Below are 70,764 nucleotides of genomic sequence, written 5' to 3'. Positions count from 1 at the left end.
CTACAACCAAAATACACAGCACACTTGTCTCTGTGCTCTCTCAGTTAGCCGCTTTGCATGAGGTATTCCAACAATGCAATTTGCTCGCTTGGCTTAGCAGTTTTAGCAGAGGGTGAAGCAATGATTGTCAATGATGGGTAGATTAATTTCCCATATGGTTTTGTAGCCTATTAGAATTTATCAGCTGTCTCTCCTCCTCAGGGACAGACCTGGCCTGGCCGCCCAGGTGACCTGCCAGTGTGTCTCTATTATCAGCAGAGGTTGCGCTCTATTTACAATCTAACTTATTCCACATGTCACTTCCAAACGATCCAGCGCAAAGTGCTTACAGATGCCTGGGCTGAGCAGTGCAGCAAGGGAAAGGAGAAAGGGCATTCAATGAGTCCATGTCGTCAAGAAGTCTTGTCACGTTGCCAAAGCCCCGGCATATGGACTTGCCAAACTCGATTTCTTTCACCCTCTAAATCAGTTCAGTATGCGGTGCAGGAAGGCGTCAGCACAGCGGTGTCCTTGAAGGAGCGAGCACGGCTCTCCTGCTGTTAATTGCAAATAATGAAACAGATGTAGGGGCTCTCTGCAAAATGGGAAGCGTGCACCTACTGCTGCAGCAACAAACCCACGGCCACCCAGAGCCGTGCCACACGGGGCTGGGACGCAGCCTCTCCCTGGAGCTGTGCCCTGCTCAGGGCTGGCTGCTCCCCAGGACCTCCCGTGCCCCATCCTCTTGCAGTGGGGCTGTGGCATGGCCTCAGGCACGCTCAGATGCTCCTCTCAGTTTGCTCTGTGCCTGATGGCTGTCAGAAGAGCAGAAGGGAGAAAGCAGCTGCTGGGGCAGCTTACCTGTCCTGTCCCCTCCTGCATTTGTTTCCTCTTTTACTGCCACTTTAGAGGTGAGGTAAATGTGACTTCCCAGTCCCAATCTTTGTGGACTTCTCTCAGCTGTATAAGAGACATTGCTATTTATTTCACTTTTTCTACGTCCACCTAGATTTAATATCTTAGACTGTATTAATTTACTATTTGAATCACTGGTGGTTCACCAGTGTTCTGGTCCTTGCAAGAACTTTTAGAGCAAGACACAGTTTCATAGATGTGCATGAGACCAGCTGCACAAACCTGTTGAACCAGGTGTTGTGTATGAGCACCCGTTGCAGTGCCTGGCCTGGCAGCAGGACACAGCTTGTGTGGCCACAGAGGAGTGACTGAAACCTATGATGGCCTTAATATCTCCACTCTAACACCTGCTAATGAACCAGAGGATGGCAAGAGCAGTGGTGGGAGCATGGGCACCCAGTGCCCACCCTTCTGTCTGCGTTGGGGTTTTGTGAGAATTTCAAGGCCTGAATTTAATACGTTGTTTATATGCACAAGAACATACTACTTTATATTTTAACAGTTTGTAAACTCCTAGGTGCATACAGGCCACACAGGCCATTTTTGCCCCAGCCTTGCTCTTTTGTGCAGAAACACAGCTCCTTAGTGAGCTGATCTCTGGCCGTTCTTCTTGTCCCCAGGTGCACTGTATTATTCTTTTGGACAGTGCGTACATCACTGACGGGCACTTCATAAATACAGCTAAATCCATCCTGGCAGACCTCATATCTCACTCTACAATGTCATTTTCTGTTCTAGGCAACCATACTGTTCCTAACCTCTAACAGTGAATTCGGCACCGTTCAAGCTCATGCTCTTGGCATCCGTACGTGCCTTGCTTTCACACCAGCACCTCTGCTGCCCGGCGCTGCGCAGAGCTGCAGCAGCAGCAGGTGAGGCACATCTCTCCGAGCTCCCCATCATGGGTCTGGTGTAATCCTTCCATCTGACATTTTAAGCCCTGCATGTGCATTTTTACTCTGTGACTTGGACTGACTCACGGGCTGCAGCTTCCCCCGATGCTGTGCAGGAGCAGCAGCAGTTCATCAGCCCCTGGAAGGATGCCTGGTGGCAGTGTGCCCTGTGGGCACATCCCTGTGCCCAGCCAGCCCCAGGGCAGCATGCTGAGCCCCGTGGTGATGGAGGGCTGCTGCTGGAAAGGGTTTGCCGTTTGACTCGGTTTCTAAGGATTGGGGAGCCAGCCCTTAGCTGTGCTTTGCTGTCTTGCCTCTGTGGGCTTCTCTTTCACGAGCTCTGAAAGCAGAAACTGGAGCTGCGAGGTGAGGAGAGTGCCATACCAGGAACTGATGTGCATGAGAGTAACCAAAAGTTGCTGCCGGGAGGTCAGGGCTGAGGGACGTCATATGTAACGAGTCTGTTTACCTTCTGTACTTCTTTCAGGAAGTTTCTTCATAGTTTTTAAAAGTGGAAAATCTGGGGGTGGTTCTTTCCTTTCTCCTTGTAATCTCTGGGTTTAGTTAAGCCCACAAAAATGCTGAGAGAAATTGCTTAATCCTGCTGAAGTCTGTCATCATCTTCCAGCTCTAACTCAATACAAATTTTTGTTTGATTTTTGAGGAAACGGTCATTTGCAATGTCTTTAAGGCCACAAAGACAGTATCTGTGCGTGCCACAGAGGGCTTTTCAATACCTGCTCTCGAGGCAGCCAGGCGGAGCAGCCCACTGTGCAGCACAGTGGGACCTGGCCATATGGTGTGAGCGGGCTGTGCCTTCGGCCAGGCCTTGCAGATCTCCCTCTTGGTACAAGGCTGAGCTTCCATTCTTCATCGTGTTGATGTGGCCTCCTCTGAAGGAGGAGTGCTCTTATGATCTTCCTTTTAATTTTGTCTGAAATCACCTTGATTTTAAAGTGCACATTGCGTTCTGATAGCTGTGGGATTGGCAACTGCCTGCTCCTGCATGTAGGAAGTTACAGGTGGCCCCAGGCCCTGGTTTTCCAGTTCCTGTGAAGTACCCTTCTGTGGCCAAAACGTCCAGGACTCCATCCCTGATTCTCTCCATACTTCTCAAACACTTGGTCTTCCAGCTCACAAGTTTCCTGAAGTGCTGTTGTTGAAAGAGCCCTTTGATTAGCTCTTTCTTTCAAGTACAGTAATTTATTAGGAGGGCCATCTGCGCTACCTGAATGAGCACCGTGCCTCCTTCCCTTTGCTTTCCATCCTTCCTAAAGATCTGCTTGCAGATATGGCAGGTGTCTGTTTGCATCACCAGCCATCTAAAGAAACAAAATCTTCTCATTTGTGGCACGTACGGTTGTATTTCAGAACGAAGAGCAGAACTCTGATTCACAGCCTGCAAGCACCCGGTGTCTCATGGCTGATCTGAACAAGCAACAGAATTCAGGAGGTTTTTGTTAACGAGCTTTAGCCCAGATTTTGGAAATCTTCTATACCTTCTGTGTCCTGGATATGATTATGATCCTTCCTTGGTTACAGCAAAATACCCCCCGTGCCTCTGTAACATTTCCCATGCTTCTTCTCAGCTGGAGCCTGACTTAAGGCAGCACGGTGCAATGTATCAGGCTGGGAGGGCTCATGTCTTTGGTGGCAGAAGCTGTGCAGAAAGCATCTTGAGCTGAGTTGCTTGGCAGTTTACCCACCCACTACAGAAAGTCACCCACTACAGAAAGTACTTTTCTTCCAGAAGAGAAACCCAAAACTTGACCTGGGGAGGAGGGGAATTCATTTCTCCACCAAGGAAATCAGAATGAGACGTTTCCTCTTGGAACTGATGTTGAAATGTTGATGCTTGTGTGCTGTTACAGCAGTGGCTGGGTGCCAGTGCTCTGGCTTCACTGCAGTAGCCAAAAGCTCTCCAGGGACTGCAGCCCCGTGGGATAAGTGCTCTGCTCACAGCTACTCACGTGCAGGAAGGGGCTGGGGGCTCCAGGCTCAGTTTCACAGTGGCCTATCTGAACACATTTGTGGTGTTGGTTCCCCAAGAGAGATATCTGAGCCAAGAATGCTCTGAACTCTCTCACTTCAAGGAAAGTTGCAGTAATGTGACCTTTTGTGTTTCAGTTTAGTATAAAGCCAAACAGAACTTTGAATGGGAGAAAAGAGCAGTTGTGGAAACCTCACCCGTGGCCCACCTTAAGGCGTGGTTGGACAGTTGCACGGTGGCCCTAGAGACATTCAAGGGCTGAGCCAAAATATTTTAAAGGACTGTGATAGAAATGGCCAGGGCAGATTGTTCTGTCATCAGCGCTGCTGTTTTAAATGAGTAGTGAGTAAATGCACTGGAAGGGTGTAGCAGTCTAGTATACCATCTAAGGACCACAGCAGCAGCTCTGTGCTGTGTGCAGCGTGCTTCCACCCTGCAGCATAGACTGGCAATAAGCCGTACCCACAGCACCTCTGTATGCCCCAGCATGGTCCGTGCTGCACTGTTTTGCAGTGGGCAAAGCCTGAGCACCTCTGTCTGATGCCAGAAGTGAGAGCTGACTTGGCACCTCTTCCCTTTAGTTCATCTTGGCTGTGCTGCTGCTGCCTGTGGGAGTTGTAAGGACTCAGTCGGGGTTGCAGCACTGAGGTGTTCCAAACTGACTGTGCAGGCTGTTCCCCACGGCTCGGAGGAGCTGTATAACAGGATGAAGTGGGATTATTTTGCTTTAGCAGGAATCACACACCTGGGCCATTCCAGACTGAGCAGACTGGATGCAGTGGGCATGTAGCAGGCTCCAGGCATTGCCCTGCTCCTGCCCCGCTCAGAGGTTTGAACAGAAATGAAGCACTGAGCTCAAATGCCCATCTGCAAGGCAAATAAAGCAAGTTTCTGTATGGAGGATTAGCACAAAGCTGAAGCCCTACTGGTTTCATTTGAAAATTCCTTGGTAAGAGTGTTTGCAGCCAGCTCTTAAAACTCACTTCGCACAGAACATCTTATAAAATTATGTGGTAGATGAGGAACATATGTCTCTTCTGCCTATTTCATTTTGCCCTACTTTAGCTCCTTCCTTTCACAAAGCCTGACTTCTGCAGTGAGTCTGAGCCTGATGTGAGGGCTCCTTCTCAAATCGATGTGGTTTCCACCCTCGTTAAGTGAGCCTAAGAAAGAACTGAGCGTAAGAAAAGATGGCTGGATAATTTTTGATAAATTACCTTTTTTTTTTTTTTTTTTAATTAACTGAGTTAAAGTAGTCCCAACTTGCACAATCCCATGTGAAAGAAATGCATCCAGCGTGAAATGTGATAGCTGCTGCGGGCTGGCGTTGGTGGGAAATGCCAGGCAGGTTCCCCCTCCTTCCCACCAGCAGGAAATACTGGGTGCTGCACAGCAAAAGGTGTTGCTGGGGACCGGTGGCAGCAGTCACAAACCGGTTACAAAACACCCGCACTGAGTCATCTGCCCGGGCAGCAGCCTGTGTCGGCTGCTGGAAATGGTCTCAGCTCCGATTTCCCGGGGCAATCCCTCCCAGCGGCTCGTTTGCCCTAAGAGCACTTGCTGTAAATGCAGGAGGAGATGAATTGCCTGGATTTCCAGCAGTGAGACCACAGGTGAGCCTGGGCTGGTGCTATGAAGGAGTGTGTGAGGTTTGGTGTTCCATGTGGGGCCCTGAGCGGTCAACCTCATCCTCACAGCCGTTCCCGGCCACCCACCCGGGGCTGCTCCTGCCCAGGGGACTCTGTGTTAGGAAGGAAGGGAAAAGGAAAGTGAGCATCTTTCAGAAGCTCCAACCGAGGTGCAGCAGCCAGGGCTGGCATGCCCGTGTGCTGAATGGGAGGAAGGAGGAATCGTTTCCTCGGGCCTCCTTTTGTGCTGTTTGATAATTAATGCTGTGCTAGATCTTTAAGTTTGAGCACCTGGAAAGCTCTCAGCTGCATGTAGGCCAAAGAAAACATGGTTTTCCTGTTAAAAGAGCTCTCATTTTATCTCATCAGCCTGTGTGTTTCTTGCAGACTCTGCTCGTGTTTGCAAAAGTAAATTCGGGCTCTTTCCTCTGTTCTCATGCAACTGTTCAGCTGGCCAAAGGCTGTGGAAAGTTTCTGGAGAGTGTCAGAGAGAAACATGCCAGCTGGGGCTGGGAGGTGATGCTGCTGTTTGGCCTGGGCTGGCCAGGAGCAAGGCAGGCACTGCTGGGAGCCACTCTGCGGTGACGTGACAGCAATTGGAGCTCATGCCACAGCTGGAAATTCAATGGCTGAAAAGTCCTTCTCTATCAGCTAGCATCTTCTCTAACAAAATTCTTTAAGATCTCTTTGGGGGAAGCGTGGCAGACCCACATACACGTGTTCATGCATACAGAGACTGATCTGCATGCAGCCCTGCACTGCAGTAACAACTGGTAGGTTGTAATGTTTGTAAATGTTGCTCTCAGATTAAAATTTAAGAGACAAGCGGAGGAAATAGATCTTATTACAGCACACTGTGACCAAATACAGTCCCAATAAAGTGAAATAAAAGAGAACCAATTTTATATCAGGCCATTAACATTCTCCCAGATGCTGCGTGCCATATGTCAGGATTTTTAGCTCTAAAGCAAGATGCTGTAACACCTACAAACTCACTGACTTCTTTCCTTCTTTCTCCACTTCCCACTCCTTGACAGGTGAAGGAAGATGCAGCAGCAACCTGTGACAGTGCTCACAGAGAGCAGCATGGTGCAGCCAGACCTGGGGACCACCAGCATCCCTGCCTCTGCACCACCCTATCCAGCACTCTTGTCAGTGAGGAAGTTTCCATCTTCCAGGCTGTTTGGGTGTGGAGTGATCCAACAAGGTCACTGACTTGTGCTGTTATTCTGAAGGTCTCTGTATGCATGTGACATGTGCAGCCCATACGAACTATTCCACAGATATCAGAGGTACCAGTTCCTGACTGTTATACGTTTGCCACTTCATCAGTACATTTAGATTCTCTAGAACTCAAGATAATCTAATTTTAAGTCTGAATCCCTGTGATTCCACACAAAGATGAGATTTATTGGAGGCCTGAATGCTTAGTTGTGTGCATTATTTCCATTGGATTGAGAGCAGATTGAAAACTGGAGAGGTGGACGTTTGCATGGTCCAAGAAATGAACTAGAACTGGGTCTTTTTTTCCCCTCTGAGTTATGCTGACAGCAGCCATAACATCAAGGCTGAAAAGTTTATTTACTATGTAAAGGCCATATTTTCCCTTCTTATCCCAGCACTTTCTGGCTTGCATTGCTTGGCAGTATCCCCTCAACCACTAACACCCAGAGGCGTGGCAGTATGCAGGGATGAAAAATGAACATGTAGAAGAATATTGAAGATTTAAGTGGGTATGGTTCTAAGAAAACCAGTGGAAAACATGTTTACTCCAAGCATCTGTAACACCTAATTGAGGCAGTGATATTTTCTGTAAGAACACAGGGAATGATTTTCTGCTTTCTCTTTGGATCTTAATATTGCTTTGAATCGATGTGACATACTCCATGGAATTATTTTCTTACAGCTGCATTGGAAACTTTCTGCCTATAGACAAGGATGTGTTAATCAGGGTGAAAAAGCTTGCAGCCAATTCAGCTCTGCTGATTTCTAGACTCTTTGTTAGGAACTGTTGCTTCCTCCAAGTTTACAGAGACCTAGTGCTCAGTAAACACTATTATTTTTGAGCTATTAATGTTGCTATAAATTTGAATGCTACAAAGAAGGTGGCAGATTGTGACTAAAATGGAGCTGATCTACATCTGTGTGTGAAGTCATCGCCAGCACTAAATGTGTCAGAGAACAAAACGTGTTTATGCGCCCATAAAGGACGATCTAGGGCCTCTACTCTGCAGCACTGGCATCGCCAGGTGGATTCCTGTGAGTGTGGGTTCCTTCGGGTCACAGCCATATCACGGGGCTTTCTGGGGCTGTGCTGGGGCAGCTTGCAATGCCAGACCTTCTCACCAAAGGGGATAATGTGCTTTGCTGCCTCCCTGGGGCACCCGGCCCTCCATTCCCTGCCTCTTGTCACTGCGCATAGGCAGCAGCTGTTTCAGAAGTGACCTTTTCCTTCTTTCTCCAGAATGCAGATTTACGCTTTTCACAGACCTTTCAGGATGCAAATCCAACAAGTTGCATTTTAAAGATCTTCCACTTGGCGTCACAGCCCCATCCTCACCATCTGGAGCAGCAGGGCAGCCCACGAGCTGGGTGAGGTGGGCTGGGAAGCAGAGGAGAGGGCTGCGGGCAGCCGCACGCAGACAGGTGCTGCTAAATGCAGCTCTGAGAGCCCTCTCTGACCAACGCGGGTACCCCCAGCCCTCGCTGGGCCTCCGGGCAGGGCTGCAAAGGAAGTCAGCAACGTGAGGCACTAAAATATTTCTGCAAAGAAGTGAAACATTACAATTCCTTCTCTCTTTCAGTAAGTGTGAATTAACGACAGTCCGGAGCTGAGCTGAAATGCGCAGGGCGAGAATGTGGGAGATTTATTTTTAGCAAAAAAAATAAATAAACCAAAAAAATATACAACCCTTTAATAGCCACCCACTCATTTGCTTTTTAATGTGAACAAGGCTTCAGCAGGCTCTGCAGAGCCCTGTCTGCTCCCCACAAGTGCTGGTGGCAAGCATCTGCGCAGGGAGGGGAGGAACCCTGGGCTGCAACAGAGCGGTCAGCACCAGGAATTTCTTTGCTCGTCCCAGTCTATGCCAGGGCCTAGCTACCAATCCGAAATGTCTGAACTTTGATGGAGGTTTTCTTCTGAAGTACCTAGCAACACCAACAAAGACAAAACCAGGACAGTGAAGCAGACGTGAAGGCATTCAGACTGCAGGGGGGGGGAAGAAGGGCCTAGAGTTCTCTTTAATTTGCAGTTTATCTGCAGTTTAAAGGAGTAAACACCACCATGCTGAAAATGCATAAGCACAGCTTGGAGAGCCATTGAAATCTGGGTCATGGCTTCAGCTGTTCCTGGAGACCTTCTTATGTGGATGCAGGCACCAGGAGCACTTCCCAGCAGGGTGGGGAGTCCAGGGGCACCGTAGCACGGCAGCTCTGTGCAGACACATGAGCAGGGACCACCAGCCAGCACTGCGATGGCACTGTGGGGTGCTGGTCAGGAAGGAGATCTTGGGTCTATCACCTGGCAGCTTGGTTCCACAGCCATGTGTGCTGGGGTTAGGGTTGGGTTGCCAGGCAGCACTGTGCTGCTTCCTGGACAGTCCCAGCAGAGTGTGCATTTTTGGGGGAGCCAAAGAAAGGCTTGCATTGATCCACGTTCCTGTGACGTGGGATGTGAACACGGTTTTTGCAGAGCATCAGTCCATTCTGTACTTGAGACCCAGTCTGTGTTTGTATTTTAAGTGGCTCTTCCAAGCAAAACATGTGAAAAGAGAACACTTAAACAGGAAGGGCTTGCTTTTTCTTCCCCTCATAAATTTTGGTTTTTGTTTTGTTGCTGCTAATTGCTGGAGATTCCAGCACAAGAGCTTTCCTTGCTAGCAAACCAGCTTCCTGTGCTCCCTGTCCTTCGGTCAATAGCTGCAGCCTCCCGCTCTATTCATTTAAATTTTAAAACCCCAATGGAGTGTTTGTGAGCCGTGTCAGCCCAGAGCTGGTACTGACAGTGAATGGGATCAGTGGGGATGGGAAGTGGCTCGTCTCAAAATCTGCATTTAATAACAGCAAGTATGGTGAATTTTGTTGTTGGTTTATTTTGTTGTTTTGTTCTGTTTTTTGACCAACTGTTGTTCGGATTTTGATTATTTTTGCTTTGCCTATGCAGAATAAGCTTTTTTTTCCCCTCCCCTTAAATAGATCCCTAGATCACTCTAAGACTTTGGCCACAAGCTCCAATGCTATGGCCAGTGGCAAAATCCTGCTTACAGGGACTTTCTGAAAGGATGGGTCTGCACTAAGGTATCTCAGTCGTGCTCTTGCATGGATATTGTTGCTACAGAAGAGATTTCTTGGCAACTGTGGCCTCCTGGGATTGTATTTCAGCATCAGTGGAAGAGGCTGTAATGCAAGGGCTCTTTAGAAAGTACCACTTCAGTTCCTGGTATAACAGAACTGCTATTTGACCTCAAGCCATCAAGTATGAGCCACTCTGTTTGTAAAGTGATTAGGGACATCATGTACAATTCTATGGGAACACGGACTGGGGCTGCAGTGTGACCCCTGTAGCTCAGCAGGTCCGGAGGAACTGGTTCACCACTGACAGCTGAAAAAGCAGTCCGCCAGGGCACAGCTTCCTCTGCAGCAGGCTCTTTAGTTTTGTGGTTAAGACACCGCAGTTTGCTTCTGTGGCAGCAACCACATTGTTGTAATAATCACACCATCGCTTCATCGCTATTAGAAAGGGTAAGACAGTGAAGATCATCTTAAAAAATGAAAACCCCTGATCCTACTTCGCTCCTTGGAGCGGTGTACAGACCGGTTTGCATTGCAGGTGGGTGTCTGACACCCATCATCTCAGGGGGCTGCCCTTTGTTCAAACGCCAGAACAGCCACAGGATGTGCCTCTGAGCTCTATCTGCGGCAGGTTCTGCTTCCTTTTAAATATTTTTAGAACACAGCCAAGGTTGTTTTTGGTTTTATGTGTATGCATGTGTGTTTAATTAAATAAGAGAACCCTTCTTGCAGAGGCCCACCCGCAGAGGACGTGTGGGACACCCATTTGCCTGGCCTTCAATGCCATGTCTTAGTCTGGGTGATATTCTGTTTCAGTACCTCAATTAACACTATTTTAAGGGAATGCCTACTGGAAATCAGTCTATTGCTAACAAAAAAGGAGCTAAGAAAACTACTGGGCATGTACCTTCCTGAAAATCGTAATTTTTCCTGATAAAAAGAAATAAGAAAGCCAGCATTCAGAGAACACAGTCGGTTAGCAGAGGGGCCACGCTGGCTGGCATAGAAATCACTTCTCAGACCACATGATTTCCTGTTAAATACTGACTGCATCATCCATTTGAGAAGTTTCTCCTTTGAGGAGGGTGTGATCATGTGAGCCAGTGGGTCCACTACGGCCATGAGCCCTTCATCCTTGCTTGAAGCTGCACGAGTGAGTATCTCTTTTTTTCTTTTCTGTGTGATGTGGGATTGGAGTTACAAGTATGAATCAAGCCTCGCTGCCTACCGCTTTGTCTTGTTACAGTCTCATAGGCCAAACTGCATCAAGCAGCAGAAGAAAAATCCCTGTGTCCAACCTGCTCCTGCCCTGCCATGCACCCTTAGTGCAGGTGGTGCTCACCTATGCAGGGACGAGGACTGAGCGAGCAACTCATTGGCTGCATATCGATGTTCTGCGTGCTGCTAATCAATGCATGGCCTCATTAGAATATAGTTGCAAAGAGCTGGCTGCAAGGTTATTTTTGTTGCTTTGATTTTTCACTTTCTCCTAGGTGTCCTTTCTTTCCTTCTTCTGTGTGACACATGCTCCTTGTTGCTGTGTGTGTTTAATTTTTGTTTCACATTTGGATTATTGTCAATATTGATGCTCAAGATAATTCTCATGCCGTTTCTGGAGGGGTGTGCAGATCTAAGGCACTTTCCATTTAATATCAACTGAAATTCCCTGCAATGTTATCATCTGCATGGGAACCGACAGCCCATCTGTGTCTAACATCAACATCAGAGTGAAAAGACCTGCACTATTGCATGATAAATATGCACTGCGAAAATCCTCATCATATCTGAAAGTGGGCCTGATGGGAAAAGTCATTCTTTCCCTAAAACTAGCAGCAGGTGAGATGGCATTTCAGCTGTGAATAATGGACAGCAGTGATTCACCCTGCAGCTAGCCTCATAAAAGACCACTCCTTATTCTCTAAGATGAATAGCAGGGATATTTTTATGGACAAGCGTTGTTGTCGGTAGGTCCTTTCTGGGTCAGCTTATAACAACACATGCAACCCCTTCTGGCTGGCTCCCAGCTTCATGCAGACTGGCAGATCCACCAAGAGCCCAAACATACGGGCTGGAGCAGGGCTCTAGAGGGGATGTGCTGGACCACACACTCCTTCACCAAATACATTTAAGCCAACTATCAAAACTTTTGAGTTCTGAGGCATACTATTTAAGGGGGAAACAGCATACTACGTGCTTGCCAGGGACAAAGAATCCTATTGCTCCTACTGCTAGCCAGAGAGAGGACCTTCATGTCTTCTGTTGCTCTTCTGCCTAGGGCTGAAATCAGGGCAAGTTCCCTATTTGGGGTTATGCCTTCCCCCAAGCTAAAGGTGCTCTTCTGCTTACAGGAAATCAACATAATATTTCTTTTTTCCTACATTAATTATCCCTCTTCTTTTTCCCTACATATATGACTGCTTCATCTCCTTTTATGCGCTAATGCAGTATTTTCCATTAAGCATTTCTATGCAGTACAACAAAAATAAAACTCTTATAACAACATGCATACAATTAAACTATTAAACTTGCTCAAAGTATACAGTTCATAAATTGAAAGTGCCTATGCTCATACTTTAGTACTGATTGTTGAGTTTATAAAAATAGAAGAACTTGCCCTTAGGAAACAAAAATCGTGGTTCTTTAAGCTTTTCTTTGTCAGGCAGCCAAAAAAGACAACTTTACATGGAAATGTCGCCATTTGTTCATGTCAAAAGTAGTTTATTCAATTTGATGTTTTCTAACTCCGCTGATTTATACAAAGAAGGTTAATATTTTCTATTGTTTTTCTTCATGCTGTGCCTGTAATGCACACAAAGATAACTTAGCCTAGTAAAATATACAGTGTAATTTGGTAATGTGTTTATTGGAATCCACCAGAAGACTCTGAGAAATTATTCAAGATTTTTGCTTCTTCAACTGAAAATCTTTTTTTTTTTTTCCTGCATAATCTTGCAAGCTTTTTGTTTTCTGGAAGTGCTTGAAAGAAAAGATTGTTAGAAACAGACTTGTAGTGGGCTTTTGTAGGTTTTCTTTGTTTCTCTGTTTTTGTTTTGTTGCTTTCTCCCGAGAGTTGAGGAGAGGCTTCCAGGAGAAGAATGTTTATAATAATTCATGTTTTCCAAAATTCATGTCCGTGGTTCTCAAGCATATTCTGACATCAGGCAGAACGATAAGTGCAAGAGGAGCCCAAGCTTCCAGTAACTTGCCTTTTCAAATGGTCGTATGGTGGCTTCAGATCAGTTACAGTTTTATGGATGTGGTTTTGGGGTAGCTTAAACTAGAAAAAAAATACACATTTTTCTCATGGAGTTCATTTTCTTGACAAGCTGCACTCTGAAGCTCTGATCAGCCTTAGCAGCCTGCACAAATCTGCAGACAAGCAGGTTTTACTGAACTGGGACAGCAGTGCCATGTCAGTGGCCTTGCCACAGACCTAATGAGGAGCAAGGCCATTCAGCTGGCTTTGGGCTGAAACCACTCCTGTGGTTCATGGTTTCTTCCTAAAAGTTCCCGTAAGCGCTTCAGGAATCGCGGTGTGATCAGGAGGTGAAGCCCTGATGTGCTGGAGATCAGGGTGTGCTGGGTGCACTTTGCAGGGCGGCCTCTGGGAGGGACATTGCAAACCACAATGACTGTGAGTGGTCTGGAAGCTAACTCCAGTGTAGCTGGGGGTGTGGGTTCCTGAAATGCTTAATCCAGACATAAGCTGCTTCCCACAGAGGTGGCCTCTCCACATCCTGTGTGCACGTTCCTGCCCTCTCTCTTCTGTTGCCTCAGGGTCCCGTCGAGCCATGCACTGGCATGGATCACGTTGATCCAGTGCAAAGCAGCGTGTTTTGTGCATTGCAGGTTAGGTTGGTGTCACACTATAATCATGTATATGGAGATCCGCCCTAGGAGCACCTGATGGTGAGAGAAATATACTGCTCCTTTTTTTGGTAGCCTTCAGTTAGACTGCGTTAAGTGAAAGAAAACTGGATTACTGGGAAACTAAGGCTTTAAAAAACACAGGGGGCTAAACTGGTTTTATCAGCTCAGAAAGCTGTTGTTGACTCCTCATGGCTACCTTTGGTAGTAACCACACAAAACCTGGAGCTTGCACCAAGCTCTGGTGAGCAGGACTGCAAGCCTTTCTTTGGAAGTGGTACCTGGAAGAAATCAGCCAGCCAAAGGTGGTTTGATGGGGTAGTTGATAGGTTTACCTAGGTCAGTGATCTGGAATCCAGCAAGGAGCTTGGGTTTCCAGTGAAATGTCCTTTCCCCATGCATGTCACTGCTGGTGACAGCTGCTGGCTGCTCCCGGTGCCTGTACAGTGCTCACACACCACTGCAAGGGAACACAACCACCGCATTTTCCTCTCTTCCTATTGGCACCTGGACAAACATCCTTCCAGCTCTGCACTTGAGCTTTGATTTTAAACACAGCTTTCATGTGCTAGATGTCAGTACTTCCCAGGATTCTTCTCTCTGCTTTCTGCAGCCGGGCTTTTGTTTTGGGAAAGAAATAGAAAAGCTATGGTACCTTGCTCTGCATCAGGAGACAACAGTGACTGTGCTGGTGAGCAGTGACCGTGCTGTTGGCAGGGAGGGTTGGTTCCACCAGCATATGAGAGGTGAAGGCAGGTTGCATGTGCCACAGATTCCCAGCTTCCAGTAATCTGCCACTTTGGGAGCTTCCTGAGCTCAGGATGGCATCTCTGTGTGCAGGAGCCCGTGGCAGCATCACCTTCCAATCTCGTCATGTGATGCAGTGACAGAGTTCAAAAGGTTCTATGTGACTGCTGAGAGGAGCAGTGGCTGAGGGAGGCTTTGGGAGGAGCAGGTGGGAGCTGAAAGTGGAGGACAGGGAGGGGAGAAGATGCTGTTCTTGGAGTGTGAAGAATATCTGGCAGCTGTGGGAAGGATGGAGATTTCTAGCTTTTATCTGTCATGAAAAAAAGAAATTTCAGAAAAATCAGGGCATAAAAGCATGAATAAAGGCAGGAAAAACATGGGAGCTCTTTTTCTAGCTTCTGTGTCTCTGCCCCATTCTTTCCATCCTCTCTGTGCTCAGTGTTGTTGTGCTGCTGCTTTATATGCTCATCTGCAGCACTGCTGTGAACCCATCCATCCTCCTTGCTTGTCTCCCCGAGTGAGTGCTGGTGGGGCTGCGTTCTGATTGGCAGGTGATGCCCTTGCTGGACTGGGTGTCCACTTCAGACAGGTGTTCCAAGGCACCTCCAGGAGGAGCATCCTGCCCACCCTCCTGTGTCGAAGCTCAGTGGGGTGCAGCTGTGCCAGCCCGCTGTGACTGCTCTGCCCCCCATCCCAGGGAAAAGCCGTGGCACCAGCTGCCTGGCGGAGGGACAGTGAGGGTGCAAGTGATGGGACTGCAGCAGGAGCCCTGGCAGATCTGGGCAGGTACCGAGCACTCCTGGCATCCAGACCCTGCCAGCTCTGCAGTCAAAGCCATTATCACATAAAGTAAATATGTAATAGTAAACTATTTTAGGTGGCCTACTTTATGCAGCAACCACTTGTGCACATGCTGTTGCTAAAGCCTTTAATGAGTTCCTCCTGCTGCAATTTCTCATCTTTTTCATTAGTATTTTTAATTCAGAGCAGTGCTAGAAATGTCATCCTACTTCCCACTGTCATAAAAGTGCCCATGGCCATGGCTGAACAATCTTACAAAAAAACCCACATATTCTGTTTCTTTTTCACGTCGCTAGTTCCTTCTTGCCTGCCTCCCCTTCCTACCTTTGCCCAGCTCCTTCCCTCCTCCTGCTGCAGCTCACCTCTGCAGTGCCTTTCCCCACTTCGCAAGCGGGGAATGCTGCAAACCGGCACTGCCCCACCCCTGGGCAGGTCAGCCTCGAGCACTCCTAACTCACAGCATCCACCGATCTTTGTGGTGACCAACAGTCAGGAGGTTTTTATGCCGAGCATAGCGGCGTATTTTGCGCAATGTGATAAGGCTTAGATGTAAATCATTATTTATTTAATAGCGCCATCAAAGAATACCACTAGAGAAGGGAACTTCAAAGTTTCCCAGAATAATCAGCTTTCTGGTGTACGTGGGTGTTTTTCCCCCTGACTCCATTATAACCCGTTATAAAAATGCCTGTATCAGAAATCATTGAGAGCGTGACTAGATGAGGCCACAAAGAAGGGAAGGCAGCATCTCCGCAGGAGCCAGCAATGCAGGCTGCGAGCTGTTCCACCCGCACAGCCCACGGCATTTTGGAAACCTTTCCACAGGTTTTATTTGGGGGAAGAGGGGGAAAGCTCCTTGCCCATCCCCGCAGGCCTGGCCCTCGCTGACCCTGAGGCACGCAGCGCGAAGGTGCTGCTGAGACAGCACCGAGGAGGTGCCGCCGCAGAGACGTCCTTGCGGCTCTTGCTCACGGCCCTGTCTGCGCTCGCTTCTGGGGCCGGCCGTGAAACAAGGCCCCAGTTGATTAGGGAACTGAGTGGCTTGGCAGAAGAATGGAGCCCTTCAGTTTAAATTTGGGCTCGTTTCCGTTTTCTTAGTCTTTTGCATGGCTTGCAGAGAAATCCCTCGCTGGTTTTTAACCCCTTGCTGTGCCTGGCTGAGCCCTGAGAGACATGGGCCGTGTAAATGGCTGCCAGCTCTCTGTGCTGGGCCGGGCTCTGTGCTGCCCAGAAGGAGTTTGCCAGGCAGGACTGAGCGAGGCCCAGGCTGCCACGGGTGGAGACAGCCTGCTGGTCCTATCTGTGTGACAAACACCAGGACACAGAGTCCCCTCGCTGCATGTGACATCTGTGTTCAGCATTAGTTCACTGAACTATAGCTATTGCCCCAGCCCAGGCACAGTCCTGACCACAGAATTGCCGGGCTGACAATGGCTGTGAACGCTTTTCACTCTGAAGAGCAGTGCTCATTTCCTCCAATGCAGTAGGTGTGTGTTGGAAGAGCAGGCAGTGCTTCCAGCTGGGCAGGGCAAAGACCAAGGTCTCACTGGGCCTGGCTTCTTGTCCCAGACCCATCACCAGACTGTTCAGTGGCTGCTGGCAAATCACTTCACCTCCTTGTGACTCGATTTAGCTATTGTGAAACAGAAATTAAGCTGGTGACCCTTGGTGGCATTCACCCAGTGGCTGCCATAGGCAGAAGGCATGGGAGGGTGCACCGGATGTGGTACAGCATATAGAAGCAGAACGATGGCAGAACTGGAACAAAACAAGACACAGTGTAGGCAGAAAGGATAAATATGAGACTGGAAAAGAGTATTTTAGTGCTGTGACAAGAGGCAGGAAGAATAGTAAAGTGTGACCACATCCTGTTGACACCAGGCAATAAGTGCTGTCTCTGTGTATGAGCAGATGCGGGTGATATTGGTGTCCTTGTCTGATATCCTCACACAGACAGATTCCTTGACAACAATGTGCAGAGGCTGGCAGGGCCCCAGCGGGATCCAGATCTCCAAACATCATCTGGTTTAAAGTCAGGATCCTCTGAACTCCTTCTGTAATGGGAAAGAATGGGGGCACCTCCAAAGCAGCTCAGCTGGGTGCAAGGACCTGCGGCCAGCAGTCACCTTGCTGCATGGGCCAGGTTGGGCTGGGCTGAACAGAGCTGCATGTTTAGAGGTGTTTGGCTCTTCAGGACAGGAGAGACAGAGTTCATCCTTTTGGCTGGGAGGAGATGCTCAGAACCAGAGGAGATTATTCCTCATAGGATATAGAATTTTAAGGCATGCAGAGTAGTTACTGCTTTTATGGACATGATACCTGTGAGAAGAGGCAAGGGGCTGCTCACAGATTTTTGTAGCATATGGTGAATTAAGAAAGAAGGTTGTCTGAATTACTAAACAAAGGTGATACTCATTGAGCTGTGTATGATTGATCTAAACATAGTTCTGAAATTCACAAATAGTTCTGAACTTGTAGATTTTGACAAGTTGCATAAGGTATTTTCAGAAGGCAAAAGAGTATGACAGTGTAACCGAATTGGAGGAGTACTGGTATTCCAAGATCCCTGATGTTTTCTATGTACTTTCAGGTTGCATGAAGAACATAGTGGATAAAAAAACAACATGCCTCTTGCCCTTTGTTACTACATAAGGTTCATTTCAAGAAATAGTTTCAAGTACTATTATAATATTGCATGTAAAATACAAAATTGTGTTTTCCTTCTTCCTAAATACAACATTCTCAAAAAAAGTTTGTGATCCAAGTGGAGAAGAAACTTAATGCAAAGTATATGATTTAAAGCTACTGGAGGGCAATCACTGGTAGGAGTGTCCCACCTCCATGCAGTGGTGGACCTGACACAGCGATTTCTGCCCAGGAGCTGTGGGATGTGCAGATTAGCAGGAATGTATAGCTGCCAAGAATATTCATCTGTATATAGGAGACAACGATACTGTTGACTTAGTCCTAAAATCAATACAGGTAATTGTCATAATTGCTCATTGCAGGAAACAAAGATTCCTGTATACTTTGGTATGAGGGCCTGTTATGTAGGCAGGACTGAGAACAGAAGTGGGAGATTAATACCGCTCAAACCATGCCAAAGGATGGAAGGGAAGAGCTCTTTCACCACATAGAAGGATTTACTGATTCAGGTAAAGCCAAAAAAAAAAAAAGGCTTATCCTGAATACAGGAATATGTTTTGCAGGGAATAATACAGTAACTGCACACAGAGCTTTGATTATAAGGACAGATTTTTGTTGCCAGCCCAAAGAGGGGTTGGGCCACAGAAAGCCTTGGAATTACATGGGTGTTAAATATAGTACCTTCTTGTACCTAGAAAGCAGAATAGAGCACAACCATGAATGGTAGGAAAGTGTAGTATTCTGCATGAGATTTGTGGTATTTTGTGTACAGAACCGACAATCAAGCTCACAGTGTGCAGCCTGGAAGAGTGGGGGAAAGTGCTGGGGGCAGAAACCTGAGCTTTCAGAGAAATTGCACTCACTGGCATTAAATGAACCTCAGTTCACATATCTGTACGAAAAGGACTCAAGTGCCAGATTTATAATGAAAACAGCCACGATCAAGCCATGAATAGCGAAACAGCATGGCAAGGGCTTTTAAGAGATGACAACATATTGAGGAAAATCTATATGGAATATGTTGGCTCTGACTGCAATATTGAGACAGCTGTTGAATTGCAGCCTGAAGAAGCGTAAAATATTGAAAACTGGTAACACAAGCTCCAATTCCAAAATACTTGTGTGACAAGAGAAGTGAAACTCATTAGGCAGCTGAAAATGTCACAGATCTAATTGCTTCATTTTGCTAGCTACCTTCTGTTACATACACATCAAAAATCCTCAGCAAGATGGGCGATAGGCAACTTGTAAGGAGCAACTCTTTTAAGGCTCTGTGCTATGTGAGTACCTCCCTGCTCCAAACTTCTGCTGTCTGGCGCTGCAGAAATGAAATGGCATTTACCCATTTTGCAGACAGTGGTAGAGGAAACCAATCTGAGAGTTACAGCAAGCAAAAAAGTGGGTTTTGAAAGGTTGTACTGAAAGGTTGATGGCAGGTTGATGGCAGGTTGGGGACTGAGCCCAGCTCCCCTAGTAGCTAACTAAATATTTAGCCATGGGAAAGTTTTTTACTCCTGCTGAATTGTGAAACCATTCACTGCTAATAATCTGCGATTCTTTTCTTCTTTAACAGATTTAAGAACTGTAATGTGCCACATCTTTGTTCTTCTATGTTTATATGAAATATGCACTGCACACTCTGCTGAAAGCCAAATGTGCCTCAGTTCCTTACCCACTCTTTTTATTTTGCAGCTTATCTGCCCTCCCTCTGCACTGTGTTTTCTAAGTGTATCTCCAATCTCACACAGCATTTAGCGAACTGAGATACCAGTGTCACAAGGGGTGGCCGCAGTGGTAGTGCTGAAATGGTCTACATGAGCACATCTATGGAAAGCATGAACAGCCCTAGGAGCAGAGCAGTAGGTGTTTGAGATTATTTTCAAGAACCTTCGCTAAGTATTCACCAGGAATAGGGAGACAGCTGTTAACACTCCAGAAATACCAAGTGAAGGTCTGAATGCCAATCCAGAAAAGGAGTTGAAAATATACTAGATGATTTATCAAGGGCGTATTGAAGAGGTGTGAATAGAGATGCTGCTGTCAAGATGTATCTTACAGTGCCCAGTATTGAAATGACTCCTTAAGGATAGCAAAATACAGCAAAACATGTTAAAATTACCAGTGCTGAGAGTGTCCAAATTAAACAGGTACCAAATGGAGCACTGAGTGCTGCCCTGCAGTGTGGGGCCAGGGCTGGAACATAAGCATCTGCCATGGTTATCTCCCCCTTGACCAGTGCTGGCTGCAGGGGCAGCCAGTTGCACCAGGAAGTAAATTGACCCAGGAGTAGACATTGGTAATAATATGTGAAAGGATATTCGGCACGAGAGTTGCAGACAAGAAAAAAGGCTTTAATCTGAGGTGAGATCAAATTTGAGCTGTGTTAGCCCGAAATGTGAAGTGTGAATTACCAAATGCAGTGTGTTTAGGGAAGACAAATGCAAAATCAAAGGACCTGCTGGCACTACTTGCATGATGTGTGAGCTCAGACTTGTCTGTATCGCTTGGATGTGGCTTTTAGCCTCTGCTGCTCGATTATCAGCACTGTTTTGAAAACAACTTAATGAAAGGGGGAGCCAGCTGCTGTGAGGGATTGGTGTGCCAAACTGGGTAGCCAGTCCAAGTCCATTCTGGGGTCTAGCTGGCCATGGGTATGCACAGATGCCTTCTCCGTGCTCACAGTTGCTGTGTTAGTGCCAAGAGACATGGTGTGCACCATTTGTGCAGGCACATATGCAAACAAATAACTTGAAAATCTAGTCCTGAACGCCTTATGGTTATTACCAGAGATGTAATTCACCTTGAACTGTTTACGTGTAGCCTTCTCAGGATGAGTCACTCCTAGTGATTACAAAAAGTGACCCATAATAGTTTGTCCTTGCACGTTACATTCATTGTGAGGACGGAGCATGGACACTGAGCTCTGATTCTCTGCCCTTGATCCTTGGATAACTGTTCCTGTGCAAACTGGGCTCTAGCAGAGCTGGAATTCAGTCCTTCTGCATTACTCTGCTGGTGTGAAGGAGCTACTTCTGAAAGCTGGGGGAGATCTGTTGCTTGCTGGCTGCCTGACACTGCTCCTCCACAACTGCTAGAGGTTGGGGCCAGACTGGCAATGTCGGAGAATCTCAGACTTAGTGTAAGTATCTTTGTTTTGATTCTGAAAGGAAATAATTTGAAGTTGAAAGTTTTCTGTTCTTGATAGCAGTGAACATGCAGGACAAATAATGTGATATTTGACCCAACACTTGATGTGAAAAATGCATATGAAAATTGGGTAGGTGAAGGTTTATTGCAATAAGCTGTGCGAGCTACCAGGAGCTCTGCCTGGGAGAGAAATAACCAGCTTCAGAAAGCAGAGCCCAGGATACCTCTGAGGACTGTGCTGGCCAGTGGTGGCAGTGAGAAATGGCTTTCCTGGAAGCTCAGAGATTTGGAAATGCTCTTAGAAGAAATGGATGGATAACAGTCTTGCACGTGGAGCTGTCTCAAAGATACTTAGAGCTTAATTCCTGGCCTTTACTTAGATATATGCCATTTATTCAGCACAAATGATTGCTCAGTGTGGGTGAGGTCACCACCACCTTTGGACTAGCATAAGAACCAAGTGAGAAGTTGCTGGATAATGTTTTAAGTTATTTATGCAGATCACTGCTATCAGGATTACCTTCCTGATAACAGGCAGACCGCCAAAATAGCTCCCTCTGATACTGTAGGACACGAGTCCTGATAACATAAAGCCAATACTAATGCACTTGTCTTGCATTGCTTCACACGCCTTTTGCCCCTTCTGTCACAGTGTGTAATTACAAGAATCCTCGATGGAGGCACTTAACTGCAGTCATTTTTAAGCTGGGTGGACATTTTACATGGTCCTCCATGACTTCTGAACTGCACAGTGCACCAAATGAATTGTATGGGTTGGCTGCTTCAAGGCACCATGGCTAGAGGGAAATACATTTGTATTTCACTAAAGAGATCCAGCTCTTGGTGTTTACTGTCCAGGAACTGGTTGTTAGGATTCCTAATCCGTGTATTTACGATCTTTGGGCAGCTAACAGAGACAAGCTGAAATCAGATGTGTATCTGTGGGGGTCTGTTCTCCTGGAGCACAGACATTTCCTGAGTGCTGCCATTCATGGCAGGCACGGGGCTGCAGCACCAGGCACTGAAGCACTGTCCAGCCCATCAGGTGGAGTACACCAGAGCCGGGGAATGCTGCTGCCACCCTACTAACTGGTGTTTCTAACATGAAAGTTTATCCACCAGGCACACATGGCACGGCTGGGGAGTAGGCAGCAGAATTCTTAATGGCAAAAATAGGCAAAGGGATGCCAGGAGAAGAACAACAACAAAAAAGCTGAAAATAAAATATGGACCCTCTCAGCCCAGGTAAAAACAAGCAAAGAAAACCTTTTGTGTGGCTGGGGGAAGTTTGTGCAGCACTGGGCACAGACTGAGCTTGGGAAGTGATGCACGTCCCTTCTTGTAGGGGCTGTTGTGACACTGGGAGGCAAAGCTGTCTGCCCAGCATGAGACAAGCCAAAGCCATGTTGTTTTTTTTTCCTCTGCAATGAGGTGACATGAGACAACCTCTGACTCCTTGTGTCCTGTCTCGGTTACAGGGTCATTTTCCTTACTGGTCTGCTGGGTAGTGTGTGTTTGAGCCAGAAAGGTGCTGACCCAAGGAAGACCCCAAGAAGGAGACTTTGGTGCAGAGCTGAGGTTTTGTTAGGCTAGCCCACGAGCCTGCCAGCTTATGTGTGGTCAAAAAAAAAAAAAAATGCAGACAGTGGACAAAGCTTGCAGATAGGCACATACCAAAGCTACAAAGGCTCACAGCCCATCTGATGAAGCCAGGGCATGACCTTGCACTGTCACTGAATGAGCCAGAGAGGGGAAGTTGTGGTGGGGGCTGACCACACAGCAGCAGCACAGGCTGTGGCCGTCAGCAATACCCATGTCCTGTGGGGTGGCCCTGCAGAGGCCAGGATGTTGTGGGCATCCTGTCTGTTCCCTCCCTGCCATGTCCCTGGTGGCTTCATCTGTGGGAACCCACCTGACCAGATATAGCATGCCTAAGCTTCAGTCAGCTCTTATTGATGTGTGGCTACAGAAGTATCTATCATCTCAGAGAGGTTCTTGACTGTTACTTCCACCCTCTGCTTAACTAACAGGCTGATGTCTGTACACCGGCTTTGCCTCTTAACAACAACAACAATAAAAAACTTTATATATTCACCATGAATTGAAAATACATGAAACATTTCCTGTAGACCTATACTAGGTAGCTGACACTTTAGTCCTAATGCACAATAGCAACTAAATCCAAGAAAATTAGATTTGTCCTCATCCTTTTTTATTTTTATTTCATTTTATTTTTGTTATATACTGTCAGCCAGTTCTCTAGAGCAGACTGTTGTACCTCAGAGCATGAAGGTGTTAATTTACAATTTAGCCTTGCATTATTAAAAAATGTCTTTCAGAAAGAATGGATTTGAGCTGTTTACTTCTGCCTTGTATGGTTTCAGAAACAGACAGCCTCAGTTCCAGCTGTAAGAAGGGGGCACGGGAAAGGACTTTCTTCATCATCTCCCTACAGGCAGCTGTAGTGGTGATAGGTGCTGTATATACAGAAATTGGAATGTGTATATATTCATATATATGTAACGAAGTTCACCTTAATCAGAACCAAATGCTTAACTGCTGAGCCCTTGAGACTGAGAGAGGTCATTAAAAATGTGACAGAAACAGAAGCTGAAGATCATTAGCAGATTTAGAATACAAGCGTACGCAGGAAAATAAAGAGACTGGAAAGATAGTATGAAATAAGGTGGAAAGAAATAACAGGGCTTTCAAAGTAAGACCTGAGGTTTGTTAATTAGTTGAAAGTCAATAACCCTTTACTTGCAGCCAAAGACCGCATGATCTGCTATCTTCCACACCATTTTGTCAAAATGAGCGAAGAAAGATCTCCTATGAATATCACTCCAACATGTCCAACACAGAAATCAGTCCTTGTTTTGGGAAAAGGCAAGCTCATGTGTGATGCTGAGGTTTATCTGTAGCATGAGGTCTAACTCTTTTAAGATGGTCTAACTCTTTTAAGCGTGTTCCTGTACAAAGCTGGAGGGCTTACTTTTTGGGATGAGATGTTGTGGTTACCCTGAGGTACCAGGGAGCAGGTAGGTCAAGGCAAGCAGGCAGGAGTGGGCACATTTCTACCACACTAATGCTGCCTGCTCTGAGCCTTGTCCTCGCCTGAATGGTAAGCAAGTCCAGGCTGCACACAACAAGAATTTCAGGCAGTGCTTTGAACTTTAGGAGTATCATAGCCATACCATTGAACTCCTAACTTGCTATTTTGGACGCGTTTGCCATTGATTGAGTAGGCTGTGCTCTCTCAGAACATATTGGTGGTAGCCTGTTTCATCCAAGTGGGTGGAAATTCAAACCCTGAACTTTGTTTGTCTCTGCAGAGTTCTGAAAGATAGTAGTAGTTTTTTTAATTGATTTAATATTCTTGGGCTGGATATATGTTTAGACCTTATCCTTACAGCCCTGGAATAAACTTAAGAGAGGGGAAAATAATGACAAAATAAAAAGACAAATGTCTGGAGTCTTAATCTGTAAACCTCAAGAGAATATTAGCTTTTTATTGTTTCCCTATCAGTAAAATACAGGAAATAGCCCAAACCACCCCGCCTCTACAACTTCCCTTTATTTATCACAATAAAAGTCCCTTCTAGACGCACTGGTTTACTCCTGCACACAAATCAGGACACATCCCAGAACTCAGTGTATGGAGCAGAACTAAAGAAAGGTCTGTTCGACCCAATGCAAGGTGCCTGCGTGCCAAGCTAATTCAGACTCCAAGCTAACCACCCTCAGAGAAGATAATACACTGTATTAAGAGCTAGGAGAAGGAAAACACCCAGAAAAATGGCTAATCAGAAAGCATGTTCGAGCTGGCAGGAAAGCATATTTTTGCAAACAGTTGTTTTACAAACCCACATTTTAAAAATTGATTTTTTCTTTTAATTTTCAGACAAAAGAAGCCCTAAAACTTTGAAGTTCTTGTGTGTGAGTTCTGGGTGTTTTTTTGTTTGTTTGTTTGTTTTTTATACTCCCTTCAACCTCTTTATCTCTTTTATATTTGAATGAACTAAAGAAACCAAAATCTGAAAAAAATGGCTTGTGGCAGATTGCAGACCCAGGCTTCCAGGGTACTGAGTTAGTAAGAAAGAAACCTACAGCAAGTAACCAAAACCAAAACCCAGCCTCAAGCTGTTATCATTAAGTTATCTTGAGTAAACTACGCATTGTGTATTTCCTGAAGAGCATGACCAAAAATTCATTGAGACCATAGATCTCTCAGTAGGTTGTGGCGAAAAGCCCAACTAATGTTTTATGCCTCTTTTTTGGTTCATAGCCAAAAGGATTTGTTTGTTTGTTTTCACTCATTCCTTACTCATGAAAAAAAAAAAAAAAAGTGAACTTAATGGGATTTGCTATTCATTTCTCATTTGTTCAGGAGCACTTCCTCCATCCAAACCATAGAGAGATCGTTTCCCAGCATAGAAAAATCTGCACTGATGTGGCTGAGATTTGGCATTTAGTCATACATTTCCTCTGTTAGGAGCATTCTGAATTTCTGCAGGGCAGTGAGTTTCTGGTGGTAACACCAAACTTGACAACAACAAAAACTTTCCCAAATTGTAAAATATCACTGAAAAGAATGAAAGCACAATTGTCTTCAACTAATTTGAATCACATGGCAAAGAGCTTTGTTGATGGCTTTGTTCTTTTACTCCTCATTGGCAACAAAACAAAACAGAACGCCCCTTTCTTGGTTCTTTTTTTCCTTTATGTGCTGCTTTTCCATCTGGCCTGAGAAGAAACTGGCCCCGTGGGTGAGCGATCCTGTTGAAATACTTGAGATCTCGAGTAGATTCCCCCAAATTCCTGAATAACTATAGGCTGATCACTTTACCTCCACTGTTCTTCTGAAAAGTGGGAACAAGTTGACTTTACCTCCTAAGGCCTTTGTTAGAAAACGTATTTATTGCTGCAAGGCACCCAGGTACCCAATATTCAAGGCAGATGCATGCTGTATTTTTCATTAGAGCGTGTCCTGTGTAAAGTTCAAGCTAATATGCCCCGATTTAAGACTCACGATGATGCGATGATTCATAAGAGGAACAAATTGGAATACATTAAAATATATACACGTAAAAGAAGTCTGTGCGGCCTCCCAGCACTCTTTGAAATATAAATGTGAGAATCCCTTTAGGTGTAGCACTGGAAGCTCTGGAAGCCCTCGTGCCAGCTCTCACGGGTAGGTGCCGAGCAGAAGGAGCATGCCAAAAGACATGAAAGATTCAGTTTCTGCCAGCAGGCCACAAAGGCTGCAGCCCCACGGTGCTGTGCTGCAAGCAGTGGACAGGCAGTGGGATGCACCCTGTGAACGCTGCCTTCTGCTTTCAAGCTCAGGCAGACAGCTTATTGCTGTGTGCTCTGGACCTGTGTGTTGTTTGTTGTGTTTTGTTTGTGTTGTGATTTTTTTTTGTCTGCTTTTTTACCACCAATTTCTCTGAGTTCAATTTTCATTTTATTCCCTCTCCTAGGCTATTATTTACATCTGAACAGCAAAATGCTACAGGCTGAGCAGGCAGGGCACTATATATAGCAAAAGCAGGGCAGTTCCCTGCTCTAATCATCTCCTGCTGCTTTTATGTAGATAGTAAATGATGGGCCACAGGGTGAGCTGCAATTCATCTCTAGGAAATGCATGTCAGAGGAGTTTAAGCACTGCATCCTGCCCACACCGAGAGGAGGTAATTTGGGCTTGACATGGCAGTACTGGATTTTCACAGAGCTGAAGAGTTTCAGATGAAATCTTGTGTCCTTTGGCCGACTGCCCAGAGAGCCCATGTTTCAGAATAGGATATTTACAATAGCAAACTGTAGCATTCCCAGCTTTGAGTAACAGGCAGATTTCAGCCAAAACAAAACAAAACAAAAAACAAAAAACACTGTTCATTCACACCGACCCCCTCCGCTGACCCTACTGCTGCACTCAGCCTCTCTCAGCCTTGGGAAGCGAGCCTGCCTCGGCAGTGGACAGCCTCACGGCTGCCATTTGCTTTGTTTGTGCTTCAGGCTCCTTCCACTGCCTCGCCTCCCCCAAGCCGCCTTGCTTGCCCTGGTCTTTTTCCCTCTGCCAAGCCTGCTTCACTGCCTGCTCAGGTCTGGAGCTGTTCTGCTGCCTGCTCTTTATGCAGCAGCCCAAGTGAGCAGAAAGAGTTGAACCAACAATAAAAGTTTGCCGGCTCTGCTCACTTGGGTCCTACAACTGAAACACAGCGTGCAAAAGCTTAAGCAGGAGCTTTGCTGATCAGGCTTAGTCCCAAATCCACGCAAATCCAAGGTAATCTGGAAGCTGCTCGTTGCCCTTTCTTAGCATCACAGTGTCAAAAGGCTTCAGCAGAGCAAGGGCTGAGGGAGCCAGGAGCTGTGTGCATGCCTTGTCAGAGAAAGTTTGTGAGCTGAAGGTTTTATAAGCTGCCTGTTTCAAACAGCAAGAAAGTCGAGTGCAGCGGTTCTGCTCTCACCAGCACAGAGCCAAGGGACACAGGCTCAGGTCCAGCTCTGAGCACCAACCAAGGCACTGCAATGCAAACGAGTGGACAAGTTGCTGAGGATAAGGTCCTTAGTTAAATTTTCTGCCCAGCTGAAGGACTGTTCATGCATTTTATTCACTGTCTGATTAATGCAAAGTACAAAAGCAGTCTGCCTTTGCAAGCAGGGAGTGGAACTGCAGTCTCCACCCTCCCAAAGGAATGACTTAAATGTGAAGCTCTGGTGTCATGCTCTTCCTTTCCTTCTTCCTGATCAAATGCATTTTTAATTCTTTAATGCAAAGTAGGAAAGCATCAATATGAGAGTTTAAGAGCTCTCCTTTGTTCCAGAAAAGCCTCAACCATGATTGTTAAAGAGCTCCACTGGGAACACAGGCACAGCTCCTGCCTTTGTGGGAGCTAACACTGAACTCCTGTGCTGAGCAACCACCTACCGCACTGCACGAGCAAGTGATGGGTTGTTGGCATGCAGCACCAGGTACAGCAGCATTTCCTCCCTGGTGGTCTCGGGAGGGGCTCAGAGGATGGCTGCCTGGCACCCCCAAGCTCTGGCCCTGTCCACCAGCTTGATGGGCAAGAGCAGAGGTGCAGGGTTAGCCACCCCAGGGAATGAGCTCTTTGTTGTCCACCACTGGGTTTCAACACAGCACCAGGAAGCCACCATTTCTTAGGAGCTGTCTTACACCCTACTGACGACATGAAATACAGATGAGACCAGTGGTCTGCCCAAAATGAAATAAAATAAAAGGTGGATTTGCTGTTTATTCCAGATGTTTCCAGAACAGATGTAAAACATTCCAGGGTCGCTTCTCTTGAGGTGCTAGGGTCATTGCTGAAGTGTTTTCATAGCAGGCTCGGTATGACCCAAGTCACCAATCTTTTACTTCAGATGAACACAATGAAAGCTGATAAATAAATAGGAGAATTGCTGATTGGAAATGTATCCGTATTGCTGCCACCAGGAAAAGCAGCCAGCAATCTGCTGTGTTTGCAGGGTGAAACAGAGTACAAACTTTTTAGTCCTCAATCCAGTGCTCACTTAAGAGATTTAGGGCCAAATATCCCATTTATTTACACCTGTGCAAAATTAAGGAAATTTCATCCAAGTTAATGTACCACCAGGTGGTGGATTTTGCCTCAGATCTCATTATTTGTTGGGCTTTAATTTATATCCAGCCACCGTGTATATACACATTTACAAAGTGGTAATTTTTACCAACAGTAAGAGCAGAGTTTGCTATGTAAATCAGTGTTTCTCAGCCAATATGTTGCAACCCCTGAAGGGGTTATAAAAACCATCTGGGGGCTTGTAAAGCACAGAAAATTTTATAACAATCTAAAGCAAAGAAAATGTCATTTCTTCCAGTCTCCATATAGCAGCACCGTTCCGTTGGCAGCCTGTCAAAACCATACAAGAAACAATAAATTCTATGGGCTTATCACTCTCACCATAATTTTTTAGTCTTGGCTTTATAAAACATGTGTGGAAAGTTTCTTTTAATATAGGATTTCCAATCTGAACTGCTTGAAAAGAGGTGCTCCAAAACTTCTGGCCTCAAAAGAAGGCAGTTTTCATTACAGGCCTCCGCCTTGGTCTTCTCCTAAGCTGCCTGTTAAAACTTCAGCCTATTTTGTGAAGCTTAGGCTTGTTTGTGTTGGAATCATGACTCTCTGTCTGTCAGCTTCCTCTTTAAGTCTAAATCATACAGGGCGACATCAACATTTCCCTCTGTGGGGAGAGTGTTTTGCTTCAAGTGGAAAAAATGGATGAGATTTCCTGTATCCTCAGCAGAGCCTCTGCATGGTTTGAAATCTGCCCTTCCTAAGGTGAGATAACATCAGACGAGCCTGTGTGCTTTCAAGTGTAGCCTCACAGCACACGCGACTCGTCAGTGAATTTTGCTTTCATGTATGCATCTTTAATCTCTGCGCATAGATACTTATGTATGAAATGAATTCCAGTAGCAGTGAATTGTAGCCCACATGCACACTGAGTCAGATCTTGCAGTGCCTCCTGCAGAGAAGTTTCTACAGCAGTTTAAGCTGCTGGCTGCCATAGGCCTGGATGTTTTGTCACTGCAATGCTTCCCGCACTCATCAGGCCCCTCAGAAGGCTCCTTCAGAGTGGATCCAGAACGAAAGCTCAGCGTTGTGTTTTTTCCTGCTGAGATGAGGTGGGACACACAAGGGTCTGGTAAGCAGTGGAGCAAGAGCCCAAGTGGTGCTCAGAACCCCCAGGATGGAGAGGTCAGTACTGCTTCCCTTCTGGTGGCTGCTACATGGGCTGCATTCGCCTCACGCAGCTTCACCCCCATCCCTCTTGGATGCTACTTCTTTTGCCCGCTGCTTGGATTTCCACAACCAGCCACCTATGCATGATGCCTCTGTTTCCTGGGCACCATTTGGTCACTTAAACTGTTTGTTAGTGAGGAGAAAAATGATTTCATGCTCATGTGAGAGGTGGTTACCCAGGGCTACTACTTCAGTATCCAGGTATGGGCTACTGTGGCAACCAGAAAGGAGAGGGATAGCATTGCCTTGTAGCTACAACTATTCAGCTAGCTCCAGCTTTGCCAGCTTGGTACTATGCAGTCCAAAGCCAGTGCAAGCAAAACTGAACTCAAATTCATGCTAATTTGTGTGAAATGCAACTTCCCTTGTCAATTTCCTGTTTCTGTTGAAGACAGTCAGTGAAGTTTGAACCTGGAAGTTCTGTGTTTGAACCCAGGCTGAGAGTATCTGTGGGTTGCGTGTTGGCTGAGGTCTTCAGCCTTTCCTAATGGAGCCAGGATTCCTGCCCCAGAACGGGGCAGCTGGCTACTCACACCCTGGCTCTTCTGCCTCCTCTCTATAAGCCAGATTGTACCAAACGGGTCCTCAGTAACGTTTCTCCATACGGTTGTCACGATATTAAGCAGTTGAGCAAGAGATCAGGCACAATACATAGCTTTCCCTGTTTGTCCATGAGAGAAAATAGGTACTCAGAGGTTGCCCCTGCCTCGAGTACAATCATCATGCAAATGGGATTTTTTTGTTGTTTTCTTTTTGAAATTCAGCACTACTCAGCTCAGGAGGGGACCTCTTACAGAAATAACGCATTTAGGAAAAGGAAAAAGAGGACATTTTAAAATGAAAATAGCAGAAAGGAGCTAATTAGTAAATGGCAAGGGACCACTGTATTAAGAGCCTAAGAAATGTCCATCTCTGTTGGCACGTCCTGTGAAGAAAGCGTTCCTGGACAGCCTGTCTGCTAGTGCCAGGGCCTTGTCCCAAGTTCCCCTCCCTGTGGCCAAGCTCCTGGCCTCCTCCCCGCTCTGCCCCGCTCTGCCTGCCCTCCCCATCCTGCCTGCCGCCATCCCGCACTGCGCGAGGGCTCTCCGTGGCCATCTCAGTGGACACCTGGTGCTGGGAAACTCAGCCACCACCAATTGCTGCTGCTGCAGCTCATGCCAGGGGATGTTTTTTTTTCCTTCATGCTGAAGAGTCCAAACTCCTGGGGGAAAAAATGTGGTTTATTACATACTTGTCCTGTTTCTTCAAAGCTGGACTGTGCTGTGCATGAGAAATTTTTTGGAGACAAGTTCAGAAAGGATGACTTAACAAGAACCATCAGACCAATGGATCTCCTGTTTCTTTGGGATTGACGGTAGCACAGTTTGGGTATTAACAGTGGAAATTCCCACTTAGGCCGTCAGCTGAGGAGCCCGGGGCTGTCAGGCAGAGTTAAGACTCACACGCGCTTTCCCAAGATAAGACTTCTGTCTCATCACGCTGCCTGCTGGCTGAAATGCCAGCAAGGGGCGTCGTGAGCGGACCTACCGCTACGGGGCCCTTGGCTTTGGGAGCCCCCAGGACAGCGGGGCAGGGTCTCGCCAGCGCAGAGCCCCACGGCGAGGGCACGCGGCCGGCCGTGCAGGCACGGGCGCCGGGTCCGAGCAGACCGCCCCGCTGCCGTCGCAGCCCCGCACGGCCGGGCGGCACTTCCCCACGCGCTCCGCGGGCGGCCCTGCCCCGAGGCGGAGGGGCGGGCGGGGCGGGGCGGGCCGCGGGCCCTATAAACGCCGGCGCCGCCGCGCTCCGACCGGGCGGCGCAGTGTACGGGCGGCCGCGGAGGTAGCGGGCTGGGCGCTGCGAGGGAGGTGAGCGCGGGGCGAGGCCGGGCCCGAGCGGAGCGCTGCGGGGCCGTTAGCGCTGCCCCGGCGGGGGAAGGAGGGGCGGTGCGGGGGGGGGGAGAGCGGGGTTTCCCCGCGCTCTGCTGACAGCGGGAGCTCGGCGCCGCTCCTCCGGCCAGCTGCGTGCTTAAGTTTCCCGTTGCCGTCTCCGCGCCATCGGTGCGAGCGAGGAGTTTCCGTGCCCGTCCCGCTGCGCTGGCGGGCGGGGAGCAGAGCCCGGCTGAGAGCCCGGTGCGCGGGACCGCCCCCGTTCGTCGGTGCCCTCCCGGGCCGAGCCGTGCTGCGGCTGCCCGGAGCCCCGCTGCGCACGGAGCTGCCGTGCTGCTGCCGGGAGGGCGGCTCGGAGCCGTGCGGGATGCGGTTTGAGGGCGAAGAGGTGGGCAAATCCTCGTTACCTGCACGGGGTTGAGGTGATGCCGGTGACGCCAGCTGGGAGCTGAGCTGGAGCTCCTCGCCGTGCCCTGCCCGGCGTGAGCAGGGAGTGTGCTGCTCGTGTCCGGCTCGGGGAGGGTTTGGAGCGGAAAGCGCGGCTCGGGAGAATCTTTTGTCTCTGTTTAAAATGGTGCTCGGTGTCCTGGCTGTGAGATGCGAAAGGATCTTCACGCAGGAGCAAAACCCTTGGGGAGACCACCGGTGTGCTAACAGGTTAAATCTGAGCGCTAGATTCCCCTTGTAAAACCCGTGAATACCTGCCTGTGGATTAGAGGCCTCCAACCGTCACTTTTTCTCCCCCTTTTTCCCCATGCCCGCATGTCGTTCTGAAACGTGGTTTAGTTTTTGTGGTTTTAATTGCATTCTTAGGCAACTTCCTGAAAGAGAAACCTGGGAGGCTGACTCTTAAGCTGCGCTGAAAAATGACTTCCTCCTCTCCCCTGCCTTTCTCATGTGCGAGCACTTACTGACGTCTTACTCCGTGCTCCTCGCAGGAATTCATTAGGAGCCAGCCCTCGCCGTGCCTGTTCGTAAAGCACACGTAGGTGTGGGCAGCAGCACTGCTGCGTGCCTTGGAAATGGGAGAAGCCACAGTGTGAGAAGCAGCTGTGTGCCCGTGGAGCAATCCGCTGAGTCCTGAAAGCGTGCGAGGTGACAACCGGCACGGCAGGAGGGCAGGGCGATCAGGCAGATGGGTTCAAATAGGTGTAAGATGTGCTAGCGTGGAGCTTTGCTGCTCTGTGGTGTGTGACGAAACCTGTGAGAACAGCAGCTGTTTGGCACAGACCTCAACTTTGTGCAGTGACTGCCAGTCCACGGTGCCTTTAGGATTGCGGGCACGTTGTGTGCCGGATGAGCTGTCAGCAAGTTTTGCCTGTGCTTGTAAGATGCCGAGAAGCTGTGTCTGGAAGTTACTCTTGCTGCTGCTAGCTGTGTCTGGGTGTTACAGAAATTGCTGCAGGAGGTGGTGATGTGAGTGAGCATTGCTACGGAGAACTGCCCGTAGTAGCCCTGTATACCTTTTGTAGAAGAGGGAGTAAACTCATGTTGGTCCCAAAATAAGCAGGAATCTGCAGTGGGTTTTGCCTAAAGGTACACACAGAAGGGCTGAAGCTCCTGTTTGGTGTTGTCATTGACAACAGGGAAACAAGCACATCTTGGAGGCAGACAGACCTCCAGTGCAGGTCTCCATGCTGTGCCACCACAAACTGGTTCTAGTCTTGAAGCTCCTAACAAGCGTACTGCTGGGCAGGGGGAAGTGGCCAGCAGCTAAGCCAGGGCGTTGCATTTTCCCCAACTGGATTAGTGTGTGCATGCATATGAGGTGGATCAAAATACCTCCCTCACCTCACTGCTAGGAATTAAAATGGAGATGTATGTAGATTGCATACCTCTGCAGAAAGGGAGCAGGCTGGGGGGAGCTTGGGCTGGGTTTCTGTTGGAGGGAGGTGTGTTCTGTGTCTGCTGGGCTTGTGCAGCTGGGCACAGATCCTTACCAGGCCACTGCAGTGTTCGTGGTTGAAGAAGGTGAGGCCCTGTGGAAGGTGGGTATTTTTATTTTTTTGTAACCTGAAATCTGGGTTGTATGAACAGCTTGAATTGCTACAATCATGAGTGTGCATGAGAAAGATGCTTTTTATAACAGGGGAAACTGCCAGATGCTTACAGTTAGTTGGTCTGTTATCTGCCTTCTGCCAGTCTTCAGGGCCAAATAACTTTACACATGGGAACACAGGGAAAAGATGGACTAATCATTGCTAATCTCTAAAGTGCTGCCGAGTACAGTCATCTTTGCATGTCTCTGGGCATCCTCCCAGTCACCTGTAACATACTTACAAATCATATTTTATAGTGAAGTACTAATGTTTAAGTACAATGTAAATCAATGTACCTGTATTATCTGTAAATAACTTGTGAGTAAGCAGAGTGATGTTAAGAATTGCCTCCTCCTTTCCTGCTTTGGAGGGCAGGCACCATGGAGTAGCCTCTCTTCTACCAAAATGCTTAAAGGTTCTAACTGTAAGTTAGAGGATCTTGAAAATATAGGAAGTTACCTTAAAGTGTACAGTTTGTAGATAGGGAATTGTGACCAAGCTGAAAATGCTCATCCAGATGTTCAGGTGGGTCCCCTCTGCGATGGTTAAAATAATGGGGTGGAGGGAAACAAAGATGAAAAATACAGGTGATCCCATCTCATGGCTGTAGCTGTTCAAATGTGCAGGCTGATGTGTTCTGGAAGGAAGCTGTCCTGTGCTCTGCTTCTTCACACGGGGACAGGAATCATGCTGGTACTAAAAGCTCAACTACACAAATACTCATACCAGCTCCTGGGGGTCACTGCTGAAGTAGGAGCTCGGAACAGTGCACTGGAAGAGGATGTGATAATGCTGATCTAACACCTAGTTTCTGGGGCTATTTGTTATGGCCTTAAGATGCTTAAATGACAGCTGAAATGCATGATCCTTTAGCACCTCTTCACAAAGCAGTACCTGTAAAAACACTCAAGACTTGAAAGAATTTGGCAACAGAGGTCCACCTTGAATAGCTGGGAAGATGCTGTTTATGTTTCCAGGGTGAAACTGGAAGGTAGCTTATGCTGGTATCTGATAAATATGCCAAGGTTGGTTTAAGTATGAAAGGATATTCCTCATGTAAATTGATATCCTGGAGGTGGAAATCTGTCTTGCTGGCCATAGTCAGCAGTTGGTGTAAACCATGAACTCTGAGCAACCTCCTGCTCTCTCCTCCTTGGCTATAGCAGCCTGAGGTTCGAGAGTTTTCCCATCGTATGATCACGAGAACAGCTGTGGAGGGGGCACCAAGTTGGATTGCCATCAAGTTCTGAGTTGAAGGCCCTGCTCAAGGCTGTGTTTGTTCCTCAGCATGCACATAGGAGCTGTTGGGTTGTGAGGAATATTATCCAGTGGTGGGCTGTGAGCTGGAGTAAGTTACATGGGGTCTCTAGAAGCAGTATTGAGAAATGCTAGTACATCAGAATCTCTTAGGTCTGCAGATATGTAGATGAGAGGGGTTCATGTAGCTTTGGCCAAACTTTGCTTTCTAAGGAGAAAAACTTGAACTTCTAACACCTATTCCTGCAGAAGAGCATTTTGTGCTCCTTACTGATGGTCCTCGCTGTTTGTGAGACGGCTGTGCCACCTGGTATGAGCTGCAAGTGTAAAAGATGGTGGGGCTTTAATTTTTCTGTTTTAGATAGGAGGGGGGAGGCTTTTCCTTTGCTCTGACATGTAAAGGTACAAAACTAAGAACTGAGTAGGTTTTCTTCTATTGTTTGTTAAAGAATGTGATGAAGCATCTAAATCCTACGTATAAGTTGCTTTATCTTTAGTTATGTGTCTCAGTCTTGCTGTATACCTTCATTTGGGAGGAGTAGCTTGTGTATCTTACTTAGTTTTCTCAGCAGTGAAGCAAGCCTGAGGCCTCCAGCTGCTCTGGCAGCTCGGTTTAAGAGGCTGCTTGTCCCAGCTAATTGCCTACTTCCTCTGCTGAGGTTTGTCATCTGCATTTCAGAAATAGCGATGGGCTGCGTGGAGGCTTCTCTGTGAGCACAGCTCCTAGTCTGAACTGAACCGGAGCGTTTAACATAGCCGGTCGTGGTCTGTTCTCGCAGGGCTCTTGTGCACAGTTCATATTTACTTCTTTCTTTCTCCTGCGGAAGCTGGGGTCTTGCTTTTCCAGAAACTGTAGTGAAGCCAGTGGGATTAATCAGGAGTGAGGTCAGATTAATGAAAAAAACATGTTTTCAGAAGTGTAGTCGTCTGGGTAGCTCAGTTCTCTTATGAACTGGTTAATGTCGGGGTGTCCTGCAGACGACTGAGGAGTGTGGTTAGGGTTCCTGGCACGGTGCCTCATTCTGTGTCCTCACAAAATGCAATTCCTGCAGCCTCACAGCATGAGTGATTTCTGATGTCTTTTAGTTGGCTGGTGCTGCTTCTCAAGCTAGGGAGGGGGGAAAGATGAGTAAGTAAATCTGAGTGCTGCAAAGAAAAATGTAGATATCCCTGTCACTTTTGTGAAATCTTAAGACTATGATAACTTTAAGCTAGTTCCAAAATAGCTGAGAAATGACCACTGGAAACCATTAATCTGATGTTTCTGTGAAGTTGAGTCAGTGAATCTATCCTAGGTTTAAGTAATCAATCAGTTTTTTAATTTTAAGAACCTTCATTACTGATTAAATTACATCTTAAGAATTATGTTCCAATCTGGCACACTAGGTAAGAAATAAGGTTTCTAAATTCATTTGCAGATTGGAAGTTCTTGATCATAAATACTGTAGAAGATTATAGTAAATAAGAGGCTTGTCTGCTGTCATTCTCCAGTTCTACAGCAAACACTGTAAATAGGACAATGTTTTCCCTCAAAGTGTTTTGTTGGAATTATCATGGTAGTATTCCCTGAAGGTCTCCATGTTTGAGATCTTGGGTATATGGCTGTACATGATCTTACAAGGGTTCTTATGACAAACAGAGGATGCTGCAGTTGTCCTCATTCACGTTTATGGTGAAAATACAAATTTGTATTTTTATACGTACAACTACCAACACTGTTATTGCCATGGCTTTACCACTTGTAAGAGGGTGGAACAAGGCAGAGACTTAATGTTATCTGCATTATTTCAAGTACTTGCTGGTTTTTAATTTTCTTTTGAAGTCCTCTTGGAAGGCTGAAAGCCTATCATCTCAGCATTTGGACATCTCTGTTACTGTATGCGTATGCTTCAGCTAGATGTCACGTGGCTCGTGTCCTGACGTATCTCTTAATTTCCCATGAGTATGGAAGTATTATTGCTACGAAGAAAATCCCACTTCCAGTTGTGCTGTGAAACCAGAGACCTAACTGTAGAATGTGGAATGAGAAGAACTAGGCTTGTTAGGATTCTGTTTAATAGGTAGCAAATGAGTTTGTAGAATCTGAAGGCAAGTGTTCGCTTAATGTAGTATGCAGTAACTTGGTTTGAGGACTCAGTTCTACGCCTTGAGCTTCCTTTATTCTTTGCCTGCCTTTTTCAAAGGCTGACTGTTATGAATGCTGCATCAGTACTGTACGCCTTCTGAAGAACATGCACTGGGGAGCTCTCAATAGTCAACCAGGTCTAGGTGCTTTCAGTGGCTGTGGAGCTGCTCTCACCCAGATTTTCTGCTCCTCCTGGTCTATGCAGGAGGCAGGGCGCTTGTCACTGGACAGCAGATGAAAATTTACCTTTGAGTGCAGGTGCAGGTTTCAGTTTGTTCTGCAGGTATGTAGAGAAAGGAGTGAGTCAAATGTCAGAGGAATCCTGTAACAAGTGGAAATAAGAGTACTTGGCTTCCTTTCAGTACTCTTCAAGGAAGAAAAAGTCCCATGCTATAGCAGTGGTAAGGGTTAACTTGACAGTGGGTGGTGAGAAAACCAACTTGGTAAGACACCAGCCATTGTTAGTCCTACATCTTGTGGAGTTGCTCCATGTACTTGCACAGCCCATTATCAAACCGTTGATAGCCTGTACCTTATTAATGGGAGCTTGCAGACCTGTAGGTTTGCCTTTGGCTCTTAATGAGCCTGTGCTTGCGTAGCAAGTGTTATTAATGTACAGTAAACATGGGAGCTGTGGTTCCACAAGGCCTTCTACAAAAATTCAAGGGAAAACCTGCGTTATGAACCCACTGTTACATTGCAGGCAAATAGTGCAGTTGCTGAACCATCAGTCTCTCTACTGGGATAAATCCAAAGCGGTGGGTTGCAGCCTAGCTGCCATGTTGTGAAACAGTACTGTGCTGTGTGGTTTTTAGAAAACTGGTTCTGCAGCATTAGTCATGATGGGCTGCCTATCCCATGCTGTTTCTTCATTATGGTAAAACAGCAATGTTGCATAAAGAACTTAAGATCAACGAAACCACTTCTTTAATAAAGGGACACCAGTAAATTAAAAGCAATTCTGTTTAATCTTCCTGATACTATAAAACTTGACAGCGGACCTTAGGGAAGGCTGTGGAGTTTCATCTTTCTACATGAAAGTACCATGTAGAAACTCTTCAAACAGGGTGCCCAAGGAAGTAGTGGTGTCACTACCCCTGGAGGTGCTCAGGTGTGTAGAAGTGGGACTGAGGGACACGTTTTAATGGGCAGTATTGGTGGTAGGTAGATGGCTGGACTAGGTGATGTTTGTGGTCTTCTCTGACCTTAGTGGTTGTATGAATGTGTTGCAATAAGTTAATGCAGGTAGACATGGAAAAGTGTGGTAGTGCTGCAAATTGCAGGGTCATCTCAGTAAGCCCCTTGCCCTGTGCTGCCAGGGAAGGGTGTTTACTTCATGAAGTTAGACTCAAGTAGGCTTATTCTAATAGAACATGAAAGTAAAAGCCAATTCTACATAGTTGCCCACCTGCACTCTTGAAATTGCACAATGTAACTGTGCCATGGTCACAGATGAGTGGTGAGGTCAGAAGCTATCTCTACTGAACCTTACTGCACCCTGTGAAACGTGGTCTTTGTGAAGCACTACAATGTAAATGTTGTAGAAGACTGACTTTTCTCGCAAGTATCTGTCTGGTTTATGAACTCCTGGAGACACTAGCTATATGAGACTTTGGAAATCTTCAAGTAAAGCTTGTCCTTCTGTCCTTCCTGCTAAACTGAAAGTCCCAGGAAGCATTGGTCAGGACTTTTCATAAAGAGTCATTAAATCTTTTCGTTCATGTGGGAACTCTGCTTGGACAAAGAGATGGTTCATATTTGGGGCCAGCCAGTTTAACAAGTTGGATCTCCACTGGGAAATTCCCCCTTGGCAGAGGAGGCTGGTTGGACGAAGCTAGGAGGCAGGCTTTCCAGATGGAGACAATCCATTTTGAAACACGAATGGAGAAATGAACTGGGAGAATTAGAAATTTTAGAGGAAGGATTAAGTACAGAAGAGAGCCTCAGAACCAGAAAGTTGCACAAATGTGATGAGGACTGTAGTGCCTGAAGTCAAACCAATATCTTAATGTGCAAAATGTTGCTTTTTTTAAAGACACAAAGCCTTCCAGCTTATCTTGGTGTACAAGGCATGTTTATCTTTGTGTTGTCAGTAACTTACTCATCTTTGGAGCAGTGTAAGTTCTGAACTGTTTAAAAAAAAAGTTTAAAAATCAGAAATCATCCTTCCTTTGTAATGCTCTGCATATGTTAAGCCTTCTAGGTTGAGTAATTAAGATCTGTTTTGTTTGTTTTTTTTAATGTGCTGATACATTGTGAGTTTTATTTTTATATATATGTGGGGATCCATGTTGCTTTTTTTTTCTTCCTTTTAAAGCAAATAGCACTGGAAAGAGTTTAAACAGAAGAGAGACAAATTTCAGGAAATATCAGAAAACCTGCAAGGATGCTCAGTATTTCTGGCTTTGCTTGTCAGGTGCTGTGAACGATGCCACTTCTGGACTTGCCTGCACTCAGGATGCACGTCCTGGAGCTCTGAATCCAAAAGCATATTTAGGAGTAGGAGTGGCCAAGCAGCATGTTAGGAGAGGACTCTCGAAGTTAAAGGCTTTGAGATAAAAGGCTTAGGCAGAAGAGGAGTTGCAAACACCTGTGAGGGGGAGAGGGAAAGCTTGAGTTTCCTAATATGCTGCCAAGTGTGCATCTCCTGAAAAACAAGACCCGGCATGTGACCTTCCCAGTGCAACCAGAGTGGTCTTGTTTCTCGGAAGCAACAATTGCTGTGTGCTTAGCTAGCGCTTTAAAAGACTATTAGTAAGTACTTAACTCTCTCCAGCAGGACCGAATAAGTTTAGTTAAATGCAGCGAGTGAAGCTACTTGTTGAGCTCACATGGCAGCTGAAACGGGACTCTTTAAATTAGTAGCACGGATGGCACTGACAAGGAGACACCAACACTTCAGGTTCATAGAAGCCACCAGATGTTCAGCCCGGGTGATGTGTGAGCTATTTGGGGCTCAGTACAGTGAGATCTGTAATGTTGCAAGACTACTTTTCTGGGGGGCTTATTTATCTTTAGCTGCGCTTGCTGCTCTTTTTATTTCACTTATTCACAGCTTATTCACAGAAATGAAGTCCAGTGTCTGAACTTCTTTATGCCTGATAAGTCTTTAAAGAAACTGCAGAAGCTTGCAGCTGAGAAAAGGTGCCTTGGATTGCCTTACTGCTGCTGATGTGATGGCTCAAAATAAACGCTTTGAGGTGCCTTACAGGATTCTAACATATGCTGTACTTAGTGCTGTAAGTGCAGATACCTAGCAGTCCACATACAGATCAGCAACAGTCTAGTTGTTGGACTCTCTGAAGTCCTTCGTAATCTCCCTTCTGTGGGAGGATCTCCACGATCAGTGCCTTTTCAGGCACAGATCTGAGGATGAAACTTCTCTCAGCTCCACCAAATGCTTTGAGAGGGTTAGCCTTTGTAACACAGGCTGTGTTCAGTGACTGGTAGCCTGAAGACGTTTGTCACAGAGTAATGCAAAGCTACCAGTGCAGCTAGGACATGCTGTGCTGTTCCTCCATTCTGATAGCTGTCTACCTGACTGAACTGATAGTCTGAAAACAAGCAGAACTAGGCTTGGTCCAATACAGGCAGTAACTCCTAATTTAGCATGGTGTATCAGACTCAGGGTGGTACTCCTTCGAAGGCAAGTGAAGCAATGGAGTTTGTTGGTGTTCATAGAGCTTCTCAAGTTGGAAGGGACCCATAATTATCACTGAGTCCAACTCAAGTCCTTTCATTGTACCTGGTGCTACAGGCTACATTTAGGACTAAACACACTCCCAGCTAGCTTGTACACTCCTCAGCACTACATGCCTTCTGTTAAAGCAGAAAAGCTGCAAGGGGCCTGTGGCTCTGAAGATCTGGCACTCCAGTGTTACCCACATAGGCTGCTGTGCAGTCTCACTAAGGCTAGAAGGCGCTTTCTCACTCACTCATAGGAATGAGAGTGGTTTCTAAAACCAAGGTCCCAAAAAACTTACTGCGTTTTTTTTTTCCAGTGGCATCACAGTGTAGGAGAGATATCCCATGTCAGCAAGAGAACCTGTAAAATAACCAGAACACCCAAACCATCTTTTCATGGGCAAGACTTAGATTCTAATTTAGCTATTGCAGGGTTTTTTAGATTCAGCAATGAAAGCTTGTTAAAAGCTCGTAGGTATTCTGTACAGCAGGTCAACTGGAGTCATCCTACACATCCTACATCCTCTTCAGCTTTTTTCTCCTTGCACTGTGTTTAATCTGGTTCTTTCTTGTAGAGTATTTAAATGCATTTCTTGTTACCGATCTGCATAAAAATTGAATATACTAAAATCCATGTGAGGAGCATTAATAACATATGAATGCTGCTTCTGCTGTAAGACAAAATTAACTGCTCTGTGAGCTGGTTAGGCCATGCAACGGGCATAGCAGAGCTAAGAATTGACTGCTCTGTAACTAGTACTGAAAAGTGCTTTTAATTGTTCCTGTGCTTGGAATACTGCAGAACTTGGTTTCGCTTTTTTATTAGATGCCTACTAGAGGCTGTGCTCTCAAACAGACTGACCTTTCTTAACGGCATAGCAGGATGGAGATTGGGTGATCCTGGAAGTGTCTGGGGAAGCCAGGTGCAGAAGGCCATGGCTTTTGCACTTGGCCACAGCTGCTGGATTTTATTTTTGCCTTGGGAGCAGTCATGTTATTCTGGTAGGGCTTCACAAGCGTTATTAGGAAAAATACATGGCTGCTGGTATCTGTTGTTCCTGAATCTGGCAGGGGCTTTCACTACTTGAATAAAAAAATATGGGACCCACAACATATTGCATTAGTTTGAAGACAGAGGAAAGATGTGTCTGACTTTAACCAGACTTATGCAGATATGGTATAGTGACGAATGACGACGAAACATAGTTTAGCTTCGTAGCTGTATCATTGTTCTTTGTCCTTGTAGTGCGCTCTGGGCAATATAAGGTGTCAAGGAGAGGCATGCTCTAAGAATCTCTAAAAGATTTTTTTTTTTGCAGGATGCTAGGTAAAAAAAAAAAAGTCTGATTAATGCTGAGATTAAGGATATCTGCTTAAAATACTATTTGGGTTCCTGGTAGGAAAAAGGTGGTCAGCATGACACTAATTTCCTTAAACCCCAAACCTGCCTTCTCAGAGCTCTGTGATGATGCTTCATGCAAGGCAGTGCTGCTGTCTTTGTGTACCTACTGCCTGGAGAGAGAGAAAACCAAATGGTGGTGTCAAGTAGTTTGTAAAAATAAGGAACGTTCTTAATTGATACTAAACATGGAAAAAAGTACAGATTGCTTTTCCATGTCGCAGTGCTGGTTCTGCCCATGGTGGCTTACTGCTCCAGCCCAGAGTGAGACCAGGACAGGCCTAGGCAGTGACTGGGCAGGCTGCTTTAGGGGATAGGTTACACTTGGATTTTCTTCCTGTGCCTCTTATCTGCTGCACCTGCTCAAGTCTAGGTTAGTTTTCATAGTAAGTGTGTATTGTCATCGTTGGCTCCTTTTAGAAGAAACTATAGCTCTGTGACTCCCAAAGCGCTTGGGGGATAGAGGAGAATTAGAAGTTGATGAGAAAGACCTAATTAGAGGGCACGCTGTTAACCTGTCCTCCTTACTTTTTCTTAATTGACTTGAATCAGTCAGACTGGCTCCTCTGGTGGCAGCGATACCATTGTTGTTGGGCTGTGGGAGAGACAGGGCTCAGCTCTGCTCCTGTTCGGTCAGCATTTGGGTTATTCTGTGCTGCAACAGCAAGCTTGAGTAAGTGGATTGCATCCTCTGAAGCGGTACAGAAGAAAGTGGAAGTGCTGTATTTGTTGGTTTCAACCCTTTTAGCACAGTGAAAGTACACGCTATTAAAAGATGATTAAGCGAATCTATAGAAACACCAGCTGGTTTTCTGGTAATCAAGCACTCCGGCGCGGCATGAGCACACATGGTAGGCTGCCATGGCAGAGCTCCCTGCTGCATTGCACCCTGCCTGAGTGGGAGGCAGGCTGTGGAAACCACGCAGTGCTCAGCTGGGTAACAAGCTGCTGCTGGCTTCATGCTCTGGGGTGGCTTAAGCCAGAACAGCAAGTGTGTGGTGGTTATCAGAAGACTGAAGGGGAGGAGAAGTCTATTTTTAGCTTTTTCATGTTATATGCAAATGATACTTGAATCAACTGTGTATGTTTTCTGTAGCTTTTTTAGCCCTCAGCGAGCTGGGTTGCCCCTTGGCTCGTCGATGTGTCTGGAAGGCTGGCATCTCAGCATGCTCAGTTGCTGCTGGCTCACTTGCTGACCTGAAAATGGAAGCCCATACTCTTGAAATCTATGCTGTGATTGAACTTCTCAAAGATTAGCGAGGGAGCCTGATTTCATGGAAAAGATTACTGCATGACTATTGCTTTAAGTAACTTTTTTTTTTTTGCCCTAACAAAATGGGATTGAATACATATCCATAAAGAGGAAATCAAGCCTAGTAGGTAAACACTACCTAGTGTGTTTAGGATTTGGGCTTGGTCCTCTAATCAGGTGCTGAGAGGTGCCAAACAAATTGCTGCTGCTGCCTGTGCCTCAGTTTCAATGGCACTTGGGAATAACAGTGCTGTTTTGTGTTAGGTATTGAGATCTGCAGGTGAAAGTTGACCCCAGTTAGATTAGATCTTCCTTCTGCGATAATTAGCCGTCAAATTTTCATAAGTACAAGCTAAAATCCCAACTTAACATTGCATTTTACAATCTAAGACTCTTCTTCCTGTTACTCATCATGAAAAATGCCATTTATGCAGCTAACTTCTATTATACTAGGCAGGTGCAGATTCCCACAACAGGTCTGTTTGCTTATGCATATGTACTTCTGTTCACTGCAGAAAATGATCTGTGAACTGTGCTAGTGCACTGCAACTTGCTGGGTGAGAACTATAGCACTGCACTTAACACTAATGTGTCCTGTAGGCCAGATTGAACAGAGCACTGAGTTTCCATTTGTCTGACCCATGAAGCTAACAGAACTTGAAGGGGGGGTAGTAGGTGTTTCCCAGCCTGGTGGCTTTTGTCCTGCTATGTAGTCAGTGACATCTAGTTATTTTGTGGTTGTCTGCTTCTGGAGATCCCTACACCTTAAAAGCAGGTGTGGGTGCGAGTCCTGCTGTTAGAGGTTTGTGAGCAGTGCACGAAGCATGTGCAAGGCTTGCTTGTTAAGACTTGCCAAGTAAATAAGCTGGAAAAAAAAAAAACCCAAAACATACATTTTTGAAGGCTGATTTAATTGTTCTTGTTCTGTTCTCTTACAGGTGATTTCCAACCAGAAATCATGAACTGGCACTTCTCACTTCTCTTTCTTCTTGGGACTTCAGCATCTGTGTGTTCCCAGTTCAGTTTTTATCCTCTGGAGGAGCTTAGCTCTGATGTTGGAATCCAAGTCTTCAATCAGATAGTGAAAGCTAAGCCTCAGGACAATGTAGTAGTTTCTCCTCACGGGATTGCATCAGTACTGGGGGTGTTGCAGCTGGGTGCGGATGGCAAGACAAAGAAGCAGCTGACAACTATGATGAGATACAGTGTAAATGGTAAGTGATTCCGAAGGGTCTTTGGGTTGGGTGGGTTTTTTGAGGGTTGTGGGGTATTTTTGGTGTTTGCTCAGGATCATTATGCTGTTTTGAGATGGTTTTCAAAGTCTGGTAGACTGCATTGTAAACAATTAACTCTGTTCACTGAAGCAAAAAATGGACATGTTTGTAGTTAATTGACAATCTGAGTGTAGATATCTTTGTACACTTGAACTGACTTACAAGCAGCTTTGCTGATGATTTCAAGGCCCTGGCTAGAGTTACTCATCTTTGCAAACAGCTCTCCCAAAACTGTGCAGAGAGGCTGTACCAAACAGCCCTGAATGTGTTACTCCTTAGATAAAAAGACAATAGAATTCTTTTTGTGTTAAAGCCAGTGCAAAGTAATCATATAACTGATACTTTCACTCTGATGCTCTTCAGCTTTGTTCACTTGTTTCTGCTGTTAGGATCCTTGAAACCACAGTTGTCTGAAACCTTGAATCAGACATTTCTGCTTGTCTGTTCCTGACACTGCATGCATCTGTGTTAATATTCTTCTGCCCATGCCCACCTCTCTAGAGGGTGTAGGCTGAATTCTTGCTGCTTTACTTTGCATGCTGAGTATTTTTGTAAGTATTTGCCAGCAAGAGTTAACATCTTAGTGCCAACATACTGCCTTCCTTCCAAGAGCAGAAAACCCTCCAAGAGGTAAGTGCATTTTAAATCTTGAGCAGTATCGTTGTATAATGTCTTCATTTGCTTTGCTGTTTTGGTTTTTAAAGCACAGCAAAATGACCTGTCAGCTTAAGCTTTTACTGTTGTAGATTTGAAATCTCTTCATGAGATAATCAACTCTAGGAGCATCTTAATGCTCAAATCATAAGTACTCACAAAAATGTTGATACGTTATATCAACTGGTTTTATTTGGCTTACGTTCTTTCTAATCCTCTCTGTGAGTCACAGAGGTTCTCAAACTTCTCAGAAGGTAGCCGGTATCTTGCTATAGACTTGGTATGGAATGCTACCTGTCTGTTTGCACAAACCTCCTTGCTTTTGTTCAAGATTGCCTTATAGTTCTTTGGAACTATATACAGCAACTGCTTTGGAAAGGTAACAGTTGAAAAGTATTTAATCTATCTTTAGCTGTCTTTTAATGCAATTTAGCAGCTGGAAGCAAGGAGGAGAGCCAGCATCATGAGACCAGCCAGCTCTCCCCGGACCACCAGCAAGTGCTCCGTGGACCACCAGTGGTCCACAGAATACAGTTTGAGAACCTCTGTTATGGTATGTTCTCGAAAAGAATTTGCCCTTAATATTGAAGAGTGAACGTGTAGAACTTCATACAAACGGTACTGCTAAAGCATTCATGATGTTATAAACAGCAAAGCCATCTGAGGCTTTTTCTTATATGCAGCTAAGAGAATAACTCAACTAATTTATTCCCTTCATAGCTCTTCTGTTAAGTTTGTCTACATAGGGAGATAGTCTGGGATCATTCCTGCCTAAATTATGTTAGGAAACAGAGGGAACTTGTTAATAATGCTGTGAAAATAGCCACTCGAGTATCCTATCCAGTGTAACGGTTGAACATTGTTTCTTGTTTGGCAATATCTTCCTGTGTAGACAAATGCTTATTCATAAGCTATAACAACACGGAGAACTGAGTATGATGAACATAGCAGTTCTTCTGTGCTGCCATATGCATTCTCTTGTATGCAGTGAAAGAGCCAACAAGCACTCAGTATGAGCTGCTTTCATATCCTAAAGATCTTGACTGTAGGTCTTGGAACTTACGCTGCTTTTCTTTTCTTCTGTAAAGACAAGCTGATGTGCTGAGAGACTGACTTCTGCCTGTAGCAAAGTTAGTTTTCTTAAGGACTGTGTGCAAGCCAGAATCTGGACTTAAACCTTACAGAAACTTTGATAATTTCTTTTGTTCTCTGGTGAATAGAGAGGGAGGATGGTGAGGCAACTTATGCTCTGCACTCTGAGATTCAAGACCACCTGCAATTGTCAGCTACGAGCCCTGAACTTTTTCTGTCGTTGCCATATAGCTGACAGATTGTGGCTTTTATGTAGTATGATATGTTTTGAAACAGCATCTTCTGTGGAAGTAATTCCTTACTAAAACTTGCACCCAATGTTAATCCTTGGTATTGTCTAGAGCACTCTGTGCAGGCTGCTAAACAGGGAGCAGGCATCACAGTGAAAGTAACACTTCCTGGGAAATAGTAGCACTCTTCAGACAAGAGATCCAAAATGTGTATTTTGGAAGCCCTCTCAGAATTGTTATTTTTCTACTCCAGTTTAAATGTCTGACCTTTCATGTCATTAATGGTTGCATATAAAGTAATGGTTTGTCATCCTATTCTAAATTAAACTTGCTGTTCTTTCCAACTAGGAGTTGGTAAAGCCTTAAAGAAGATAAACAGGCTCATAGTCTCAAAAAAGAATAAAGACATTGTTACAATTGCTAATGCAGTATTTGCAAAGAGTGGCTTTAAAATGGAAGTGCCTTTTGTTACAAGGAACAAAGAGGTGTTTCAGTGCAGTGTCAAGAGTGTGGACTTTGAGGAGCCAAACTCAGCCTGTGATTCCATCAACCAGTGGGTGAAAAATGAAACAAGGGGTGAGTATTAGCCAGTATTTTGTGCTTTAGTGGTGTCTGAGACCTCAGATCTGACTGGGAATATTGGAGGAAAATAGAGAGGGAGAAAACTTCCTTCCGGTTGAAAACTGTCTTTAAGCCAGCATGTATGATATTTCTTAGAGTCTATTTGCCAGTGATCAGTAGTCCCGGTGCCCTAGCAGGTCTACTTGCTTCTCCTGTTTATGATCTTAATTTAATCTGCAAGAAATCCAAGCAGTGTTTTCCTGAAGTTAGGCCTCATCAGATATGAGGGGAAGAGGGAGGAAAAATAAACAACTCAGTACATCAAACTTGTAAAAAGCTCTAGGCCAGTTAAGCGTTTGCTCTTAGTACCCTAAATTTTTTTGCAAGATGTTTTACTGTTATTCTGAGTAATGTTTAGTTGAAGATTTTTAATGAGCTCTGCTATGACAGAACTCCTCACTGCTCAAGTGTGCTGCTGTCTATTTGTCAAGCTTAGATATGCTGAAGGCAGAGATGGTGCTTTGCAACACAGTCATAGTTTACTTGAATTACATGCTTGGTATCTCACAGAGTTAAAACTGGATGTGAGGAGTATGTTGCTAATGATGTTAGACGTGCCATTTGTGAAACAGGGCTGTCAAATTCTTTCTCTGCCATGTCACCAGCTTTGCACAGCAACATTACGAGCTGTGAGTGAATGGGGGAAGACCTTCAGTTGAAACTATTATTGTTATGACCTGATTAGGTCTGATCACAAGATGAAAAGAGTAAGGCCCAGTAAGGTATAGCATCAGTTCATATATTAGCTAGATATGTTTGGTTTCTAGATATCAAAGTGGATTACTTTTTGACAAATAACACCATTGTCTGCATGGATGTCAAATCTTACACAATGAATAGCTGGTACTTTCACAGACGTTCAAAAGGCTTAAAGTAAGATGTGCTTCACTTCCTTTCTGAAAATTGGCTAATGTTCTGACAGCAAATACTTCTTTCTTTTTTCTTTTTAGGTATGATTGATCAAGTTGTAGCTCCAGATGATGTTGACAGTTTAACCAGGCTGGTTCTAGTAAATGCTGTATATTTCAAAGGCTTATGGAAATCACGATTTCGACCTGAAAACACAAAGAAGCGACCATTTTCCGGAGCTGATGGGAAGATCTACCAAGTTCCTATGTTGTCCCAGTTATCAATCTTCCGCTGCGGTAAGCCCAGTAACTCCCACTGAATAGCCCAGAAGGGGTGGTAAGATTTTGCTCTTTTCCTTCAAACTGAAGAGTGTGCTGGCATATTTATTGTGGCTGATACTGGAGACTTTGTGTGGTTATGAAAGCACCTCGTACTGGTAAGGCAAGATTGAAGATGCTATGAAAGGTTGCTCTAGGTCAAGCACTCTCTCAAAGTACTTGCCTTATCCTGCTTTTCAAAACAGAAAATGTGAGGTACTGAAATTGAGAACCTTGTGTATTTCCTAAGCCTTGCAGTAGGAAGAAATTTTTAAGAGATGAGAATGAAGGAGGACTGCCAACAGAAACTTCAGGCTTATCTGCTAATGAGTTGTAAATAAAAGATTGGAGTAGAATTACACTGTTACAGTGTAAGAAAGAAATGGAGCTTGTACAATCAGTAGTTCTGAGGAAGCACATGTTCTTGAAATTCAGCTGACGTATTCATCTTGATACAACTAACAGTGTACCTCAAAGCTTCAGCATGCTGTTGTATGGCAGAAATTAAGGCTCTGGTGGAAGAATGTTTTCTGTTGCTGTCTGGAACTTAATGTGCTACCTATGCTCTGAGAAACAGGCTTGAGAATAAAACTGGCTATTAAATGCAAAAGAGTGAACAGGAAAGACCCGCTGATGAGCTTCTAAATGCCTAATGAGATTTGGGGAGATGTGTATACAGCAGGATAGGCTTCCCACTTATCTGTGGAGTTTGAAGGTAATTCATAATTAAAGACAGCTTTTAGCAAGACTATCTGAAAGGGTTTTTTTTGTTGATGCTCGTTAAAGATTTCATTATGTTGGCATGAACTTAGTTTAGAAATGCTATTAATCTAGAAAGGAGCAACAGAAGATGAGTTAAATATCCACAAGTTAAGTTTGAAAAGTCTTAAATACCATCACTTGATTGTGAAGATGAGATCTATTAAACATTGTTTCAGTGGCAACAATGGTAGTGTACAGCAGCTGAGGAAGAGTATTTGATGGTCAGAAAGGTTACTGTTTGTCACTTTCTTGTAGAAACTTTTTCTTGTAGAAACTTTTTCAACAATGTTTTGATCTTTAGTTCATATAATGACAGTGGTTCTGAGAATAAAAGAAAAATCAAAACTTGACACAGTTACAGCCTAACAAATACAATATTACTAGCTTTCTATCAATATAGGCTTGCTCAAAGTGTGGTTCTGGCAGAAAGGTTACATTTCTAATGAAGATCTCAGGGTTCAATTTGGTCTGAGTGTAGACTTAAGAATTTCTCCCCCTTTTCTTAATTTATTGGTATCCTAAAATTTTCCTGGAAACCCTGTCTGTAGTTAGACTGAAGTTTTCACTGAACTTCCTGTAAGAAGGCATGTACTAAAAGTCCCACAGTAACCAGAGGGAACTTAGAGGGCTGCTCAAAGCCAGCCTTCCCAACACCTGCTGTAACTTAGAGGTGTTCTTACTCATCCAAGTGGCCTTCTCCATTACGCTGAAGTGGCTGCTCTCCGCATCTTTGAAGGACTTAAAACTGTTTCCTAATGAGATTCTTATTAACCAAGTAAATGCAACTACTTCAGACAGGAGATGGTTTAATCACTTGAAGGAAAACAGGTTTATCTGCAAGACTGCTTCAGTTTGGAGAAACCGTCTGCTCCTTTTCTTGTTCTTTGCTTCTCCAGAGCTACATCAGCTGTGCTACAACTGAGATCTGAACTAGATTTCAGCTGATTTATGAATGTGATTTGTTGCATAGCTGCTTTTAAGGATGGGATGATGGAACTTGACTGAGGAACAACATGCAGATCAGACACAAATATTATATGCTTCACATCATCCAAATTATATTTTTTGTCAGCCTAGCATCTGTACCCATACCACTTCTGGATGTACTGCCTAGCTGGAAAACAGGCAGCCTGTGACTCTAGGATCAGTTTTGAGGTGTGGGAAACAGTTTGCTGGTGGACTCCAGTAGCAGCAGATATCTGAAAACAAAACAGATTTAAGGGATTGTAGGAATTTCATCATCTCCATTCTGTTTTAGGTACTACAAGTACTCCAAATGAGCTGTGGTATAACATAATTGAATTGCCGTACCACGGAGAAATGATAAGCATGTTGATTGCTTTGCCCACGGAAAGCACAACACCGCTCTCTGCTATCATTCCACACATCAGCACAAAGACAATAGGAAGCTGGATGACAACCATGGTGGCAAAAAGAGTGCAGGTTATTTTACCCAAGTAAGTACAAGTGTCACCCATTTCTCCTTTGGGAAGTGTTTTGGAGTCAGTATGTGTATACATCCTCTGACAGGAGAAGAGCATGGCACTTAAGGTAACTTTCTCACATGCTACTGATACGTTCTTTTTGTTTCTTCTCATTAGATTTACAGCAGTAGCAGAAACAGATTTAAAGGACCCTCTGAAAGCACTTGGTATTACAGATATGTTTGATGAGTCAAAGGCAAACTTTGCAAAAATAACAAGTAAGTTATTTTACTGAATTTGTGGTGATCTTTATTCATAGTTTCTGGCACTAAGTGAAGTGCTGTTTTACCAGTGTAGTGGTCTGTTTTGTCTTGGTTAAGTGTTACCATGACACTGGAGCAAAGCTCTGGCTTGTACTCAGCCAAGCATGGCTTCTTGCTTCTATTGAATACTGTAGTGTCTTTTTATTCCCCCTTTTGCCTTGCATTACAGTAATAAATTGTGTTGGTCAGCTTCACAAGTTAAGACTTTTTGTTACAGTCTGGGGGGGGTCTTAAGCATTGTCTAAAATCCATTGCAGGACTTAATACATCAGATCATTACTGAAGATACAGTGGCAATATTTAATTTTCCATAAAGTATGCACTTAATTTGAATTTTTTAGAGCAGCGGGAAACAAATGAACTGAACATCTAGCTTAGGGTACTGGACCAAACCAGAACTAAATACATCCTATCTGAAAATAGGATGTAGACATTAGAGTCATAAGCTTGACAAAATGTCACCTCTGTTCTCAATTTCCATCAAATTCTTCCTAATCTCCTACAGAGATGTTACAGAAAAGCTTGCATGGTGCTTGCTTGCCTGATTTGGAAAACAAATTCCTGTTTCAGTGAAAGTGAAGTGTTTTGCTAAGTGCTCTAATCCCACCCTGCCCGCTGAGATAAATGGGAGGGTGACTTACCTTCAGGTAAAGAAATGACTGGGAAAAACAATACCCACTAACAGTAAAACAAAAAACTGAACTCACTTGTCCTTATTAAAAATAAAAATGCAAGTGCATATTTCTAATGCATAATAAAATCAAAGCCTAGTAAATGAGAAGTGGGGAGTAAATAGCTTCTTGTTTGTGATTATGGACTTAATAATTGTATCCAGTGTTCTTCACTGCAGCTTCAGGATTTAAGCAGGATTATAGCAGCTTCTGTTATTTGCCATGCTGGCTACAAGATTTATTTTTTAATTTTTTTTTTCAGGAACAGAAGGTCTTCATGTATCTCATGTACTGCAGAAGACAAAAATTGAAGTTAGTGAAGATGGAACCAAAGCTTCTGCCGCAACAAGTAAGTCACTATGCTGATACAGTGGCAGTCAGGAGAACTGGATTAACAGACAATTTCACTAAGCAAAGATAGCCTACTTCCTTGCCATTGCAAGGAAGTGCTTACTTCAGATTAAATTACATGATGTTCTGAAGTTGCATAAAAGATCACTTGCTAATATTGATCAGAACATTGGTGTCTTGTAGGAACAATAAACAGGTTTACTTTTTTTGGCTTAAAACTTTTGGCGTAAACCAGCATCAAGTTCATTGGTATCAAGTTCATTACTATCTAGGTGGCAAAAAAGAGTAAGCTGCTATATCCTTTGTATGTAATTACTAGAAATGTCCTTTCAACTTCTTGAGTCTTGTTTTTGCTTTTTTATGGTTCCTATGGGAATAAAATGTGACTTGTGCTTCTTTAAATGTTGGAGTGGATTTTAGCCATTCATTTCTACCTATGCAGGCTTCTAGTGTACATGAGGAAGTTTCACTTCAATAGAGTACTGGCTGTGTTATGGTAATTTCTTTACTTAACTTCAAACCTTGTCTTTTTTGCAAGCTGCAATTTTAATAGCCAGATCATCTCCTCCTTGGTTCATAGTAGACAGACCATTTGTATTCTTCATCCGGCACAATCCTACAGGTAAGCAGTACTTCTTTTAAGTGAAACAAAATACATAGCTGCAACAGGCAAAATTGCCAGCTGGGGGAAGTTTAGATTACTTAATAGTTGTGTTGGGAGGAGGGTGAGAGAATTTTAAAATACATTAACAGTATTTTTTTAATACCTTAATATTATCTTCTTTAGAATACAACTCAGTACTGGGAATAAGTATTGGCTGTAAACTGGCATGGCAAGTTTATGGGTGAAAAAGACAATTTTTAATAGTCCTAGCTCCCCTGAGTGGAAAGGAAATATCTGTTTACTGATAACAAACTCAATGAATAGGGCCCAACTTTGATAGACTGCAAAATAGTGATAGGACCATGTATAGCAATAAGGGACTTCAGGAATCTGGAATGTTGCCGTGGCCTACTGTGAACAAATCTGAGTGTACAAACATAGTGGTAATGGTCTTCTAGAGCATGAGTTGATTCTTGCTCTAGCAGAGCTGACTCAATTATTTTGAGTTGACATCTACTTCTTGCAGTGACATATCTTGATAGATAAGCTAGTTATGGGGGGAACAAGATGCAGCTGTCAGCATGGGGGAGAATTAGGCTCCTGGCAGCAGTCCCTATCCCAAGGCTGTACATACCAGAGGACACTTTGTCTCCAGAAATGAGAGCCAGCCTCCTATCCAAACATACACTTCACTGCTGTCTACTCAGAGCTCACAAATTTGGGGGGAGGCTAGACAAGACTGTGATGAGGTGGCTCAACTGTGCTCTGTGGGGTCTATGCTCTCATGGAAAAATTTCACTGTATTTGCAGACTGTGGTAACCCTTGTTTCCATTTCATTCACTCAGGTACAATCTTGTTCATGGGACAAATAAACAAACCTTGAATGTGGAAGACTTTCTTCAAGAAGTAAACAGACTCATGTGACACACCCCTGTTCTGTTAAATATTTTGTACGTTACTCTGACTTCACTCAAGAACTAGTGTTAACCACTGACTAGGTTTTGAAATGGGAGTCAACGTAGTTCTGGCTTTGGGGGGGTGGGAAACACAGTTTGAAAACTACAGTATGTATTTGAAATGTCTAAAAGATTCTCTGAACTACTGAATGGTTACCCATGCTAACAAACTTTTGAGCTTTTTCTGTATCTACTAAGAATTTTATGTATGGCTTTTGTGAGAGGATTTTAACAAAGAATGTTAAACATTTTTATTAATGTTGGTTTCTTTTTGTGTGTGGAAAAGGTCTAATTTTGTAGATACCCCTGTCAAGATTACTTCTGATTCTTGAGAATCTTGATACCTGGGTGTTCTTGGTAGAAATAGATTAAAAGTTCTAGCAGTTTTTATTTTATATAGTGCATGTATCACTGAGAGTTTTAAAACTAATGTGGTGTTAGATACACATCGCGTTGTCCTGTCTTAATGTAATGTAAACTTGTCATTGCTAGATTACTAGTATACACTTTCTATTGGATTTAAATTTTATATTTGTTTTTGTACAAAGGAAAAAATAAAACTGCATTATGAACAGTCAGTGCTGTGAATTGTGGATGTGCTGGAAGGCATTTGGGTCCAGACCCCACTGAAGCTGTTGTTTGAAACTTCCTTCTGAAATGAAACACAGGTTGTCATATTCTGGTGGCTTAATTTATGGCATATTTTTCTACCTATGTCATCCTGTTGTGGATGAATTATGCAGAGGCTCAGCACCTGAAGAGCAACCTCCTTGTATTTACCACACCTAAGTTACTGCTGAAACTGCCACATGAGGACACCTTAGTGCTCCCTTGAGTCTTTCCTCCTCCTTCCTGTGATGTAGGTTATATGTGCACTTGCATGTCTTCAGTACTTCCATGGGCACAAAACTCATAAAAGCAGCAGTAAATTATTTTGGCTTGTCACAGATGGTTCTTTGTATGAAAGTGTGCTGTTCTAGCAGCCTAAGGATTTGGATGGAAAACCTAATGTCTGATATTAGCTGTTTCTCCTAAGGATACTTTCCCAGTAAGAAGTGACTGTCTTACGGTGGTGTGGGGGGGAGAAATTCCTGCAGTGTTTCATGGGCTCAGCACTGGTTTAAGATGATTTCATGTCTCCACAAACTTCAGGATGAAAGAGTTGATCTTCCTTGACAGGTGAGAATGCAAGGTCAGGTCAACAAGCTTCTAGCAGAATGTACCTGGCTGTGTTATGGATGACCAGTGATAACCTGACACAAAAGCCAGGATGAGATTTCATTAGATACTGCTGCATGTAAAGCACAGGTACTGGCTTAAGAGTGAGGAAGAAAGGGAAAAAGCTCTGTGAGAAGGATGTCTGGTTCTAACTGCTGATTTTGTTTTGGGTTTTTTTTTACTTTCCTGTTTGCAATAATCAACTAAATAGTTCTGAGTTAACTGTTTTGTTCTTTTTTTTTTAATGGGACATATTAGCTGATTCTGGCAATTCCCATAAGCTGGGAAATGTGTTCTTTCCACATACTTTCTTACTGTGGCAATGCCTGCCCAAAAATGTCTCCTACACTCTGCTTGAAAGGGGCCAATGGAAAAATCTTAAATGATCTGCTTCTCTTCCTATCTTGTCTAAGAGAAAGTGAGCCATGCAGGCAGCAAGAAAAGGCTCTAGATGTGTGCCTGATATAATTACAAATTCTAGTGCTGAGTTAGGAAAGCTCTCAGCTAGCTTAACTGTGCTTGCTTTCAATTTCTTATGCCCTATGGAGCTAAGGAACAAAAGTAATAAAAGATTTGAGTGTAGCATAGTCACAGTGTCCCTTAGTGTTGGTTTTTCTCGTCTTCTGTCTAGCTCAGGTGTGGTTTCTCCTGCAAAAACTGATAACTGATGTCTCAAACTATATAGCTAGGAACTGGGATTCACAAAGCCTGTTGTATGTATTACAAAATGAGATGCAGCTACTGGGATGTAAAGCACCTTTCTTGCGCAGTAGGATTGTTTTTTTGAATAGCAGCACTGCTGTTTTAAAAATTATGAGAGAATTAATTTTCCAGTTGTTTCTATTTGATTTCTGGTAAGAATTCAAATATTAAGGGGTTAGTACTCAAACTGAACTCCCTAAGTGCTAGCACACAGAGGCCATGTGTGTTCTGTGCAGCAAGCAAGCTTGGAATATGGATTTGGGCTAGAAAAATGCAGTGAGTTAAGTTTTAAGGTTTGCCTTAATGCAGGGTCTCTGTGAAGAACTTCTAGTCCTTTCTGTTAGTCTAGAAGTGGCTTGTGAAATGATTGCTTACAACGCTGAACAAAGAGTAACTGGGTGTTTTCAATTTCCTCTCAATCAGGACAAAACTGGTTGCTGAAGAACACGTCTTTAAATATGAGTGGGCTTATTCAGATTGATGGGGCCTGGACTGCTTGAGCATACAGGTGGGGAATGTCCCATGCACCAGTTACTTTGGGAGCTTTAAGGCTCTGCAGTGTGTGGGTGAAATGTATCACACTCAGAAAAAAAGGCTTTTTAGCTCTACTGTTACTGACGCTCAAGTATTACTTCTTTAAGTGCTGGGAAATAAAAGTTTAACAAGCAATTTTTTTTTTAATCTTTGCCTATGGACTGGATGAAGAAGGTCAGGATGAGGGAAACTAGAAGAAGAGGCTGGGAGGGAAGGTGTCAGCTCCTGAAATCTTACTTCTTTTTAACACTATAAAAATACTATTCCAGCCCTTCATTTCCTTGAGTTATTTCATATCAAATTTCCAGCCCTGCTGGAACTATTTCAGTGTTGTGTGTGTGCTGGCTGTAGTATTATTAACCCTTCCTGTAACAGTTATCTGCTTCTGAAAGGTTTTTGGGAATCTGCCTTCAGACTTCAGTGTCTAATGTTTTTTTTTCTTTGCCTTCAGGAATATGAAGCCTAATAGGAATACTCAGGCTGCTTGGGCCTACTGCTGTCTCTTCCTGTATTATTCCCAACTGCTTCACAGCTGAACTTCATCTTCCCTGAAAACCTGGTCACATGTGTCCCAGAGCCCCAGCAGCCCTGAGAACAGGAGCCATCCACATGTATAGGCAGAGGGATGTTAGCACTGACTGACTTCATGCTGGACTTTGTGCAAGAAGAGTCCTCAAGGAGGAACAGAAATGGTGAGACTGAATGTGTAAAGCTTGTAGCTTAATGCTGTGCAGGTAATTCAGGAAGGAATACGATATCGTGACAGGAGTAACTTCATGGAAAGAGCTTTACAATCCCATTCTGTGTCTGCTGCTGGCTTGTTGTAACTGGCTCCCTTCCCTAGGTATGCCTGCACTTCACTGCTGTTAAAAGTGGAGATAATTCATCTGTTGTAAACTCCTCTGAGATAGAAAGCTCAATGTGTGTTTCCTAAGCCAGATCTGTCTTGAAGAAAGTGGTTATTTATAAAGTAATTAGGAAGAAAAAAATAGCTGGCTAGGAATCTGCTAAACTATTTCAATTCTGCTTTCATTACTTCAGAGAGCTCTAAAACTTCAGAGAGCTCTAAAAAGGCTGATTTTCCTTTGTAACCTCCACTTTTCATTTACACTTTGTAGTTCTCAAATCCTGTGTGCTGAACATAGTGGGGAGGGTAGTATGAAAGGATAACTGCTGTTCCTTCTCTGGCATCACAGTTTACACCCTGCTGGTGGAAGCCCTCTTCTGACACGGCTGCCTTGTGTCCCAGCAGCACAGCAGGTTAATAAAGATGAAAAAGAAAAGAAATTCAAATACTTCTTTGTAAGCAGCATTCTAAATACTCTTCCTTGTGCTTCAAAGAAAAGAAATCCCTTTGGCTTTAGGTCCAGCTCCACCATTTTAATCTATATTATTTATTAATAATGCTACCAAAAAGTACAACCCATACTAGTTAAAATCTGACTGGCAATGGTAATTTATTATTATTGTGGTGCTGGGTGATAGTCTCTGGTACTGGATGTGGCACTCAGGAAGAGATGAGCCCTACTAAATCAGTAAGAGTGATGCAGTCTTCCCGCCTCTCCAGGAGGCTGCTGTTAAAGATGATGACAGAATGTGGATTTCCTTGCTAGCTGCTCGGCCTACTGCCTCAGCCAGATGGGTGTCAGTCACTTAATAGATGACAATTTTTTGTGGGCTCTTGACTAACAATGCTTTTTTACATGCTGCAGACATGGAGCCCTGTTGAGTGGACGCAGCCATGCTACTGTGAGCAAGCAGTCGTGTACCAACTCCCGTGAATGCTATTTTTACCTTCAAGGCCGTAGTGTGGATAATTGTGCCATTGTAAGATCTGCAAGACCTTTTCTGGGGGTTTATGTCACGTGCGTGTATGAGGGCTGCTCCAAAAGTAATGCCTTCTGTTTTATTACATTGGCCTACAACATCAGAGGCGGATGTTGGTGGTAACGGTTGATGGCAAAATGGATGGCAGCAACGGCTGAACCTTCCATTTTGTTTCCATGTGACAGATGGCAGCAGGAGGGGTAGTCTGACGAACATCTGACATGGAAGTGGATATGCAAGCAAAGGTATGCGATTGAATTCCTCTCTGTGGCAAAAAATAGCACCCACTGACATTTACTGATGTTTTCTGAAGGGTCCTGGAGATCGAGGAGTGGTTGTGAGCACAGTGAGGTGGTGACTGGTGTGACAGTGACAGCAGGTCACCTCTGCTGCTGCTTTTCCTTGGGGGCACTGCGAGCATCAGCTAATGACGAAGGGCAGGCCCCGATCCGCACCACGCTCCCAGCACGGCTCGGGGGGGGGGACACAGCCGCCGCCGCCAAGCGTCCCGCAGCGCCCTCTAGCGGCCGCGCTGCAGCACGGGGCGCGTTGCCTCGTCCCTCACGGCGGCCGGCGGGAGAGGCGCTGTCGCGCCCCTACTCCACAGCGCACGGCCGCCGCGCACCGGACGCTACGTCAGCGTAGGGCGTGCGGCGCTACGCCGCGCAGCTCGGCGGGGCGGGGCGGTCCGCGCGCCGGCAGCTGCGCGCCAACATGGCGGCGGAGATCCACTCGCGGCCGCAGAGCAGCCGGCCCGTGCTGCTCAGCAAGGTGGAGGGGCACCAGGACGTGGTGAGCGCCGCGCTGCTCATCCCCAAAGAGGACGGCGTCATCACGGCCAGCGAAGACAGGTAGGGGGCGGCCGGGGCCGCTCAGGGAGTGCCGGAAGCACTGAGCGCGGCGGTAGCAGGGGCTGAGGGTTCGAGGCGTGTGTGCTTCTCGCACTGTGCGGCTGAGTGTTGAGCCGTTGCACGCTTTCATTAGCCTAGAGTGCGGGGCGTTGGAAGGTGCGTGTGCCCTTTGGAAAGGATGCGGGGGAAACGTAATGCTCCCGCAGCACGCGGGGAGCAGCGGCTGCTTTCTGAGTTTGATTCCGGAGCTTAGCAGGGCTCCGTAGGGCTCCAAACGCAATTTTATACCGTGTGAAGAGGTAAACAGCTTTCTGCACTCGGTTATCTCTGCGTACGTTTGTCAGGGTTTTAATTCTGACCCTGGGAAGCAGCAGCACGCGTTGCCGTGGCTCAGCAGGAAGCAGTCATCGCTCCTGGTTTGCAGCAGGCAGAGGTGTTTGCGTGTGCCCAGTGGTTCTGGCTTTGGCTGAAAGGTGAGCTTGGTCTCTGCCCTTCCCGCAGAAAAAAAACTGCAGTCTGTTTTGGGCAGCAGATTTGGGATGAGACTGAGCAATTTCTTCTCTATTCAGCCTGTGTGTTCATGGTGTAGTTGGCTTTTGAGTGGCAGTATGAGTTGAATCGTAACACGCTTGCATTGAGTTTGCTTTGATGTGCTTCACAAGGAAGAGATAAAGAAGGAGAGATTCTGAAGGGCTCGCTTCTGAATTAACCCAGAGAAGAAATTGTGTGGTACAGGCTGGCAGGGGCCTGTAGCACACAGTGCTGCTGTTTAACCTTTGAGGAATGATGCTGAAGGTTAGCAGCCTGCACGCTTAGATTACATTGATAAGGGCTGAGAATGCAGCTGCATCTTTATCTGGGCACGTTTGGATGTCAGTTACAGAGCTGTGTGAAGAGAAGACAGGCTGCCATCCGCCTTTGGTGTGTGTTAATTTCACAGCTTTGTGCTCCTGAAGTTAAATTCTTGCAGCCTGCCTTAGTGAGGGAGCTGCTGAGATCTTAATGCCCTCAGACACTGCTGTGCTGCCTTACTTGGAGGTACCTTCCACAATGTATCAAAGCCTACTCACTCATGCGTGTTTCACCTGCAGTTCAACATGTTATCAAACTTTTTACTCTCCTGTTTGTCCTATAAAAATGGGGCCTAGGTGCTAATGCTGCAGAACTGATGCTGCCACTGGCAGCATGCACATACAGAGTTCAGGAAGCAAAGAGTTGCAGTGTTCAGCTCCTTTGAGCAGCATACCAAAACAGTGGGGACAAAGTATTTTTCATTAAATCTTAGCAAGCTGGCGAGCATTTCAGAGTAAGCAGTCACAGAAATGTGTTTACAAGTTAAAGTAGTGAGGAAAGCATTATTGGTGTGCAAACGTCCTCCATGAACATTGTGGGTTATCTTCATGAAAAGTGTTGGAGTTCTTTCTGTTTCAAGTGATATTTTCTATGTAAAGAAGTAATAGTTCTGTTTTTATTTGTGGAAACAAAAAAATGCCATAGCAGGCTTGTGAATACCAATACAGATCTAGTGTGCTCTGAAGCCTCAGAAGAGGCAGGAATAGCTGCTGTTATCTGTGTTTTCAGTTGGGGAACTTAGCATCTGTGATGCTTTCTCAGAAGGTTCCTCGCAAGGATGATTACTGTGCTGCTGCAGGCACCCTGCCTGCCCCCAGCTCCCACGCTGCACCTGGGACTGCTTGCACAGCTCAGCCCACTGTGGGTGAGGTCTGGCTGCTCACAGCTGGCTTGTGTGGCTTCTCAGATCTGAGAAGGAGCGTGGGCTGCACGGCTCTGTGATGGTCTGACCTTTGTGTTCTCAGCAAACAAACGGCAGGATAAGTGTTTCCCAGCTGTAGCTGGGGACACTGAGGGATAATGAGATAGTGTAGAGGCTCCTCAGTGCGGCAGGGTGAAGGTCCTGCATCCATAGTGGCCCAGCAGGCACTGTAGGGATTGTAGCATACCTGAGCACAGGTGCTCTGTGACAGTCAGCAGCTGCTATTGCATTGTAATTGCTGCTTTAATTGCAGTATTCGTTTTTCTGGTTGTGGGATTTAGATGCTGGTCAAAACTAATGCTTTAATGAGTAGAAATGGACAAAGAAACATCAGCTGCCAGCTGTGTCCTTGAACTTGCATTGCACTGTGGTTAAACCAGATTCCTTTCGCTGTTTTGGGAACACAGTCAATAGCAGCCTACATACTTCTAACTTTATTTTGACTGCCAGAAAAATGCAATCTTCTGTTCCTGCCAGAAAAACCAACTGTTAGTGATTGATCTCAGGTAGGAAAGCAGTTGTTAGTGGTGTGAATGTGTTTGAAAGATGGGGCTGGCGTAGCGGCGCAGCCCCTGTACATCTGTTTGTGCTGGAACAAGTTGGGATTCGCCTGTTAATCTTCCACCACCACTTTTTCTCTGGCACATGCATTTGGCCTTAGAGGGCTGTATACCTTGCATGGGCCACAAATGCTGTAGGAATGCTGAAGGATTTTCTCCCCGTCCAACCCCTAGACTTTTTCTCCATCATCTGGTGCTTACTGTTCAGTTAATGAAACACTGGGGAACAAAGACAGTCACTAGAAGTTGTCATGACCACATTCGGTGTTGCTTCAGGATGGTTTTGTGTTTTGTATTACTGTGAAACAAACAAACAAAACCCTTTTGAGTTGTTCTTCTACAAATAATAATCAATGTTAGGGGAGTTCACAGGCCTTAAAAAAAAATCATCACTCCACTGTCAAATACCCAAGTTTGCTGTAATTTAAAAGGTGTGTGTCTATCTCTGAGTGATCCTTAATACATTTTGACATTTTTACATCTGTACTGAGACTACCTGCAAACAAACCTGTGTTTTTCTGGGCCCATAATAGAGAGTGCAGAAAGGTGAGTAGCAGCCAGGTGTTTTCTGGTACTGAGCACAGGGCCTGTTGATTAAGTGAAAACCCAGTTGTGAGCAGAGTGCTTAAGACTTGAGTTGACACTGTGGTTCTGGTGATAAAACAGATTTGTGGTAGAAGGACACTGTGGAAGTAGTATTATTGGAGAATTTGCTTAGTTCTTTAAGCTGGAACTGGTATTTCACAAACATGTCTGATAAGTTCTACTCCTGATGCAAGACACTTGTTGTCCTCTATGCTCTTGTTAAACTCTTACTGATGATCTGATGTGGTTCAGCAAATCCAGCCCTGATTTGAAGTCTCTTGAAATTGTTTCCAGGTACCTGTATTTACAGATCACTTTAGGCTTCCATTAGGAATGAGGAAGTTGAATTTAAATAGAAACAAAGAAGACGCGCAGCGGTTTGGAGAGAAAGTTTCAAGTACACCTATAATAACTTTAATACTGTCTACACGTGTACTCTTTTCTTGATGTGAGATCTCTTCAAGTGTCTCTGTTGTAGGATTGTGTTTAATTAATGTTAACTTTCTACTTCGTTGCTGATTCTGTTTTATCCCTAGAGCTGATATTTAAGTAATAACTGGTTCACACGCAGGAGGTGATGCACTTATCAATGTCCTCTCACTCTTCCCACAACACAGAACAATACGAGTATGGCTGAAGAGAGACAGTGGACAATACTGGCCCAGCATCTATCACACCATGTCGTGTAAGTAAAATGTTGGGGATGGTAAGTGTTGGCCAAGTGCAGTGTACTTCTTTCCTCAAGTACTGGATTCACTTGGTGACCTTTAATTTGGTAAACTTTGCAGCAGCTCTCCCTCAGGCTTTAATTTGAAACTAGCTGTGTTCTGTTACGAACCAGATCCTTTACCAGGTAAATTGCTGTGTGGATCTACTGCTGAGGTACCTCCAGTGCTGACAAATAGCTCATCAGCTGAATAGGCAAACTTTTCAAACTGTTATCTGAAAGAATATTCTCTGCTCCCCAAGGTATATATTTCTTATTACTTTTAAACATTTGGATAATTAAGAAATTAATATTGAGTAGCTGCTTCAGTTCTGTGTTGATCTTGAGTGTCAGTACTAGGCGTCACCCAGCATGAATGTTTCACTATAAGCTCTTTAATGTGGAATTCCTGCTTAGATACTTATTGTATTTATAAAAAGAATACCACTCTGAAGTCAATCATCAGTAAAATCAAAGATCATCTTTGGAATGACAATTTCTGAAATAATTTGTGTTCAAATATTAAATGAAAACCAAAGAGTTGGTCTCCCTAATGATGTCTGTCTTTTCAGCTGTAGACTGAGTAGCCTGGGATCTAGATTGAAAATGCCAACTGTAATTGTTTTTTTTTCCTGATAGCTGGTCTGACCTGCAGCAGTTGTTCCATTTTTCAGTTCTCAAAACAGACTCTTCAGATTGAGCTCTAATAAGGTTTTAACAGAATAAAGCCTATCTGAAGTAATGGATTTGTCCCTGAACCAGGCTGCCCTGTAGCTTTGAAAGTCTAAATACACTTAAAGCAGGATTTTCTGAGGATGTTAGAGGAGATGGCATTGGTTTAGAACACTGTATTCTTCTTATAATTTTCAAGTTAAACAACTTCAGTGGGCTTGCTCTTTTTTTTTGACAGCTCCATGTTCAGCCATGGCTTATCATCATGACAGCAGGCGAATATTTGTAGGCCAGGATAATGGAGCCATCATGGTAAGTTGCTTGACTTTTTTTCAGTATGTGGTTAAGAATTGCTTAGATTATCTGAGCATCAAATGTTGCTGGCAGTTGATAATTTGTTTTCTTTCCTTTGGAATGCAGTTATTATTAAATGGATGAACTCCTTGACAGTTCACCTGAGTTGCGTATGGGAGGACTGCAAAGAAGGATTTCCCTGTGTAGATGTGAGCTAGCTAGCCTCTGGAAATCACTGAGGCATTAGTGTAGCAATGAGCCTGGCTTATTATGCTTTGTAGGGAATTATTTCAAGAAGTATATTAAGTAGGGTGAAGTGCCTTGGTGGTACACTAACAGGGATTATGAAGCAGCTAGCATGTATCTGTTCAAAAGTATTGATCTCCCCGTATCTAGTTACACATGTATCTCTGAACTGGCTTGCTGCAGACTTTTTGAAACCATGCTGAAATTTCAGCACTAGTCCTGAAAGTATGAGAGGCAGGGTTAGGTTCAGTGCATTCCCTCTCTTGCACGCATAGAGAAATAGATGTTCTTCTCTTCTTTTACAGTAGTTGTCTTTCTTTGTTGGTATTCACCAGCTGTAGTTTCTCATCTGCCCCATGGAGAGTGGGTATATATGCCGGAATGGAAAGCAAGTTTTATTTTTCCCATCTTTTCTTGGCAAAGGAGGAAAAGTCCCATGACTGTCAGATGTTATAGTGGCTTTTCTTCTCTTTGAAGATAAGGTCAAAATAATAATTGTTCTGTAAGGAGACGGGGTATTAAATAAATGTCAGAAATACAAATAGTTAGCTATCACTAAGATAAACTTGAAAATTTTTGTATATTCTAATGGATCAAATAGAGAATACTCTCCTTTATATTTGTCTCTTCGTTATGAAGTCTCATATCTTAAAAAATATTACAAGATGGAGTTCTGTTTTTTCCTGCTGGGGACTAATGAGGTCTCATCTCTTTCTATAGTGTTTCCTCAGAAAATATTCCGTGGTAAAAAATGCATGTTTAGTATAATAACTGTGATTTGCAGCTGGCATATGAATGTGCCATGCTTCAGCCTGAAAAACTGCTGCTATGCAAATTCTGTTTGGTGTGGTTATTGCTCTTTTTTTGTGTGCTACTTTTTCCAGTGTTGCTGCTACATCTTTGCTAACAGTTCCATTTTGTTTTTAGGAGTTTCATGTTTCAGAGGACTTCAATAAGATGAACTTTGTGAAGACCTATCCAGGTGAACTGTTAACCAGTGTCTACAGTAATATCTGCATGAAGGAGGGGCTTCTACAATGCTTAGGAAACTGGGCAGTGTCACAGATTTATAAAGTTCAAATGCTCCAGTTGTCATTCAGTTGGGAGTAACTACCATAAGATAAACACTGTTATTGAGTAATCTTCAGTCAGCTGAGTCCAGATTGCAGTCATTACCAGAGTTCAGTGCATCATTAGCTTGCACATGTAATGAACCGGAGCTGACAAGTTCAGATTTTACTCTTGAAGTGACATAGCTATGCTACATCTGTGTGTAGGGCAAGAGCTTTCTAAAGGTGTGCCTTGATATTTGCAAGTTCTATTCTTACATTCTTACATTCTGTATCTAATCACAGGGCTAGATTACTTCTAGCTAAAGGTGAGAGTCTCTGCCTTCTCTGTCTTTGGGAGTACAGCAGGGGTGAAAAAGACCTTTTCTGGCACGTGGGAAATAGGGATCATTTTAGGGTTTATGAAAGTCATATTTTCAGCATTTGTGCATCATTGAAAGAAATATAAAACATAATTGCTGGTTACAATTGGAATGATAATGTGGAGGGCCTGATGGAGACCCTTTAAAAGCTGCAGATTATGTAGTGGAACAAAGTACAGTGTGTCTTATGACTCCCTGACACCAATAGAAGCAATGTTCTTGCTTACAAGAACAAGGCCTTGTTCTTATAGCAACAAGGCTCCCTTTATCCTAAAGTAGATGACTTCTCAACTCATTCAATAAAATAGTTACATCTTAGGGGTCAGGGGAGAGTTCTTTCTAAAGCTCATGTAACTTATTGCTTAGTGGTAGGGGTTTGGTTGTTATCACGGGTAGTTTGAAAGCTGAGGATTACACAGACCTTCAGGTTCATAAAACAGTGAGTCTGAGTATAGCTCCTCTGGGATCAGGGAAGAGGCACTTAAAACATTTAAGCTTTTTGGATGTACTGCATTATTCCCAAAGAGTCCTTGCTTTCTAACTAGAGGAAGCTGAGGGTTTACCTGCTGCTTAATCAGAGTATTTCAGGTATCTGGGCTGAACTCAGCTTTTCCATCCGTGGGAGAAAGGCTTAAGTCAGCTGACTGGTGTGTTTGATTCACTTATGCTATTCGTAAGGCATGCACCAAACAGCACAATTCTAGCCTTCTAAATTAGCCCATAGGCAATCGTAATGTGGTAGTATGACATTGCTCAGATATCATCTTTGACCTCTGTCTCTCTGCTTATAAGCACAAGAACACGTCAGTTTCTAGGAAAAACTAGCCAGAATCTTTTATTCCCACAGCTCATCAGAATCGAGTGTCTGCTATTACCTTCTGCCTGACATCAGAGTGGGTTATCAGCACTGGTCATGACAAGTGCATCAGCTGGATGTGTACCAGGAGTGGGAATATGCTGGGGAGACATTACTTCACCTCTTGGGCTTCATGTCTGCAGTATCCTCTGAAAATAACTGGTGCCCATGGACTGGAAAAGTACTCTGCTTAGCTCAGTTTGTTCCTTTTTATCTGAAAAGCTGGTGTTCAAGTCTCTTACAAGTCTGCAGACCTTTATTTGATGCGTTATTAAATACTGCTGCTTCTGTTGGCTTTTGTTAAATTGTAGAGGGGATGTTGTGACTTTGAGTTGTAGAAACCTTAATGTGTACCAGTTCCTGATTTTGAGATGTTAGACTGTGTGTCTTGTGAAAATGACTAGTAACTGTCTTTGCAGCTTGGCCTATGTTCTTTCCAGTCAAGTCCCTTAGGACACCAATACACACTAGCATCTGTTGGACAATCTGTAACCTACAAGTCAGATTGAGACTTTATTCAGTACTACTAGTAATTTCTGTGCAGTTTGCTTTTCTGCAGATTGCTTTTAACTGCAGTGTTTGTAGCTTAAGAATTCTTCCTGTCTTTTCAGCTCTAAGTACTTCCAGGTATTCTTTGCCCTGTGTAAAAGACATACGAACCCAGTAGTTCATATGTCAAAACTTCTGAACATGGGTTTAAATCCCATAAATCCTAAAACTACTTTTTATCACTTGTTAATGGTAGCAGTTCAGATATGGCCCTGCAGTGTCTGGAGGTACTGGCTGGTGTATGAGGATTAATATCAGTGAATTTGTAGAACTGACTTGATTCAAAATGTGAAAGAGATCAACTACATCTCTTAAATAAAAAGAAACAACCATCTAGAATGACTGTATAGTGCTGAGAAGCTAGGAGGAAGGCTAGCTGCTTGGCTGTCAATAGCTTGTCCTGCTTTGTAGGGTCTCATCTTTGTAGAGCCTGCCTTAGCAACTGGAGAACAGACAAAGCTGTATTGTAGCTGTTTTGCTTATCGCTTCTGTCTTCGTTCCAGAAGTTTTATGTCCTGCAAACACACTGCTCATCTTGGCTGAGTATAACAGAGTTGGGTTACTACTGGTGTGCATATTGTGTGACTAGCTCACAGAGCAGTCTGACGCTTCAGAGCTTCACTGAATGCCATAGGGTTTCTGCTTAGCACTACTGTAAATACTGGAACAGTTTATTAGGAAAGCATATGACTTTTTCTATCAAGATCAAAGTAAATTTCCATTGTAGACCTTGGCATTTGAAAATGCATTTGAAAATTGATCATGCCTTTGACTTTAGTTTTGGAAGAACTGGCTTTCTGATGCGTGTGCTAGTTGCTTAATTTCTCTATCGGGAGGATCCTTGGTATTCATTTGTTAATGATCCTATATGTAAGCTCCTGAAAAGCACAGCAGAGTGCATCTTCTGTACTGGATTAACAGGGATTATGCTAGCATGAACTTCCAAGATGAGGAAAGGATCACAAATTCAGAAACTTAATGGATTTGCTCAAAGTGACTCATTTGTCTCAAGATTTCTGAAGGCTTAAGAGATTTCAAAATGTTTTTGGGTTGCAAAACCTCTGCTTTTTGTTCGTGGTGAACTCTTTGGCAGTCTGACTTCTTAGAGTTAGTCTTTTCTGTTGTGGAGAATAGGCTACGTTGCTAGCAGCTGCTTGTTTTTTTTTGTGGCTGCAGAAGGACAGGTGAGTTAATACACCACTCTGGGGTTACGTGGTGTCAGTTGTATGGGGGTTTTCTTAGTTCTTATTGCCTGAATTGCATAGTCTTCTAGATGTGGAAAACGGTCTGATTCCATCCAGCTTTCTATCCTTTAGTCTTTGGATACCTTAGTTGCATAGTAAGAAGGGTAGAATATCTGAAAACTGTTGTGATGTAAACCTGTGACCTTGTTAATAGATTCTATTGGGATGTATTGTGGCATTTGTGACAGTATTTCTTGGCAGAACCTTCTCTTAAATACTATTCAGTCTTCAGTAGTGTCTTCAAGGACTTGCATCAGGAAGCTTGAAAGTGGAGAGCAGAGAGCATAAATTAGATGATCTCTTGTTTTCAGTAGCTAGAACAACGACATGTGCTTCTACTTTTAAGGTAAACTAGCTGTGGATGGTCAGCATCCTTGCGTTTTGCTTTTCTGTTCTGGGAGTGCTAACCACTATAACATGCTAGGAAACTGAGTGTTTATAGAGACAATTTCTAAATCAGAATCTGAATAGCACCCAGTGACCAATGATAATTTTGCTGTAGCTCTGTAATACAATAAGTACCCTAAGGCATCTCTTGTGGAAGATCACAAGTATGTTCTGTAAATATGTGCTAGAAATCATTTAAATCTACTTAGATTGTCTTAAATGATAGATTACCTGATGGCTTCTCCAATGGCTTATATCTGTCGTTTTCCATACTGGCTTACTTGCATATGTATGGAAGGGTGAGAAGAGAGAAATGAAAAGTATTAAGCTAATACAGCTTCCAGCCTTCTTAGAGGTAGTTATGTAAATGTTTATCTGGTGTACTTTTCCAATTTGTGTTGACTTTTTAGCTGACATGTATGCTGTGTTTCAGTCTCTTTAAATGCTTTTGAGAACAAACGAGGTTTCTCCTTGACTGATGATCAGATATGATTATGAAACGCGCTATGCGTTTGTTGGTGATTATTCTGGACAGATCACTCTCCTGAAGCTTGAGCAGAACACATGCTCGATTATCACAACACTCAAAGGGCATGAAGGTAAGGTAACTTTCTCTTGATTCCAATTGACCTAGATTATAATGCCTTATTGCAAATCAGGATGAGACTTTTGGTTGGCTATGTGCCTCGTGAGGATACATACTGCATAAACAACTAGTACAGCTTTTTAAAGCTACACAAGTTAACTACTTCTTTAAGAACAGATGCATCCTTGCTGTAGGGAAATCTTAGTCTTCTATATACTTACAAGTATGTTCGTTGTAGATGGAAAAAATAAAGGCATTTAGTTAAGTAGTTAAGTGCAACTTATCCACTAGATGGCCACCTTTAAAAACTTTAGTCTCCTTAACTCTGAAGAGAAAGCACTGGAATATATCGCTTTTCTTTTCTTTTTCTTTTTTTCCTGCAGAACTAGTATTAATGTAATACTTAAAAGTAGCTTTAGCAAGCCCAAATCTAGGTGCTAAAAAGCTGTTTAATTCTTTCCAGTGAGGGCCCTCTTGCTCTGGTCATTGTTATAAAATTTTATTTTGTGATTTCCTGCGTTTAGCAGAAGCTAAGCTGTATTCCAGAAGTTTAGAGCTTTCTAGAATCTACTGTCTAGTGAAAGGCAAGTGTCTCATCTCATGTAGTATAGCTGGAACCCTTATCAGATGAAGAACAAAGTTGTCTAACATGATATGGAGCCATCATCTGCAGTAGTGAGCAAGGCAAGAATGCAGGCTTACGGAGAGAACATGTAATTTACAATCGTGCTGAAGGAAATAAGACAGTAACTATTATGATACTGACAACTTTCATTATCAGCTGACTAATTTGCATTTGGGTGGGGCTGAATTTATGTGATCATGAGTATCCAGCCCATTGGGAAATGCTGCCTTTTGTAATAGCTGTAAGTATAGAGTAGACTTTGCTAAAGCTGGATAGACTCCTGCTTTGCAGACGGCTGTGAAATGACAATGCTGGCTTTGAGTAGGGAAGGCATATAGAAATTTTCAAATGATAAATGCTTTCAAGCAGCTTCAGATTGCTTCAGTTAAGTGTAAAATAATCCTCCTGGCCCTGCTTTACCTCTGTATATTTTGCAACAGTCTGTATTCAAATACATCTCTTTGATAGATGGTATTGTTAGTCTGGAAGCAGTATGTCTGGATGTCACAGTGCATATTCTATCTGTTGAGTTGCAGTGAGCTTCCAAGCACTGTCTGCATAGCAGACAACTTTGGCTTATATATAAATTTCTTAAAGAGTTCTCTGGTCCTCGAAACTAAGAACTGATCTAGTATAAAAGTTGGTTAAATTGGAGAGACAGGAACAGGTTTTTCTTACATTGCCATAATTTGAGCATTTCCATCTTTTTTTTTTCTCTTTTTCCCCCTTAAAGCAAAACAGATGGTGCAGTTTGTTTCCGACATGTCTGTGTAATATCCCCCAGGCCTGGTAACTCAAAACCTGAATGGCAGCAAGTTTGCTGAGTTACAGCAGTGTGTGCTAGACTTCAAAGGTCTCACTTTGACTTGTTTCCTTTCTAGTGCTTGCTTTAACTGACTGTGTAAGCAAGCAGTGTTTGCTTTGTAGTTTGAGTGCTTTAGAGCTTATCCCTCAAAAGTCAACTTCCAGAATTCTCCGTACTTAATAGGCCACTCTATGTAATGCTGAAAATAACATCTAAATTGCCTTGTATGGAACAGGTGATCACTGTTCTCTGAGATAACTGCTCCCAAATGTGTCAGTCTGGAAATTATAATAGACCTAAGAGAGACAAGACAGATCTCTTGCTGCAGAGAGCTGGAAGGAAGGAAATGATTTGGGCTATAATTACTTCTCATCTTGCTTTCAGACAACATGACTCGATAACAACTGAGCAATGGAAGGGTGCTTTAGTTAAAGGCAAGGATGTCTGTAAGCAAGGGGGAAAAAAAGTTCCCACAACAGTGTAGGTGGCACGAGTGACAAAATTATTACTTCAGTCTCCTATCTACATTACCGTGCGTGGATTTAGTTTGACTCATGCTGTTGGATGTCTGAATTCTTCATTGGAATGAAGAGAGGCACGGTCAGGTTAACCCTTCTGAAAGTGATTCTGTAGTTCAGTACATAGTGTTGAAATTTGCTGTCGGACTCCCAGTTAAATCGTCACTTAGTTTCTTATTCCAGCTGTTTCATGTCAAAAGTAGTTACAGAATGGGCTTGGTTTACCTGTGAATACTGTGCACTGAGTCTGTAACCACTGACTGAGCACCTTACTGTATTCTGGGTACTAGTCTCTGCTTGGAAAACTTTAACACTTTTCACCCTCCAAAGATCTCATAACAACCTGCC

At 44.4% G+C, this 70,764-nt stretch overlaps 2 protein-coding genes across 3 annotated transcripts in view; both read left to right on the top strand.

Annotated features, from left to right (window-relative positions):
- Positions 1-31,491: 31,491 nt before the first annotated feature.
- Positions 31,492-54,023, top strand: SERPINE2 (serpin family E member 2). 2 transcript variants are annotated; one of them, XM_065747822.1, is made up of 10 exons: positions 31,492-31,539; positions 44,255-44,530; positions 45,678-45,797; positions 46,915-47,142; positions 48,138-48,332; positions 50,374-50,572; positions 50,717-50,817; positions 51,796-51,882; positions 52,423-52,506; positions 53,335-54,023. In XM_065747822.1, exons 2-10 carry the CDS (start codon positions 44,275-44,277, stop codon positions 53,370-53,372), a joined length of 1,308 nt encoding a protein of 435 aa, XP_065603894.1. In that variant the 5' UTR covers positions 31,492-31,539; positions 44,255-44,274; the 3' UTR covers positions 53,373-54,023. The 2 variants fall into 2 exon arrangements, with proteins under 2 accessions (XP_065603894.1, XP_065603895.1); XM_065747823.1 differs by lacking the exon at positions 45,678-45,797.
- A 4,404-nt stretch (positions 54,024-58,427) lies between these two features.
- Positions 58,428-70,764, top strand: part of WDFY1 (WD repeat and FYVE domain containing 1) — a 20,158-nt gene continuing 7,821 nt past the window's right edge. Inside the window, exons 1-6 of the mRNA XM_065748516.1 lie at positions 58,428-58,577; positions 62,114-62,181; positions 63,113-63,186; positions 64,342-64,396; positions 65,694-65,844; positions 68,369-68,481. Coding sequence (XP_065604588.1) covers positions 58,441-58,577; positions 62,114-62,181; positions 63,113-63,186; positions 64,342-64,396; positions 65,694-65,844; positions 68,369-68,481 — 598 coding nt within the window. The 5' untranslated portion in view covers positions 58,428-58,440. The remainder of the gene's footprint in view (positions 58,578-62,113; positions 62,182-63,112; positions 63,187-64,341; positions 64,397-65,693; positions 65,845-68,368; positions 68,482-70,764) is intronic.

The sequence above is a fragment of the Cyrtonyx montezumae genome, unplaced genomic scaffold, assembly GCF_038088225.1.
Source record: "Cyrtonyx montezumae isolate F1298 unplaced genomic scaffold, pur_monq_1.0 scaffold_5, whole genome shotgun sequence".
In the NCBI taxonomy this organism is placed as follows: Eukaryota; Metazoa; Chordata; class Aves; order Galliformes; family Odontophoridae; genus Cyrtonyx; species Cyrtonyx montezumae.
This window is presented reverse-complemented; position numbering and strand designations above follow the sequence as displayed.

Bases quoted from the DNA above. Each gene is read 5' to 3' on its own strand.
- SERPINE2 (XM_065747822.1), top strand. From the start codon at position 44,275: ATGAACTGGCACTTCTCACTTCTCTTTCTTCTTGGGACTTCAGCATCT. The intron at 50,818-51,795 runs GTAAGTTATTTT...TTTTTTTTTCAG, and splicing joins AAACTTTGCAAAAATAACAA to GAACAGAAGGTCTTCATGTA. The intron at 51,883-52,422 runs GTAAGTCACTAT...CTTTTTTGCAAG, and splicing joins CAAAGCTTCTGCCGCAACAA to CTGCAATTTTAATAGCCAGA.